A 72,089-nucleotide genomic window follows, 5' to 3' on the forward strand; every position below is an offset into this window, starting at 1 on the left:
TAAGACACAGATATTTATATCTTCCTTTATGTTCTCATTAAACACTGGGATTCTGTTTATATATATAGATATATATCTGTGTGGCACGGGTGAGCCCTGTGGTAGTGTTTTGGATTTAAGAGTTGGCAAGCTGACTTTGAATATGTGCGATATACAAAATATCCACCCAGTTTTAAGTTGCGGATGCGTTACAAAAGTGGCAGACAATCTCTTGCGGTGGATTATGGGTGGTGGTTACTAATTTCCGTCTATTCAGTGGAATGGCAACAGATGGCCTTATATATAATTACTATGCTATTATTTTATTAAAAGTTGCATTTTTTACAACAAAGAACAGGCACGACCTTACGATTACTGGTAAACACTAAAGGCCTTCTTTACCCTTAAAACTTTGGAACTTGAAAATGTTCACACCAGGGATCGAAACATGGTACCTGTTGTAAAATATCTTTCCTTCCTGTAAAACAACATTTATAATAATTAAGTACATTCAAAACCGAACTGTTCAAGTCTAGTACTCTTAATTCGTTTTTCTCACTCTAGGGTATCAGACATCCTGTTACCTTCACAAAATACGTCACGTTAAACTGAAAAATGTTATAATTATTTCACGGAAGTTCAATAATACATTAAACATAATTCAGTCAGGTTTAATTCTAGGACGAGTAACCTGTACAGCATTACTATAATATACGAGATAATTAGTGGTACACTTTCTTAGCTTGTTTTCGGTGGCACAGTGTAACACACGAAACCAGATCTTTAGGTCAGTGGTGTTTTCAGACCTTAGTGGAAGTTTCACCTTTTCTGTAAAATGGTTGGTGTTGTGAAATAAGAAATTTCCTAAATGTTATAAGAAGATAGTTTTGAAAACATGAAATGTACATCATTTATAAAACTGGTGTTTATTGGTTAATTACCATTACAGAAAAAACGAAAGCTGACAAAACCAATCTCAGTCACTGAGCGTGTCCTCTTCTCAATAGAAACTTAGATACATTTGTTATTTTCAACTTTTAACATTCACGTTACCTAGAAAAAGATAGATTTGATTTCTGAGATGTAACACAGAATGTCACGTAATGAGTGTTTCTACAAGGTGCAGTTTCTTTTCCAATAGGGTAATTAACCGAAACATAGACTCTTGCTTGCATACATGCGAAATATAATTTGTGCTTCAGTGACTCCAACAGAACAGATAAACATTACGAAGCAAATAATCAAGTTTCAGCATAAACAGTGATATAATCCCGTGCTTGTCTAGTTACACTACGTAAACCAACAGCAAAACATCCAACTTCGGTTATAATGCGAGACTTGCGTCCTTTGAAACGGTTATTCAGGTCAAATTAAAGGTCCGTATCGGTAATACAGTTGTAATTTAGAAATCTGACTCAGTGATAAGCGTAAATGAAAGAATATAATTACAGAAAGAAAGAGACAAATTTGATCTGCTAACCGACTATTTTCTATTTACTGTATGAAACATTTTACAGTGTAACCGGCGACGTTGTTTAAATCAGTCAAAAACATTAGATTTTTGTAAAGCGTATTTCTCGTACTTTTTACGCAATCTGTTAAAATCGGTAAACAATTTGCTTCGCAAAATAATTTTTTTTTTCTCTAAAACAATCATATTCTAATCAGCGTTTGGATTACGTTTCATATGAGATCCGTTTCATTTAACACTAGAAATAGATTCATTCTTGTCGGGTAGTTGGATTTGTATAAAATGTTCTTTGTTGTCAAGACGGATTACTGTTTCCGTCATTTATATAAAGAATTATCGATCGTTGGATTAAACAAAAAACAAGTTTCTAGTCCTGAAACTTTTAAAGAAGAATAATGACCTTTGTATAATTTGATCTTTTAAGTGACACTAATATACCCCAGGAGTATGGTTAGTTTGTTTACAGATGAGTTATAGGGTAACACCAGGAGTATGGTCAATTTGTTTACAGTTGAGTTACTGAGTAACCCCAGGAGTATGGTTAGTTTGTTTACAGTTGAGCTATTAGGTAACACCAGGAGTATGGTTAGTTTGTTTACAGATGAGTTATAGGGTAACACCAGGAGTATGGTCAATTTGTTTACAGTTGAGTTACTGAGTAACACCAGGAGTATGGTTAGTTTGTTTACAGATGAGTTATAGGGTAACACCAGGAGTATGGTTAGTTTGTTTACAGATGAGTTATAGGGTAACACCAGGAGTATGGTCAATTTGTTTACAGTTGAGTTACTGAGTAACACCAGGAGTATGGTTAGTTTGTTTACAGATGAGTTATAGGGTAACACCAGGAGTATGGTTAGTTTGTTTACAGATGAGTTATAGGGTAACACCAGGAGTATGGTTAGTTTGTTTACAGTTGAGCTATTAGGTAACACCAGGAGTATGGCCAATTTGTTTACAATTGAGTTATAGGGTAACACCAGGAGTATGGTCAATTTGTTTTCAGTTGAGTTATTGTGTAACACCAGGAGTATGGTTGTTTGTTTACAGTTGAGTTACTGAGTAACACCAGGAGTATGGTTAGTTTGTTTACAGTTGAGTTATTGTGTAACACCAGGAATATAGTCAATTTGTTTACAAATGAAAAGATAGTATAGTTTGTTGTATCTGACACTGTCTCCTGAATATTTTTATAAAAGGTAATTATATTTTCCAGAATTTCTCTGATCGTTCGTGTTGAACAAGATGCACATTGCCTGTGAACAAGACGCTCTGAACGTCAATATTTTAAATCAAATTGAACTAAATGAAGTAAGTTTCCCTGTTCTGAATTGTTATTGTGTATAATTGGATCTGTTTTTACTTTAAGTATTAAGCTGTTTCTATATCTGCCACTCTTCTTAATTAATGTGTTCGTGACAAAGTTTTTCATTCATTAATTTGTACAAGTAATTAATTACGTTACTGTCCCATACGTGTCCATTTTGATTCCAGTGATATAATTTATCAATAAACTCGTATAAACTCTTTAAGTTAGTTTATTCACGTCGTACCAAACTTCTTGATAAAACTAAGATTTCCTCGGATCTAAGTTTTCCATTCTGTACAGAAACTATATGACGTACTATATATATAAGTTATGTAAGAAATGTGGAAAGATATCTCACATTACATGTGACAGTTTTATTTTACAATGTTCTTATAAACTGTGAAGCTTCCGAAATCTATATTTCTTTCATTTCAAAATAAATAAAAATACTTAAGTCACAGAAAATCATTCCTTATAACTCAACCCTACAAACTTAATCAGACGATAACGTTCGTAAAAAAGAAATCATTTTTAACACCTGCCAACAATGATACTGAGTTTAAACAAACAATCGAACTCCAGTTACGTAACAACCAAGTCATTTCAGGTAATTCAACAGTCATTCAAACAAACTTTATTAAACAATAAAATTCGACAAATGAAACATTGTATAAAAAACTCACAATAATTACTTCAGTCAAACTTCATTCCATTCATATTAAAAGAAACGTACGGTTACAACTGCATAGGTGACAACGTGTTGAAACAATCGCCAAGTTTTTATATATTTTTATTTAAGGAAGGAAGTCGTCTCTAGATGGCGCTCTTCGTAAGATCGTACAGCATTTAATATCACGGACGTTTAGGATCTCTTTGGAAAACAAACTATACATCCAGGATTAATCCAATCACGAAGCAAATCTGATACTAAGTTATCCAAATTGTTATAGGATAATATAACTAGGACGCCATTAATAACACATTTTAAAGTTTTTGTTTTCCAAGTCCTTCCCGGATCAATTTCTTAAGATTCAACATCCAGAGCCTATTGTCAACACACTAATTCAGAAAGACATTTATACTCGGTTATAGATCACTCCATCAAAGACTCGTATTGAACTATTAAATAAAGCAAATCCCACGATACTTCTAGTTGTAAATAAACTAAACATACCCCTGATATTACCCCATAAATCTCTTAATTGTATATACCTTTACTATTTTCACTTTTTATGTTATAATTACATTCGTTGCGCCATCTAGTGAGCATAAACGATATCTATAAAAGTATTGATCTTTTAACCTGAAATTTGCACCTTTAGCTAAAAATTGAGTGTAGTTTGAATATTTTGATGTACTTAGTGCACTAATTAAAATGCATCGCTGATAAAAATTAATCATTATATTCTACATTAGTTAACAATACTGATACACAAACAAAAAGTAATTGTATTGTTATTAACCTCAACTACACCTTACGGTATTGTTGTTTACAATAAGTTAACGACGTTACGGTATTATAGTTTACAATAAGTTAACTAGACGTTACGGTATTGTTGTTTAAAGAATGTTAACTACACGTTACGGTATTGTTGTTTAAAAAATATTAACTACACGTTACGGTATTGTTGTTTTAAAAATGTTAACTACACGTTACGGTATTGTTATTTAAAATAAGTTAACTACACGTTACGGTATTGTTATTTAAAGAATATTAACTACACGTTACGGTATTGTTGTTTAAAAAATGTTAACTACACGTTACGGTATTGTTATTTAAAATAAGTTAACTACACGTTACGGTATTGTTATTTAAAGAATATTAACTACACGTTACGGTATTGTTATTTAAAGAATATTAACTACACGTTACGGTATTGTTGTTTAAAGAATATTAACTACACGTTACGGTATTGTTGTTTAAAGAATGTTAACTACGCGTCACAATATTGTTGCTTACAGAATGTTAACTACGGGTCACAATATTGTTGCTTACAGAATGTCAGCTACACGTTATGGAAGTCAACCACACTAAACAGTTCTATACGTGTAAAATGCTGTTCAATCACACTTTCTTTTATATAAATTAACTAGTTTTTATTACAACTTCTCAAATCTTATTTTCACAATAATGAACAACATTTGATAGACCAAAAGTAATGTTACAATATACGATAACAAAGTTAAAACAGCATTTAGAGGCGGAATGCTCCAAAATAGTGAAGTATCATAATTCTTATATTGTATATTCATTCTCAACTAAACATAACAGTTTACTGTCATTATACATGATTTTATGTGTAATAACAAAGACTTTCTCCTCTTCTTAATATACTTAATGACCTACAACAAACACTACACTTTTTGATTTGTAAAAAGAGCACTTTTTAAATTCATTGTCTCCAGCAACTAAGTGTGGAAGTCTCCAAAACTCCTTTGTTCCAAACCAATTCATGTTGCAGGTTATCCTTACGAACTAATTACTAACGTTAACTGACAATGACTTTGATTGTAATTAATATTTATGTTTTCCTGGTCACACAAAACACCTTATAAACACAAGATAATATAACACCAAGTGTGTGTTGTTTTATTTCATAGTTCCACTTATCTTCCTTCATGTAGGACCTTCTGCTAATCCATTAAATATTTACTAAAATATATAAACCAATCTTCAATTCTATGAAACACCAGTAAATAAAGTAAAACAATAATTGTGCATATATTATTATGCTGAGTACTGTACATCTAGATGGTAGTTTACACTCAAATTATGCAATTTATTGTAGTCTTGTAGATCGACGTAGAAGAACCATGCTAGGTTCCTTGGAATAACAATCAACACAAAGATGTGTAACTAGCAACCTTCTTTCAGCACCCTTACGTTTAAAAACCGACTGTGGAAATTTGTTTGAAGCTAACCCTAAAACATCACTTTTCCAGACAAGTTGGAGAAACAATTGTACATAGTTAAATGATAGACTAATTATGTCTGATTAACAACCTTAAACAGCTGTGTCTATTAATTCTGAAACTTAAAACAATTCTTTCACAGTAATCACAGAACATTACCACACACACTTGAAACCTAGAAACCTTAACTGGTAGTGAGGTAAAGGGACAGGCTTCAAGATGCGAGTCACTGACATACAGCAACAATTAACTGAGAAATCCAGTTAATAAACCATCCTTAAGATAAAATTAATTAGAGCACCAGATGTGGGCTTTTAAATGCTTCAAACAATGGAGACCATACAAATAATGTTAAGCAAGTAACATCCTGGGATTTCAAGAAATAATATTCATTACAATTTCCTAGAATGATTTACACCTTAAGTACCCTTGTCTCCAATGTTCACTTCATTACATAAGTGAAAGACTGCTATCACTTATATTAATAAATGTCATTAGATGTACTTCAACACTCACTGGTTCAGATCAACTTCACTGTAACTGACAACAAAATTATTTGAATTACAGTAAGAAATCTAACTTTTTAGTTCTTGTATTTTATCACCAAATCATAAACTTTGTAGAAAAATAACATTAACTCACTAGCTCTTTACACATACTGTTACTACCTATATTACCACTAAAAACAAATTCTACTCTGCAAATCTTTCCCTCTCCAAAAACATGAGTGTGTGTAAGAAATCAACTACATAAACCTTCTAACAAACGGACACTATGAATTCTGAAGCTCGAAAGATAAATCCACGATTTTTGTAGGCTAACTAAATTACATTACATATTAATCTTATGTTGTTTTTCATGACAGATCTAACTTTCAAATTTTGACATCAAAACATATATATTTTTATGCTGGCAAGATTTATAGAGTTAACAAATGAAAAACATTAAAACAGTAACACCAAATCAGGACTTTTGATGGGCATCACAACATTTAACTCCACAAAATATTTCTTTATCAATAACTAAACATACAAACCAGTGGGCTTTAATGGCAGGTTGAATATTACCAGAGTTCTTTATCTTGCAAATACAGGCAGTGTAACAAAATTAAATGTGCTAGTTCTAAGATGTACAGTGAAATCCAGAGAAAATTACACTGTAATACCTAGTTTATACAATACTGAATAACATAACCTATAGATGATTAAACTGTAGTACCTAGTTTATACAATACTGAATAACATAACCTATAGATGCTTAAACTGTAATACCTAGTTTATACAATACTGAATAACATAACCTATAGATGATTAAACTGTAATACCAAGATTATACAATACTGAATAACATAACCTATAGATGATTAAACTGTAATACTAAGTTTATACAATACTGAATAATATAACCTATAGATGATTAAACTGTAATACCAAATTTATACAATATTGAATAACATAACCTATAGATGGTTAAACTGTAGTACCTAGTTGATACAATACTGAATAACATAACCTATAGATGGTTAAACTGTAGTACCTAGTTTATACAATACTGAATAACATAACCTATAGATGGTTAAACTGTAGTACCTAGTTTATACAATACTGAATAACATGACTTATAGATGATTAAACTGTAATACCAAATATGTACAATACTGAATAAGATAATCCATAGATGATTAAACTGTAATACCAAGTTTATACAATACTGAATAATATAACCTATAGATGATTAAACTGTAATACCAAATTTATACAATATTGAATAACATAACCTATAGATGGTTAAACTGTAGTACCTAGTTGATACAATACTGAATAACATAACCTATAGATGGTTAAACTGTAGTACCTAGTTGATACAATACTGAATAACATAACCTATAGATGGTTAAACTGTAGTACCTAGTTTATACAATACTGAATAACATAACCTATAGATGGTTAAACTGTAGTACCTAGTTTATACAATACTGAATAACATGACTTATAGATGATTAAACTGTAATACCAAATATGTACAATACTGAATAAGATAATCCATAGATGATTAAACTGTAATACCAAGTTTATACAATACTGAATAATATAACCTATAGATGATTAAACTGTAATACCAAATTTATACGATATTGAATAAGATAACCTATAGATGATTAAACTGTAATACTGAATAAGATAACCTATAGATGATTAAACTGTAAAACCCAGTTTATACAATACTGAATAAGATAACCTATAGATGATTAAACTGTAAAACCCAGTTTATACAATACTGAATAAGATAACCTATAGATGATTAAACTGTAATACCAAATTTGTACAATACTGAATAAGATAACCTATAGATGATTAAACTGTAAAACCCAGTTTATACAATACTGAATAATATAACTTATAGATGGTTAAACTGTAATACCTAGTTTATACAATACTGAATAACATAACTTATAGATGATTAAACTGTAAAACATAGTTTATACAACACTGAATAAGATAACCCAGATAAAGTTCAACTGTTAAATTGCAGATATTATAGTACAGTAAAACCTGTCCAGGGTGGAATTGCACAGAACCGAGTAAAATCTCTGGCATAATGAATGTGCATTTCCTTGATTATATATAATTTTTGAGCGGAACGTTATACTTGCTTGACTTAAGAGAAGAATGACGTTTGTGAATAAAGTTATTATACTGTTTGTTATATTTACTAGAATTAGAACAAAAATAGACATTCAAAATATACATAAGTACAGAAAATCTTAAATTCATTTGAAGAAAGCGTCCAATTTCAACTGTTTCGTTTTTGTAATGAGTTTTCTCATGTGGTTAAAAGAGAACACTAATTCTATGATCTTTTCATGAAGTTCATTTTCCCACTTAATAGAATTAATATAACTTAACACTTGCGATGAAATAGGACTTTCTATTTCCTCACTATCTTTTCCATTTTGTTCATCTTCTGAATCTCTCACACTGTTACCATCTTGAGATTCTACCATAGATTTTAAATCATTTTCATCAGTTTCTGTTAAAACATTCTTGTCAACATTCACAGAATCATCTGCATCAATCAGAGTTTGGATTTCACTAGAATCGTTACAACAAACACCTTCTCCACAATTTCCGCCATTATCAAGAATAAATCCACAGTTTCGAAAGCACTTTATTACACATTCATCTTTTACGCATTCGAATGAATAACTTAAAAATGTTATTACATCTAACACGTCACATTTCATGGTCATTTCAGATGCTATCTTACAGTCGTCCATGTTTGTAATAATATGCTGAAGCATCAGTTTTCTGTATTTCACTTTTATACACTGTATAATTCAATTATCTAATGACTGTAGAACAGATGGTGTACATGGAGGTAGAAAGACTATACAAACATTTGAAAGTTGAACTTTTGGGTGACAAGTTGCATTACCTATGAAAAGTGGAATGTTCCTATTTTCTTGTTCCATTCTTTTGTGTAATTTAAACTGCAAAAATAATGATGGCAGAAAAAAGAACAGAATATATTTAACTAATACTTACTGTAACAGAATGTCCAAGAATTCATCAATATTTAAAGAAATTATTAATTAAATAAGAAATTAATATTTAATCACAAATATTTTTCCACCTTACTCAGGTTCTAATCATACTTGTTGATAAATGAGGAAGGTGAAAGATAGTTTTTTGTCTATGTTATACAGGTTCTGTCATATAGAGGGCGTTTTATAAGAGAAATCTTTAGATAATGCTGCAAAATGTCGATATATTCAACACGTACAGGTTTCTGTTCTATGCAGTTTCTAGCTTAGACAGGTTTTACTATAATTCCTAAGATATATACCCTCTTCTGAAACATGAGACTCTGTACTTAAAAACAGCAAGTTACCGTTAAGATAAACAGTTACATATTGTTTGAAAACCAAATACAGTATACACCATATTGAAAACCTTTTAAATAATGAATTATAAAAAGTCATTATTTTCACGACTTATTTCACATTGAAATAAATATAAAAAAGTGCCTTTAAAACCTGTTACCAAATCCACATTGAAATTCACCTTAGGAAGATAAGTGCTAGCTGCACTCAAGACACAGGCAGACTCAGTTCTAGAAGAAACTAAAGAATGTTATTGATTTATCAACAGTTCAACTGTATCATTTTTCTCTAAAACCAGTTCTAAATTATATCAGATCATCCCCAAAATACACAATATAAACATAGAAACAGTACAAAATACACAACCTAAACACGGAAACAGTCCAAAATACACAACCTAAACACAGAAACAGCCCAAACTACACAACCTTAACACAGAAACAGCCCACAATACACAACCTAAACACAGAAACAGTCCAAAATACACAACCTAAACACAGAAACAGCCCAAACTACACAACCTTAACACAGAAACAGCCCACAATACACAACCTAAACACAGAAACAGCCCAAAATACACAACCTAAACATGGAAACAGCCCAAACTACACAACCTTACCACAGAAACAGTCCAAAATACACAACCTAAACACAGAAACAGTCCAAAATACACAACCTAAACACAGAAACAGTCCAAAATACATAACCTGAACATGGAAACAGCCCAAAATACATAACCTGAACATGGAAACAGCCCAAAATACAAACCTAAACATGGAAACAGCCCAAAATACAAACCTAAACATGGAAACAGCCCAAACTACACAACCTTAACACAGAAACAGCCCAAACTACAACACCTTAACACAGAAACAGCCCACAATACACAACCTTAACACAGAAACAGCCCAAAATACACAACCTAAACACAGAAACAGTCCAAAATACACAACCTAAACACAGAAACAGCCCAAACTACACAAGCTTAACACAGAAACAGCCCAAACTACACAAGCTTAACACAGAAACAGCCCACAATACACAACCTAAACACAGAAACAGCCCAAAATACACAACCTTAACAAAGAAACAGCCCCAAATACACATCCTAAACACAGAAACAGCCCAAACTACACAACCTTAACACAGAAACAGCCCAAACTACACAACCTAAACACAGAAACAGTCCAAAATACACAACCTAAACACAGAAACAGCCCAAACTACACAACCTTAACACAGAAACAGCCCAAACTACACAAGCTTAACACAGAAACAGCCCACAATACACAACCTAAACACAGAAACAGCCCAAAATACACAACCTAAACATGGAAACAGCCCAAACTACACAACCTGAACAAAGAAACAGCCCCAAATACACATCCTAAACACAGAAACAGCCCAAACTACACAACCTTAACACAGAAACAGCCCACAATACACAACCTAAACACAAAAACAGCCCAAAATACACAACCTAAACATGGAAACAGCCCAAACTACACAACCTTAACACAGAAACAGCCCAAAATACACAACCTAAACACAGAAACAGTCCAAAATACACAACCTAAACACAGAAACAGCCCAAAATACATAACCTGAACATGGAAACAGCCCAAAATACATAACCTGAACATGGAAACAGCCCAAAATACATAACCTGAACATGGAAACAGCCCAAAATACATAACCTGAACATGGAAACAGCCCAAAATACAAACCTAAACATGGAAACAGCCCCAAATACACAACCTAAACACTGAAACAGCCCAAAATACACAACCTAAACATGGAAATTGCCCAAAATACACAACCTAAACACAGAAACAGCCCAAAATACAAACCTAAACATGGAAACAGCCCCAAATACACAACCTAAACACTGAAACAGCCCAAAATACACAACCTAAACATGGAAATAGCACAAAATACACAACCTAAACATGGAAACAGCCCAAAATACACAACCTAAACACGGAAACAGCCCAAGATACACAACCTAAACACAGAAACAGTCCAAAATACACAACCTGAATACAGAAACAGATACTTTGTTCCCATAAAATTAAGAATAAAATACAATTCTACCCAAGATGACAACACTGGAAAAAGTTCAAAATGAAATGTGTTTCTTGGAGAGTTACAAACTGTTGTGTTAATGAGTGATCTCAAGTGGAAAATTAATAAAACAGAAAAAGTAGACACGTATCTCACAATTTGTTTTCACTCAAACAACAGTTAAAACGTTTTTGGTATTTTTTGCCATCAATCAAGTTTAAAATGTTATTCCATCTGTGCTTCCTTGTACATAAAAATACCTGTTAAAGGTGATCACTGTGTGTGTAATGGTTTTTAATCACTTTGTTGTCATGTCGAGGACACACAACATAACTAATACATCTTCACTACAGGAGCTAGACTGGTTTACAGCACCCACGTACCTTACCTTCATGCTGTAACCAGTGTATAAACAGAAGAACTACTTCATTGACTCTATCAGGTACTCAGTAAAAGTGATTGTTCACTACTGGAATTGCCTCCCCGTGGTCAGTGATTCAGAATGAGGGACAGCAAAACTGCATGCCAATAGACTTCCTGTCACAGAATTCTGTAACTGGAGGGAAGATAGCCAATATTTTGGCTGGTGTTACATTCCTTTCAAACATAAATCAAGCTATTAAAACAGTTCTCTCTTTTAACTATGGTGCAATGTATGCATTTTGAACATATTGACCTAATGTTTAATGTCAACAGACCAAATTTAACTAAAAATCACAAAATAGGACAAAACATTACATCATATTAATGGAACGTTTGAGGCAATCTCTTGAGTTAAATTACTTTAACTTAAGTTCAGTAAGCCAGTTTTCAAACAGAACACAGTTGTAATAAAAACCTAATAAATGAAGTTGAGTAAATAACAAACAAGATTAAAGGTTATATGTCAGATGAACTTAATAACTAACAACATTTAACTTAGCCCTGATTTGAAAAATTACAACTGAAGTGGCATATCTTGATAAAAAATGCATTAGATGAGTTCACTTGTATTTCATAAAGGTAAAAGGTTATTCAATGATGAAATTCGTAACTCTTTCATTTGTACTTTTCACAGACCCTTATTTCACATTTGAAGTATTTTGGTCACACTTAAAGCACCAGCTATGGGAACAGCTACACTACACCCTTATACTATCATGATTGTAATGGCAAGATTATAACATTACAGTTTGTAATGCTCATGGCAACAAGATTAACTCTACAAAGAAACCATCAATGTTGTGATAATATTCACATTATAACAATCTTAATATATAGTTTAAGAATGCATTAGATGATATTTTTCTTCCTAAGACAGCTGAGCCTCGTGAATTCACCTTAAATGTTGAACAAAGGTCACTCAGAATAATAAACTACCGAAATGTTTCTCTCCTCAAGGTAAAGGTCACACAGACTGTCTGGAAGACAAAGTAAGCTCCTAGTCAGCTTCAATGTATGGATGGTTCCAATGGAATATTGAAAAACAAAACATCTAGTCTGTCTGTCATCATGCTAAGAGCCCCATTCTTGTGACTTTAGCTGAGAGAAATGTATGGAGAGTAAAAACAAAGGCTTTAGGGCACTGCATCATATCCAGTTCCTAGAAGATAAAATAATATTCATAGCCATCTCAAAAAATGTTCAATTTTTACAACAAAATATGATATATTCAAGCTACACAAAACTCTGAAATATCTATTTCCTTTTACTCATAATCTCTCATTTTCACATCTGCATGTCTAACCAAACACTCCCATTTTTCAGTTCCTCCCTAGACCAATGATCCACAGGACAACCATTAAATTAACTAACAGTCCACCATCATAGAATGTTTCTAACCATTTTGCAGTTCCTCCCTAGACCAATGATCCACAGACAACCATTAAATTAACTAACAGTCCACCATGTCAGAATGTTTGTAACCATTTTGCACTTCCTCCCTAGACCAATGATCCACAGGAAAACCATTAAATTAACAAACAGTCCACCATGATAGAATGTTTGTAACCATTTTGCAGTTCCTCCCTAGACCAATGATCCACAGACAACCATTAAATTAACTAACAGTCCACCATGTCAGAATGTTTGTAACCATTTTGCAGTTCCTCCCTAGACCAATGATCCACAGGACAACCATTAAATTAACAAACAGTGTACCATGTCAGAATGTTTGTAACCATTTTGCAGTTCCTCCCTAAACCAATGATCCACAGGACAACCATTAAATTAACTAACAGTCTACCATGATAATATGTTTGTAACAATTTTGCAGTTCCTCCCTAGACCAATGATCCACAGACAACCAATAAATTCACTGACAGTCCACCATGTCAGAATGTTTGTAACCATTTTGCAGTTCTTCCCTAGACCAATGATCCACAGGACAACCATTAAATTAACTAACAGTCCACCATGTCAGAATGTTTGTAACCATTTTGAAGTTCCTCTCTAGATCAATGATCCACAGGAAAACCATTACAATAACTAACAGTCCACCATGTCAGAATGTTTGTAACCATTTTGTAGTTCCTCCCTACACCAATGATCCACAGGAAAACCATTAAATTAACAAACAGTCCACCATGATAGAATGTTTGTAACCATTTTGTAGTTCGTCCCTAAACCAATGATCCACAGGACAACCATTAAATTAACTAACAGTCCACCATGATAGAATGTTTGTAACCATTTTGCAGTTTCTCCCTAGACCAATGATCCACAGACAACCATTAAATTAACTAACAGTCCACCATGTCAGAATGTTTGTAACCATTTTGCAGTTCCTCCCTAAACCAATGATCCACAGGACAACCATTAAATTAACTAACAGTCCACCATGATAAAATGTTTGTAACAATTTTGCAGTTTCTCCCTAGACCAATGATCCACAGGACAACCATTAAATTAACAAACAGTGTACCATGTCAGAATGTTTGTAACCATTTTGCAGTTCCTCCCTAGACCAATGATCCACAGGACAACCATTAAATTAACTAACAGTCCACCATGTCAGAATGTTTGTAACCATTTTGAAGTTCCTCTCTAGACCAATGATCCACATGAAAACCATTAAATTAACTAACAGTCCACCATGTCAGAATGTTTGTAACCATTTTGTAGTTCCTCCCTAGACCAATGATCCACAGGACAACCATTAAATTAACTAACAGTCCACCATGATAGAATGTGTTTAGAACCATTTTGCAGTTCCTCCCGAGACCAATGTTCCACAGACAACCATTAAATTAACTAACAGTCCACCATGATAAAATGTTTGTAACCATTTTGCAATTCCTCCCTAGACCAATGATCCGTAGGACAACTATTAAATTAACAAACAGTCCACCATGTCAGAATGTTTGTAACCATTTTGCAGTTCCTCCCTAGACCAATGATCCGTAGGGACAACTATTAAATTAACAAACAGTCCACCATGTCAGAATGTTTGTAACCATTTTGTAGTTCCTCCCTAGACCAATGATCCACAGGACAACCATAAAATTAACTAACAGTCCACCATGTCAGAATGTTTGTAACCATTTTGAAGTTCCTCCCTAGACCAATGATCCACAAGAAAACCATTAAATTAACTAACAGTCCACCATGTCAGAATGTTTGTAACCATTTTGTAGTTCCTCCCTAGCCCAATGATCCACAGGACAACCATTAAATTAACAAACAGTGTACCATATCAGAATGTTTGTAACCATTTTGCAGTTCCTCCCTAGACCAATGATCCACAGGACAACCATTAAATTAACAAACAGTGTACCGTGTCAGAATGTTTGTAACAATTTTGCAGTTCCTCCCTAAACCAATGATCCACAGGACAAACATTAAATTAACTAACAGTCCACCATGATAATATGTTTGTAACAATTTTGCAGTTCCTCCCTAGACCAATGATCCACAGACAACCATTAAATTCACTGACAGTCCACCATGTCAGAATGTTTGTAACCATTTTGCAGTTCTTCCCTAGACCAATGATCCACAGGACAACCATTAAATTAACTAACAGTCCACCATGTCAGAATGTTTGTAACCATTTTGAAGTTCCTCTCTAGACCAATGATCCACAGGAAAACCATTAAATTAACAAACAGTCCACCATGATAGAATGTTTGTAACCATTATGTAGTTCGTCCCTAAACCAATGATCCACAGGACAACCATTAAATTAACTAACAGTCCACCATGATAGAATGTTTGTAACCATTTTGCAGTTCCTCCCTAGACCAATGATCCACAGACAACCATTAAATTAACTAACAGTCCACCATGTCAGAATATTTGTAACCATTTTGCAGTTCCTCCCTAAACCAATGATCCACAGGACAACCATTAAATTAACTAACAGTCCACCATGATAAAATGTTTGTAACAATTTTGCAGTTTCTCCCTAGACCAATGATCCACAGGACAACCATTCAATTAACAAACAGTGTACCATGTCAGAATGTTTGTAACCATTTTGCAGTTCCTCCCTAGACCAATGATCCACAGGACAACCATTAAATTAACTAACAGTCCACCATGTCAGAATGTTTGTAACCATTTTGAAGTTCCTCTCTAGACCAATGATCCACATGAAAACCATTAAATTAACTAACAGTCCACCATGTCAGAATGTTTGTAACCATTTTGTAGTTCCTCCCTAGACCAATGATCCACAGGACAACCATTAAATTAACTAACAGTCCACCATGATAGAATGTGTTTGGAACCATTTTGCAGTTCCTCCCTAGACCAATGTTCCACAGACAACCATTAAATTAACTAACAGTCCACCATGTCAGAATGTTTGTAACCATTTTGCAGTTCCTCCCTAGACCAATGATCCGTAGGACAACTATTAAATTAACAAACAGTCCACCATGTCAGAATGTTTGTAACCATTTTGTAGTTCCTCCCTAGACCAATGATCCACAGGACAACCATTAAATTAACTAACAGTCCACAATGTCAGAATGTTTGTAACCATTTTGAAGTTCCTCTCTAGACCAATGATCCACAAGAAAACCATTAAATTAACTAACAGTCCACCATGTCAGAATGTTTGTAACCATTTTGTAGTTCCTCCTTAGACCAATGATCCACAGGACAACCATTAAATTAACAAACAGTGTACCATGTCAGAATGTTTGTAACCATTTTGCAGTTCCTCCCTAGACCAATGATCCACAGGACAACCATTAAATTAACAAACAGTGTACCATGTCAGAATGTTTGTAACAATTTTGCAGTTCCTCCCTAAACCAATGATCCACAGGACAACCATTAAATTAACTAACAGTCCACCATGATATGTTTGTAACAATTTTGCAGTTCCTCCCTAGACCAATGATCCACAGACAACCATTAAATTCACTGACAGTCCACCATGTCAGAATGTTTGTAACCATTTTGTAGTTCCTCCCTAGACCAATGATCCACAGGACAACCATTAAATTAACTAACAGTCCACCATGATAGAATGTGTTTGGAACCATTTTGCAGTTCCTCCCTAGACCAATGTTCCACAGACAACCATTAAATTAACTAACAGTCCACCATGATAAAATGTTTGTAACCATTTTGCAGTTCCTCCCTAGACCAATGATCCGTAGGACAACTATTAAATTAACAAATAGTCCACCATGTCGGAATGTTTGTAACCATTTTGCAGTTCCTCTCTAGACCAATGATCCACAGGAAAACCATTACAATAACTAGCAGTCCACCATGATAGAATGTTTGTAACCATTTTGTAGTTCGTCCCTAAACCAATGATCCACAGGACAACAATTAAATTAACTAACAGTCCACCATGATAGAATGTTTGTAACCATTTTGCAGTTCCTCCCTAGACCAATGATCCACAGACAACCATTAAATTAACTAACAGTCCACCATGTCAGAATGTTTGTAACCATTTTGCAGTTCCTCCCTAGACCAATGATCCACAGGACAACCATTAAATTAACAAACAGTGTACCATGTCAGAATGTTTGTAACCATTTTGCAGTTCCTCCCTAAACCAATGATCCACAGGACAACCATTAAATTAACTAACAGTCCACCATGATAATATGTTTGTAACAATTTTGCAGTTCCTCCCTAGACCAATGATCCACAGACAACCATTAAATTCACTGACAGTCCACCATGTCAGAATGTTTGTAACCATTTTGCAGTTCTTCCCTAGACCAATGATCCACTGGACAACCATTAAATTAACTAACAGTCCACCATGTCAGAATGTTTGTAACCATTTTGAAGTTCCTCTCTAGACCAATGATCCACAGGAAAACCATTACAATAACTAACAGTCCACCATGTCAGAATGTTTGTAACCATTTTGTAGTTCCTCCCTAGACCAATGATCCACAGGACAACCATTAAATTAACAAACAGTCCACCATGATAGAATGTTTGTAACCATTTTGCAGTTTCTCCCTAGACCAATGATCCACAGACAACCATTAAATTAACTAACAGTCCACAATGTCAGAATGTTTGTAACCATTTTGCAGTTCCTCCCTAAACCAATGATCCACAGGACAACCATTAAATTAACTAACAGTCCACCATGATAAAATGTTTGTAACAATTTTGCAGTTTCTCCCTAGACCAATGATCCACAGGACAACCATTAAATTCACTAACAGTCCACTATGTCAGAATGTTTGTAACCATTTTGCAGTTCCTCCCTAAACCAATGATCCACAGGACAACCATTAAATTAACTAACAGTCCACCATGATAAAATGTTTGTAACAATTTTGCAGTTTCTCCCTAGACCAATGATCCACAGGACAACCATTAAATTAACAAACAGTGTACCATGTCAGAATGTTTGTAACCATTTTGTAGTTCCTCCCTAGACCAATGATCCACAGGACAACCATTAAATTAACAAACAGTGTACCATGTCAGAATGTTTGTAACCATTTTGCAGTTCCTCCCTAGACCAATGATCCACAGGACAACCATTAAATTAACAAACAGTGTACCATGTCAGAATGTTTGTAACAATTTTGCAGTTCCTCCCTAAACCAATGATCCACAGGACAACCATTAAATTAACTAACAGTCCACCATCATAATATGTTTGTAACAATTTTGCAGTTCCTCCCTAGACCAATGATCCACAGACAACCATTAAATTCACTGACAGTCCACCATGTCAGAATGTTTGTAACCATTTTGCAGTTCTTCCCTAGACCAATGATCCACAGGACAACCATTAAATTAACTAACAGTCCACCATGTCAGAATCTTTGTAACCATTTTGAAGTTCCTCTCTAGACCAATGATCCACAGGAAAACCATTACAATAACTAACAGTCCACCACGTCAGCATGTTCGTAACCATTCTGTAGTTCCTCCCTAGACCAATGATCCACAGGACAACCATTAAATTAACAAACAGTCCACCATGATAGAGTGTTTGTAACCATTTTGTAGTTCGTCCCTAAACCAATGATCCACAGGACAACCATTAAATTAACTAACAGTCCACCATGTCAGAATGTTTGTAACCATTTTGTAGTTCCTCCCTAGACCAATGATCCACAGGACAACCATTAAATTAACTAACAGTCCACCATGATAGAATGTGTTTGGAACCATTTTGCAGTTCCTCCCTAGACCAATGTTCCACAGACAACCATTAAATTAACTAACAGTCCACCATGATAAAATGTTTGTAACCATTTTGCAGTTCCTCCCTAGACCAATGATCCGTAGGACAACTATTAAATTAACAAACAGTCCACCATGTCAGAATGTTTGTAACCATTTTGCAGTTCCTCCCTAGACCAATGATCCACAGACAACCATTAAATTAACTAACAGTCCACCATGTCAGAATGTTTGTAACCATTTTGCAGTTCCTCCCTAGACCAATGATCCACAGGACAACCATTAAATTAACAAACAGTGTACCATGTCAGAATGTTTGTAACCATTTTGCAGTTCCTCCCTAAACCAATGATCCACAGGACAACCATTAAATTAACTAACAGTCCACCATGATAATATGTTTGTAACAATTTTGCAGTTCCTCCCTAGACCAATGATCCACAGACAACCATTAAATTCACTGACAGTCCACCATGTCAGAATGTTTGTAACCATTTTGCAGTTCTTCCCTAGACCAATGATCCACAGGAGAACCATTAAATTAACTAACAGTCCACCATGTCAGAATGTTTGTAACCATTTTGAAGTTCCTCTCTAGACCAATGATCCACAGGAAAACCATTACAATAACTAGCAGTCCACCATGTCAGAATGTTTGTAACCATTTTGTAGTTTTTCCCTAGACCAATGATCCACAGGACAACCATTAAATTAACAAACAGTCCACCATGATAGAATGTTTGTAACCATTTTGTAGTTCGTCCCTAAACCAATGATCCACAGGACAACAATTAAATTAACTAACAGTCCACCATGATAGAATGTTTGTAACCATTTTGCAGTTCCTCCCTAGACCAATGATCCACAGACAACCATTAAATTAACTAACAGTCCACCATGTCAGAATGTTTGTAACCATTTTGCAGTTCCTCCCTAGACCAATGATCCACAGGACAACCATTAAATTAACAAACAGTGTACCATGTCAGAATGTTTGTAACCATTTTGCAGTTCCTCCCTAAACCAATGATCCACAGGACAACCATTAAATTAACTAACAGTCCACCATGATAATATGTTTGTAACAATTTTGCAGTTCCTCCCTAGACCAATGATCCACAGACAACCATTAAATTCACTGACAGTCCACCATGTCAGAATGTTTGTAACCATTTTGCAGTTCTTCCCTAGACCAATGATCCACAGGACAACCATTAAATTAACTAACAGTCCACCATGTCAGAATGTTTGTAACCATTTTGAAGTTCCTCTCTAGACCAATGATCCACAGGAAAACCATTACAATAACTAACAGTCCACCATGTCAGAATGTTTGTAACCATTTTGTAGTTCCTCCCTAGACCAATGATCCACAGGACAACCATTAAATTAACAAACAGTCCACCATGATAGAATGTTTGTAACCATTTTGTAGTTCGTCCCTAAACCAATGATCCACAGGACAACCATTAAATTAACTAACAGTCCACCATGATAGAATGTTTGTAACCATTTTGCAGTTTCTCCCTAGACCAAGGATCCACAGACAACAATTAAATTAACTAACAGTCCACAATGTCAGAATGTTTGTAACCATTTTGCAGTTCCTCGCTAAACCAATGATCCACAGGACAACCATTAAATTAACTAACAGTCCACCATGATAAAATGTTTGTAACAATTTTGCAGTTTCTCCCTAGACCAATGATCCACAGGACAACCATTAAATTAACAAACAGTGTACCATGTCAGAATGTTTGTAACCATTTTGCAGTTCCTCCCTAGACCAATGATCCACAGGACAACCATTAAATTAACTAACAGTCCACCATGTCAGAATGTTTGTAACCATTTTGAAGTTCCTCTCTAGACCAATGATCCACATGAAAACCATTAAATTAACTAACAGTCCACCATGTCAGAATGTTTGTAACCATTTTGTAGTTCCTCCCTAGACCAATGATCCACAGGACAACCATTAAATTAACTAACAGTCCACCATGATAGAATGTGTTTGGAACCATTTTGCAGTTCCTCCCGAGACCAATGTTCCACAGACAACCATTAAATGAACTAACAGTCCACCATGATAAAATGTTTGTAACCATTTTGCAGTTCGTCCCTAGACCAATGATCCGTAGGACAACTATTAAATTAACAAACAGTCCACCATGTCAGAATGTTTGTAACCATTTTGCAGTTCCTCCCTAGACCAATGATCCGTAGGACAACTATTAAATTAACAAACAGTCCACCATGTCAGAATGTTTGTAACTATTTTGTAGTTCCTCCCTAGACCAATGATCCACAGGACAACCATTAAATTAACTAACAGTCCACCATGTCAGAATGTTTGTAACCATTTTGAAGTTCCTCTCTAGACCAATGATCCACAAGAAAACCATTAAATTAACTAACAGTCCACCATGTCAGAATGTTTGTAACCATTTTGTAGTTCCTCCCTAGACCAATGATCCACAGGACAACCATTAAATTAACAAACAGTGTACCATATCAGAATGTTTGTAACCATTTTGCAGTTCCTCCCTAGACCAATGATCCACAGGACAACCATTAAATTAACAAACAGTGTACCGTGTCAGAATGTTTATAACAATTTTGCAGTTCCTCCCTAAACCAATGATCCACAGGACAACCATTAAATTAACTAACAGTCCACCATGATAATATGTTTGTAACAATTTTGCAGTTCCTCCCTAGACCAATGATCCACAGACAACCATTAAATTCACTGACAGTCCACCATGTCAGAATGTTTGTAACCATTTTGCAGTTCTTCCCTAGACCAATGATCCACAGGACAACCATTAAATTAACTAATAGTCCACCATGTCAGAATGTTTGTAACCATTTTGAAGTTCCTCTCTAGACCAATGATCCACAGGAAAACCATTACAATGACTAACAGTCCACCATGTCAGAATGTTTGTAACCATTTTGTAGTTCCTCCCTAGACCAATGATCCACAGGACAACCATTAAATTAACAAACAGTCCACCATGATAGAATGTTTGTAACCATTTTGTAGTTCGTCCCTAAACCAATGATCCACAGGACAACCATTAAATTAACTAACAGTCCACCATGATAGAATGTTTGTAACCATTTTGCAGTTCCTCCATAGACCAATGATCCACAGGACAACCATTAAATTAACTAACAGTCCACCATGATAAAATGTTTGTAACAATTTTGCAGTTTCTCCCTAGACCAATGATCCACAGGACAACCATTAAATTAACAAACAGTGTACCATGTCAGAATGTTTGTAACCATTTTGCAGTTCCTCCCTAGACCAATGATCCACAGGACAACCATTAAATTAACTAACAGTCCACGATGTCAGAATGTTTGTAACCATTTTGAAGTTCCTCTCTAGACCAATGATCCACATGAAAACCATTAAATTAACTAACAGTCCACCATGTCAGAATGTTTGTAACCATTTTGTAGTTCCTCCCTAGACCAATGATCCACAGGACAACCATTAAATTAACTAACAGTCCACCATGTCAGAATGTTTGTAACCATTTTGCAGTTCCTCCCTAGACCAATGATCCGTAGGACAACTATTAAATTAACAAACAGTCCACCATGTCAGAATGTTTGTAACTATTTTGTAGTTCCTCCCTAGACCAATGATCCACAGGACAACCATTAAATTAACTAACAGTCCACCATGTCAGAATGTTTGTAACCATTTTGAAGTTCCTCTCTAGACCAATGATCCACAAGAAAACCATTAAATTAACTAACAGTCCACCATGTCAGAATGTTTGTAACCATTTTGTAGTTCCTCCCTAGACCAATGATCCACAGGACAACCATTAAATTAACAAACAGTGTACCATATCAGAATGTTTGTAACCATTTTGCAGTTCCTCCCTAGACCAATGATCCACAGGACAACCATTAAATTAACAAACAGTGTACCGTGTCAGAATGTTAGTAACAATTTTGCAGTTCCTCCCTAAACCAATGATCCACAGGACAACCATTAAATTAACTAACAGTCCACCATGATAATATGTTTGTAACAATTTTGCAGTTCCTCCCTAGACCAATGATCCACAGACAACCATTAAATTCACTGACAGTCCACCATGTCAGAATGTTTGTAACCATTTTGCAGTTCTTCCCTAGACCAATGATCCACAGGACAACCATTAAATTAACTAACAGTCCACCATGTCAGAATGTTTGTAACCATTTTGAAGTTCCTCTCTAGACCAATGATCCACAGGAAAACCATTACAATAACTAACAGTCCACCATGTCAGAATGTTTGTAACCATTTTGTAGTTCCTCCCTAGACCAATGATCCACAGGACAACCATTAAATTAACAAACAGTCCACCATGATAGAATGTTTGTAACCATTTTGTAGTTCGTCCCTAAACCAATGATCCACAGGACAACCATTAAATTAACTAACAGTCCACCATGATAGAATGTTTGTAACCATTTTGCAGTTCCTCCATAGACCAATGATCCACAGACAACCATTAAATTAACTAACAGTCCACCATGTCAGAATGTTTGTAACCATTTTGCAGTTCCTCCCTAAACCAATGATCCACAGGACAACCATTAAATTAACTAACAGTCCACCATGATAAAATGTTTGTAACAATTTTGCAGTTTCTCCCTAGACCAATGATCCACAGGACAACCATTAAATTAACAAACAGTGTACCATGTCAGAATGTTTGTAACCATTTTGCAGTTCCTCCCTAGACCAATGATCCACAGGACAACCATTAAATTAACTAACAGTCCACGATGTCAGAATGTTTGTAACCATTTTGAAGTTCCTCTCTAGACCAATGATCCACATGAAAACCATTAAATTAACTAACAGTCCACCATGTCAGAATGTTTGTAACCATTTTGTAGTTCCTCCCTAGACCAATGATCCACAGGACAACCATTAAATTAACTAACAGTCCACCATGATAGAATGTGTTTGGAACCATTTTGCAGTTCCTCCCTAGACCAATGTTCCACAGACAACCATTAAATTAACTAACAGTCCACCATGTCAGAATGTTTGTAACCATTTTGCAGTTCCTCCCTAGACCAATGATCCGTAGGACAACTATTAAATTAACAAACAGTCCACCATGTCAGAATGTTTGTAACCATTTTGTAGTTCCTCCCTAGACCAATGATCCACAGGACAACCATTAAATTAACTAACAGTCCACAATGTCAGAATGTTTGTAACCATTTTGAAGTTCCTCTCTAGACCAATGATCCACAAGAAAACCATTAAATTAACTAACAGTCCACCATGTCAGAATGTTTGTAACCATTTTGTAGTTCCTCCCTAGACCAATGATCCACAGGACAACCATTAAATTAACAAACAGTGTACCATGTCAGAATGTTTGTAACCATTTTGCAGTTCCTCCCTAGACCAATGATCCACAGGACAACCATTAAATTAACAAACAGTGTACCATGTCAGAATGTTTGTAACCATTTTGCAGTTCCTCCCTAAACCAATGATCCACAGGACAACCATTAAATTAACTAACAGTCCACCATGATAATATGTTTGTAACAATTTTGCAGTTCCTCCCTAGACCAATGATCCACAGACAACCATTAAATTCACTGACAGTCCACCATGTCAGAATGTTTGTAACCATTTTGCAGTTCTTCCCTAGACCAATGATCCACAGGAGAACCATTAAATTAACTAACAGTCCACCATGTCAGAATGTTTGTAACCATTTTGAAGTTCCTCTCTAGACCAATGATCCACAGGAAAACCATTACAATAACTAGCAGTCCACCATGTCAGAATGTTTGTAACCATTTTGTAGTTTTTCCCTAGACCAATGATCCACAGGACAACCATTAAATTAACAAACAGTCCACCATGATAGAATGTTTGTAACCATTTTGTAGTTCGTCCCTAAACCAATGATCCACAGGACAACAATTAAATTAACTAACAGTCCACCATGATAGAATGTTTGTAACCATTTTGCAGTTCCTCCCTAGACCAATGATCCACAGACAACCATTAAATTAACTAACAGTCCACCATGTCAGAATGTTTGTAACCATTTTGCAGTTCCTCCCTAGACCAATGATCCACAGGACAACCATTAAATTAACAAACAGTGTACCATGTCAGAATGTTTGTAACCATTTTGCAGTTCCTCCCTAGACCAATGATCCACAGGACAACCATTAAATTAACTAACAGTCCACCATGATAATATGTTTGTAACCATTTTGCAGTTCCTCCCTAGACCAATGATCCACAGACAACCATTAAATTAACTAACAGTCCACCATGTCAGAATGTTTGTAACCATTTTGCAGTTCTTCCCTAGACCAATGATCCACAGGACAACCATTAAATTAACTAACAGTCCACCATGTCAGAATGTTTGTAACCATTTTGAAGTTCCTCTCTAGACCAATGATCCACAGGAAAACCATTAAATAACTAACAGTCCACCATGTCAGAATGTTTGTAACCATTTTGTAGTTCCTCCCTAGACCAATGATCCACAGGACAACCATTAAATTAACAAACAGTCCACCATGATAGAATGTTTGTAACCATTTTGTAGTTCGTCCCTAAACCAATGATCCACAGGACAACCATTAAATTAACTAACAGTCCACCATGATAGAATGTTTGTAACCATTTTGCAGTTCCTCCCTAGACCAATGATCCACAGACAACCATTAAATTAACTAACAGTCCACCATGTCAGAATGTTTGTAACCATTTTGCAGTTCCTCCCTAAACCAATGATCCACAGGACAACCATTAAATTAACTAACAGTCCACCATGATAAAATGTTTGTAACAATTTTGCAGTTTCTCCCTAGACCAATGATCCACAGGACAACCATTAAATTAACAAACAGTGTACCATGTCAGAATGTTTGTAACCATTTTGCAGTTCCTCCCTAGACCAATGATCCACAGGACAACCATTAAATTAACTAACAGTCCACCATGTCAGAATGTTTGTAACCATTTTGAAGTTCCTCTCTAGACCAATGATCCACAGGAAAACCATTAAATTAACTAACAGTCCACCATGTCAGAATGTTTGTAACCATTTTGTAGTTCCTCCCTAGACCAATGATCCACAGGACAACCATTAAATTAACTAACAGTCCACCATGATAGAATGTTTTGGAACCATTTTGCAGTTCCTCCCTAGACCAATGATCCACAGACAACCATTAAATTAACAGTCCACCATGATAAAATGTTTGTAACCATTTTGCAGTTCCTAGACCAATGATCCACAGGACAACCATTAAATTAACTAACAGTCCACCATGTCAGAATGTTTGTAACCATTTTGCAGTTCCTCCCTAGACCAATGATCCACAGGACAACCATTAAATTAACAAACAGTCCACCATGTCAGAATGTTTGTAACCATTTTGTAGTTCCTCCCTAGACCAATGATCCACAGGACAACCATTAAATTAACTAACAGTCCACCATGTCAGAATGTTTGTAACCATTTTGAAGTTCCTCTCTAGACCAATGATCCACAAGAAAACCATTAAATTAACTAACAGTCCACCATGTCAGAATGTTTGTAACCATTTTGTAGTTCCTCCCTAGACCAATGATCCACAGGACAACCATTAAATTAACAAACAGTGTACCATGTCAGAATGTTTGTAACCATTTTGCAGTTCCTCCCTAGACCAATGATCCACAGGACAACCATTAAATTAACAAACAGTCCACCATGTCAGAATGTTTGTAACAATTTTGCAGTTCCTCCCTAAACCAATGATCCACAGGACAACCATTAAATTAACTAACAGTCCACCATGATAATATGTTTGTAACAATTTTGCAGTTCCTCCCTAGACCAATGATCCACAGACAACCATTAAATTCACTGACAGTCCACCATGTCAGAATGTTTGTAACCATTTTGCAGTTCTTCCCTAGACCAATGATCCACAGGACAACCATTAAATTAACTAACAGTCCACCATGTCAGAATGTTTGTAACCATTTTGAAGTTCCTCTCTAGACCAATGATCCACAGGAAAACCATTACAATAACTAACAGTCCACCATGTCAGAATGTTTGTAACCATTTTGTAGTTCCTCCCTAGACCAATGATCCACAGGACAACCATTAAATTAACAAACAGTCCACCATGATAGAATGTTTGTAACCATTTTGTAGTTCGTCCCTAAACCAATGATCCACAGGACAACCATTAAATTAACTAACAGTCCACCATGATAGAATGTTTGTAACCATTTTGCAGTTCCTCCATAGACCAATGATCCACAGGACAACCATTAAATTAACTAACAGTCCACCATGATAAAATGTTTGTAACAATTTTGCAGTTCCTCCCTAGACCAATGATCCACAGGACAACCATTAAATTAACAAACAGTCCACCATGTCAGAATGTTTGTAACCATTTTGCAGTTCCTCCCTAGACCAATGATCCACAGGACAACCATTAAATTAACTAACAGTCCACCATGTCAGAATGTTTGTAACCATTTTGCAGTTCCTCCCTAGACCAATGATCCACAGGACAACCATTAAATTAACTAACAGTCCACCATGTCAGAATGTTTGTAACCATTTTGAAGTTCCTCCCTAGACCAATGATCCACAGGACAACCATTAAATTAACTAACAGTCCACCATGTCAGAATGTTTGTAACCATTTTGTAGTTCCTCCACTAGACCAATGATCCACAGGACAACCATTAAATTAACTAACAGTCCACCATGTCAGAATGTTTGTAACCATTTTGCAGTTCCTCCCTAGACCAATGATCCACAGGACAACCATTAAATTAACTAACAGTCCACCATGATCAGAATGTTTGTAACCATTTTGCAGTTCCTCCCTAGACCAATGATCCACAGGACAACCATTAAATTAACAAACAGTCCACCATGTCAGAATGTTTGTAACCATTTTGCAGTTCCTCCCTAGACCAATGATCCACAGGACAACCATTAAATTAACAAACAGTCCACCATGTCAGAATGTTTGTAACCATTTTGCAGTTCCTCCCTAGACCAATGATCCACAGGACAACCATTAAATTAACTAACAGTCCACCATGTCAGAATGTTTGTAACCATTTTGAAGTTCCTCTCTAGACCAATGATCCACAGGAAAACCATTAAATTAACTAACAGTCCACCATGTCAGAATGTTTGTAACCATTTTGTAGTTCCTCCCTAGACCAATGATCCACAGGACAACCATTAAATTAACTAACAGTCCACCATGATAGAATGTTTGTAACCATTTTGTAGTTCCTCCCTAAACCAATGATCCACAGGACAACCATTAAATTAACTAACAGTCCACCATGTCAGAATGTTTGTAACCATTTTGCAGTTCCTCCCTAGACCAATGATCCACAGGACAACCATTAAATTAACTAACAGTCCACCATGTCAGAATGTTTGTAACCATTTTGCAGTTCCTCCCTAGACCAATGATCCACAGGACAACCATTAAATTAACTAACAGTCCACCATGATAGAATGTTTGTAACCATTTTGTAGTTTTGTAACCTCCCTAGACCAATGATCCACAGGACAACCATTAAATTAACTAACAGTCCACCATGTCAGAATGTTTGTAACCATTTTGCAGTTCCTCCCTAGACCAATGATCCACAGGACAACCATTAAATTAACTAACAGTCCACCATGTCAGAATGTTTGTAACCATTTTGTAGTTCCTCCCTAGACCAATGATCCACAGGACAACCATTAAATTAACTAACAGTCCACCATGATAGAATGTTTGTAACCATTTTGCAGTTCCTCCCTAGACCAATGATCCACAGGACAACCATTAAATTAACTAACAGTCCACCATGTCAGAATGTTTGTAACCATTTTGCAGTTCCTCCCTAGACCAATGATCCACAGGACAACCATTAAATTAACAAACAGTCCACCATGTCAGAATGTTTGTAACCATTTTGTTTGTAGTTCCTCCCTAGACCAATGATCCACAGGACAACCATTAAATTAACTAACAGTCCACCATGTCAGAATGTTTGTAACCATTTTGTTCCTCTCTAGACCAATGATCCACAGGAAAACCATTAAATTAACTAACAGTACCATGTCAGAATGTTTGTAACCATTTTGTTTCCTCCCTAGACCAATGATCCACAGGACAACCATTAAATTAACTAACAGTGTACCATGTCAGAATGTTTGTAACCATTTTGTTCCTCCCTAGACCAATGATCCACAGGACAACCATTAAATTAACTAACAGTCCACCATGATAATATGTTTGTAACAATTTTGCAGTTCCTCCCTAGACCAATGATCCACAGACAACCATTAAATTCACTGACAGTCCACCATGTCAGAATGTTTGTAACCATTTTGCAGTTCTTCCCTAGACCAATGATCCACAGGACAACCATTAAATTAACTAACAGTCCACCATGTCAGAATGTTTGTAACCATTTTGAAGTTCCTCTATAGACCAATGATCCACAGGAAAACCATTACAATAACTAACAGTCCACCACGTCAGCATGTTCGTAACCATTCTGTAGTTCCTCCCTAGACCAATGATCCACAGGACAACCATTAAATTAACAAACAGTCCACCATGATAGAGTGTTTGTAACCATTTTGTAGTTCGTCCCTAAACCAATGATCCACAGGACAACCATTAAATTAACTAACAGTCCACCATGATAGAATGTTTGTAACCATTTTGCAGTTCCTCCCTAGACCAATGATCCACAGGACAACCATTAAATTAACTAACAGTCCACCATGTTAGAATGTTTGTAACCATTTTGCAGTTCCTCCCTAAACCAATGATCCACAGGACAACCATTAAATTAACTAACAGTCCACCATGATAAAATGTTTGTAACAATTTTGCAGTTTCTCCCTAGACCAATGATCCACAGGACAACCATTAAATTAACAAACAGTGTACCATGTCAGAATGTTTGTAACCATTTTGCAGTTCCTCCCTAGACCAATGATCCACAGGACAACCATTAAATTAACTAACAGTCCACCATGTCAGAATGTTTGTAACCATTTTGAAGTTCCTCTCTAGACCAATGATCCACAGGAAAACCATTAAATTAACTAACAGTCCACCATGTCAGAATGTTTGTAACCATTTTGTAGTTCCTCTCTAGACCAATGATCCACAGGACAACCATTAAATTAACTAACAGTCCACCATGATAGAATGTGTTTGGAACCATTTTGCAGTTCCTCCCTAGACCAATGTTCCACAGACAACCATTAAATTAACTAACAGTCCACCATGATAAAATGTTTGTAACCATTTTGCAGTTCCTCCCTAGACCAATGATCCGTAGGACAACTATTAAATTAACAAACAGTCCACCATGTCAGAATGTTTGTAACCATTTTGCAGTTCCTCCCTAGACCAATGATCCGTAGGACAACTATTAAATTAACAAACAGTCCACCATGTCAGAATGTTTGTAACCATTTTGTAGTTCCTCCCGAGACCAATGATCCACAGGACAACCATTAAATTAACTAACAGTCCACCATGTCAGAATGTTTGTAACCATTTTGAAGTTCCTCTCTAGACCAATGATCCACAAGAAAACCATTAAATTAACTAACAGTCCACCATGTCAGAATGTTTGTAACCATTTTGTAGTTCCTCCCTAGACCAATGATCCACAGGACAACCATTAAATTAACTAACAGTCCACCATGATAGAATATTTGTAACCATTTTGTAGTTCCTCCCTAAACCAATGATCCACAGGACAACCATTAAATTAACTAACAGTCCACCATGTCAGAATGTTTGTAACCATTTTGCAGTTCCTCCCTAGACCAATGATCCACAGGACAACCATTAAATTAACTAACAGTCCACCATGATAGAATGTTTGTAACCATTTTGTAGTTCCTCCCTAGACCAATGATCCACAGGACAACCATTAAATTAACTAACAGTCCACCATGATAGAATGTTTGTAACCATTTTGTAGTTCCTCCCTAAACCAATGATCCACAGGACAACCATTAAATTCACTAACAGTCCACCATGTCAGAATGTTTGTAACCATTTTGCAGTTCCTCCCTAGACCAATGATCCACAGGACAACCATTAAATTCACTAACAGTCCACTATGTCAGAATGTTTGTAACCATTTTGTAGTTCCTCCCTAGACCAATGATCCACAGGAAAACCATTAAATTAACTAACAGTCCACCATGATAGAATGTTTGTAACCATTTTGCAGTTCCTCCCTAGACCAATGTTCCACAGACAACCATTAAATTAACTAACAGTCCACCATGATAGAATGTTTGTAACCATTTTTCAGTTCCTCCCTAGACCAATGATCCACAGACAACCATTAAATTAACTAACAGTCCACCATGTCAGAATGTTTGTAACCATTTTGCAGTTCCTCCCTAGACCAATGATCCACAGGACAACCATTAAATTAACTAACAGTCCACCATGATAGAATGTTTGTAACCATTTTGTAGTTCCTCCCTAAACCAATGATCCACAGGACATCCATTAAATTAACTAACAGTCCACCATGTCAGAATGTTTGTAACCATTTTGAAGTTCCTCTCTAGACCAATGATCCACAAAAAAACCATTAAATTAACTAACAGTCCACCATGTCAGAATGTTTGTAACCATTTTGTAGTTCCTCCCTAGACCAATGATCCACAGGACAACCATTAAATTAACTAACAGTCCACCATGTCAGAATGTTTGTAACCATTTTGCAGTTCCTCCCTAGACCAATGATCCACAGGACAAACATTAAATTAAAAATACTCTGAAGTGCACAAAAGAAGATGTTACCTTTTCACCCTGTTCATCTCCAAATTCTAACCATACCAATTGTATTCCATCATCAGCAGACATTAATAACTTTTCATACGCACATTGAAAAAGAACAGTCTGTTGCCTCCCATCCAGGAGCATAATTCCATTCTCATAGTGTAAAACAATTTGACAGTCTTGTCCTTGGTAGACACAAGCTAGATAAAAGATAAAACTGAAGTTTAGAGTCACACAAACCACACATGTTGTATTCTCAAGTATAACTGTGGAATTTCATGTTACTATGATAAGTAACAAGCTCTTGTTGAAAACAATTACCTTCCACTTAATCTCCTAATTAACTACTTCCTTTGTGTACTAAATATCTGGATAAGTAAACTCATCTGTTTATGATAACATAGGTCACTGCTAGAAGGACTTCCATTTTAAAACATTAACAATACAAGTTTCTAAAGGTATTTTATATGACACAGTAATTTTTTATAGATCTGAGTCAAGCATATTTACACAGTAAACAATGGTACTACTTGCCAATGTGGGCACAGTCAGCTTGCACTTGTGGGGTTACTGAATGGAATCCATGAATGAACTACAGGTGGGGTACCAGAAATTTCATTCTAATAATTTCACTGCCACATGTTATGTGTAGGAATTTTGAAATACAATAGGAAACATTTGTCCTGGTTGCAGCGTGAGGGCACTGGTGCACTGGGAAATATGTGTCCCAGCCACAGTGAAAGGGTTAATTATTCAGTTCCTCATTTAAATGCTGGAATCCTCCTATACATATATGTTCTATTATTTAACTATTTTTCAGTTGTTATCAGTATATTTTTACTACAAATTGTTGTTAGCTATAATATGTGGACTTAAGATTAATCTAAATTTCAATTGAGGTGTTCGATTTAGGCCAAAATATTGTTCATGCTCAGGCTACACAACCAGTGCAACAATACATTCTCTTTGAGAATATAAGTATAATTAAGTAGTTACTCTCAAAACCAAGTTCCTTTTTATATTCACTCTAAATATATAGTTTGTTCTGAATAGAAGTTAACATCAATGTGAAGTGGATCATAAAGTGACAAAACACTTAAACTGTCAGGTGGCTTCCTAAATATAGTTCATATACAATAGAAAATTCAATTCCCAGAGGTAAATATGTGTAGCTTGTACCAAATAGTAATCTTATAACACTGCCTGTTTAATATTTTCCTCATTCAATTAGTTTTAGTAGTTGTATAGGAAAGAACAGTACTAATTGTTATATGCATATATAATTTTCATGTATAACAGTTTAGAATTAAAAGTAATTTAATCTTACATTCATAGACGTGAAGATGTCTGTGAGACTGAACATAGGGAGCTCAACACTGATTAAAATACATGTTTGAAACCTGCCATAAAGTACAGTTTTCATGTGCCATGAACACCTTCTCTTGTGTTACAAGATGTACCACAACACTATTTAGTGAAACCTTTCTACTAAATTACATTAAAATACTACATTTTAAGTACAGTTTCTATGTGCCATGAACACCTTCTCTTGTGTTACAAGATGTACCGCAACACTATTTAGTGTAACCATTCCACTAAATCACATTAAAAGACTATGTTTTAAGTACAGTTTTCATGTACCATGAACACCTTCTCCTGTGTTAGAAGATGTACCACAACACTATTTAGTGTAACCATTCCACTACATCACATTAAAAGACTAAATTTTAAGTACAGTTTCCATGTACCATGAACACCTTCTCCTGTGTTATAAGATGTACCACAACACTATTTAGTGAAACCTTTCCACTAAATCACATTAAAAGACTCTAAGCTATAAGTACAGTTTTCATGTGCCATGAACACCTTCTCTTGTGTTACAAGATGTACCATAACACTATTTAGTGTAACCTTTCCACTAAATCACATTAAAACACTCTAAGTTTTAAGTACAGTTTTCATGTGCCATGAACATCTTCTCCTGTGTTACAAGATGTACCACAACATTATTTAATGAAACCTTTCCACTAAATTACATTAAAAGACTCTAGTTTCAAGTACAGTTTCCATGTGCCATGAACACCACCTCTGCATCCGGTACCTTAGCCATCAGTGTAATTCATTTTATTACTCTGTTTAAGCTTTAGTTAAACTGATAACAAGAAATTCATACAATTAAGCAAGCTGTACTTCTCCAACTTAACAATGTATCATTTCCTTTGTGTTTCTGCCTCAGAGCTGAAGATATTTACGACTTAACTTTGTACACTAGTGTGTGACACTACAAAAGTTTGGTACTTACAATACCGGGCTTCCTTCATTGCAAGCACTGCATTATGTGCCCCCTGGACCAAGTGGCGAACCCAGGTGGCGAGATCTCTGTGTGTCTCAACTCTCATCACTCTCGAATCAACTCCTTGGTCAGTTGCAATCCTAAGGGTGAAGCTTATAACGTCCGTAATACCCGGTATGGAGATGCTAGGAGGGTGGTTCCTGGTAGAACTCGAATGAACTAGCCTAAATCCAGTAAATAAAAACATAAAAATGTTGATCATCACAAAAACACTAAAGTAGCATTCTGTTTGAATTTCATTAGATGCTGCCATAAGATACATTTGTTTGATGTACAAAGAATGTTTGAATTTACATGTAAGTGTAATGACACAACTTCTCTCTGTCACTGAAGACTGCAAAAATTAGGCTTAAAAGACATCAAGTTATACAGAAGAGACAACGAAAAATAAACTATATTTACAGCATGAATCATAAAAATGTATTTGTTACATCTGCTATACCAGATGCATTGAAATATACTCATACTTGTTACATCTACTATACCAGACATATTCACATATACCAATACTTGTTAGATCTGCTATACCAGATGCATTGAAATATACCAATACTTGTTAGATCTCTTATACCAGACACATTCACATATACCAATACTTGTTAGATCTGCTATACCAGATGCATTGAAATATACCAATACTTGTTAGATCTGCTATACCAGACACATTCAAATATACCAATACTTGTTAGATCTGCTATACCAGATGCATTCAAATATACCAATACTTGTTAAATCTGCTATACCAGTTGCATTCAAATATACCAATACTTGTTAGATCTGCTATACCAGATGCATTCAAATATACCAATACTTGTTAGATCTACTATACCAGATGCATTGAAATATACCCATACACGTTAGATCTACTATACCAGATGCATTAAAATATACCCATACTTGTTAGATCTGCTATACCAGATGCATTCAAATATACCAATACTTGTTAGATCTGCTATACCAGATGCATTCAAATATACCCATACACGTTAAATCTACTATACCAGACACATTGAAATATACCAATACTTGTTAGATCTGCTATACCAGATGCATTGAAATATACCAATACTTGTTAGATCTGCTATACCAGACACATTCAAAGATACCAATACTTGTTAGATCTGCTATACCGGATGCATTCAAATATACCAATACTTGTTAGATCTACTATACCAGATGCATTGAAATATACCCATACTTGTTAGATCTACTATACCAGATGCATTAAAATATACCAATACTTGTTAGATCTGCTATACCAGATGCATTAAAATATACCAATACTTGTTAGATCTGCTATACCAGATGCATTCAAATATACCCATACACGTTAAATCTACTATACCAGACACATTCAAATATACCAATACGTGTTAGATCTGCTATACCAGACACATTCAAATATACCAATACTTGTTAGATCTGCTATACCAGACACATTCAAATATACCAATACTTGTTAGATCTGCTATACCAGACACATTCAAATATACCAATACTTGTTAGATCTGCTATACCAGACACATTCAAATATACCAATACTTGTTACATCTACTATACCAGACACATTGCAATATACCAATACTTGTTAGATCTACTATACCAGATGCATTCAAATATACCAATACTTGTTAGATCTGCTATACCAGACACATTCAGTTATACCCATACTTGTTATATCTGCTATACCAGACACATTCAGTTATACCCATACTTGTTATATCTGCTATACCAGACACATTCAGTTATACCCATACTTGTTAGATCTGCTATACCAGATGCATTCAAATATACCCATACACGTTAGATCTGCTATACCAGACACATTCAAATATACCCATACACGTTAGATCTGCTATACCAGACACATTCAAATATACCAATACGTGTTAGATCTGCTATACCAGACACATTGAAATATACCCATACACGTTAGATCTACTATTACAGACACATTCAAATATACCAATACTTGTTAGATCTACTATACCAGACACATTCAAATATACCAATACTTGTTAGATCTGCTATATCAGATGCATTCAAATATACCAATACTTGTTAGATCTGCTATATCAGATGCATTCAAATATACCAATACCTGTTAGATCTACTATACCAGACACATTCAAATATACCAATACGTGTTAGATCTGCTATACCAGACACATTCAAATATACCCATACTTGTTGGATCTGCTATACCAGATGCATTCAAATATACCAATACTTGTTAGATCTACTATACCAGACACATTCAAATATACCAATACTTGTTAGATCTACTATACCAGACACATTCAAATATACCAATACTTGTTAGATCTGCTATACCAGACACATTCAAATATACCCATACTTGTTAGATCTGCTATACCAGATGCATTCAAATATACCAATACTTGTTAGATCTACTATACCAGACACATTCAAATATACCAATACTTGTTAGATCTACTATACCAGACACATTCAAATATACCAATACTTGTTAAATCTACTATACCAGACACATTCAAATATACCATACTTGTTAGATCTGCTATACCAGATGCATTCATTAACTTTTCAATCCACAATATTATACCTTGTCTGAACAAGAGATGAGCTGTGTGCGGGAACAGCCCAAGCTTCCTTCGTCCATGGAACAAGATCATAAAATAAGATGTCCCTCTCTGTCACAGCAAGAAATATTTGTCTCCACTGTGCATTTCCTGATTCGTCGTGTGTCTAAAAGAGTAATGTACTAGAGATAACTTACTTTTAAAACATCTCATTTGTATACAGCATCTGAAGGTTTTGTGAAACATGTGCACACACATCTGAAAATAAATATATTTTAATGTTCTTTACTGAGCTTGTAAACCTAATCATCCACAAGGTTTCTATGTGAACACATCGTGTTGTTATGATATTGTATAACAAAAGATGATTCAGAGAAATAACGGCAAATTTACACGATTTAAAATTAACACACACGTAGTCAGAGTTTGAACTTTTTTCATGTAACAATGGTAATTACACATGCAAAAATACATTAACACATAGTAAGGTTTTGAATACAGGTTGTAACAGGGTTAGGAAAATAAAAGTGCAAATAATGAAGTAATGGGTATAAGTGGAAACTGATGGAACCACAAAACCAGACAAGTATAACAAACTTCTTTTAGAACCAGCCCACTTACATCAGGAGGTGCTAAGAAACTGTAAGAGATTCACTTGCAGGTTAAAAATATTGGGTCAAGGTTACTCAAAGCTCTTCCAGTACCATTCACCACTTAGTTTTTTACTCAGTCAGTTTGAAAAACATAAAATATATGAAATTGGGATGAAAAATTTATCACTAACAAGTTAAATACAGCAAACTACAGTTGCTAATAACTAATGAGTTTGTTACTCTGAATTGTATAATTGATTATATGTATTTACCATAATTCTGATCTAATTAACCCTAGGTTGACCTCTCTCTCAGTTGAGAGACCCTGGTCTAAATAATTGACAAATAAGTGTTTTCACAATCTTTGAAATGCCCCAAATATTTATCTAAACATGTTAGTTCAACAAGTCATCTATACTTTTGCTTGATTCGGGGTTTCCATAGCTTGAGGGAAATCATTGACAACATTACAAAACCCAAAAACTGCTAACCAGAATTTCAAAATAAAACACCATTATGCCCAACCTTTGTATAGAGATAAATGTAACTTTACTGACAATAAATTAGAAGAAAATGTGAAAATTTTTAACACACAACTCAATAGCATATATGGACTTCTATAATTCACACTGATGTACCTGCAAGCTATTTCTACAATTACTCAAAATCCTAACTGAAACATTCACTACACCAGCAGTACTTGAGTTTACAAATTTCACTTCATAACAAGAAATAAAAGTCACAAGACTAACCTTCTCACTAAGCCAGCCCATATACTTTACTTCAGCTTTTTCCAGCACATTGATTAATAAATGGTTAGCTTCTATAACTGCTTTACTGGTGAGATTATAAATCACTGTGTGAATGGCATTAAACCAAGCTGAACACCGAGTGCTGTCAGAACACCGCAGAATACACGAATTACATCGATCCGGGGAATGCAGTTCAAATATTCTATTTTCAGAATCTTCGATTGTCAGGTTTCTTGCAAGGTGGCACAAAAGTAGAGGCACGCACCGAACGTCGGAGCAGGACATTTTCTGTTGTCCTCTTAAGATGTCTCTTGACAGAAAACTGCCATGTTGGAAGTCCCAGCCGATCTCCGACAACATCATTGTCTTGCGGAAATATGGAGTCACCTCTCTCAAGTACTTTACTGCAAGATAAAATGACGAGATGGCTGGGGAACGATACGTTAATATAGGTGACGGTATTCGTGCAAAATAATGGTGCACAGCATGCAAGGAAGTAAAACAGAGTAGGAAAAATATATCAATGTATAACATGCAAGAAATTGTAACAGAAAATACAAAAACATGTTCAAAACAAAATTATACAAAGGTGAAATCTATAGAACTCGTTAATTTGACAACACACACAGTTAGTTTCATGCTCAAGACTGATATAAGCAAAAAAGGAGAGAAAAATATATATAAGATAGATATGAAGTAATATGTGAGTGATATAAATAATCCAAACACTTGTCATATTATCTTTACCACTTGGTTAAGTGAAGACATCTCAACTACATGGGAGTGAAATAAATAATCCAAACATTTGTCATATTACAACAAGACATTTATTAGGTTGTGATAGTAAATCAGATCATTACCTGCCTGAACATATAACACAACCACACCCACAACAAGACATTTATTAGACTGTGGTAGTAAATCAGACCATTACCTCCCTAATCCTATAACACAACCACACCAACAAGACATTTATTAGATTGTGGTAGTAAATCAGACCATTACCTGCCTGAACATGTAACACAACCACACCCACAACACATTTATTACAATTAGAGATCCTAAATTACTTGGTAACAATCACCAGGGTGAGACTTTTTTATCTATGTGACAACATTAAACAACTTGGTAACATCAGTTTATAACATAAACATCATACAATTATAACCCAGAATTGGTAGTTTATATCATGTACATCATACACTTATAGTCCAACATTAGTAACTTATACAACCCAACATCACTAGATTATAACATGGTACATCATACACTTACAACCCAATGTTACTAGTGTATAACACGTACATCATACACTTACAATCCAATGTCACTAGTGTATAACACATAATCATACACTTAGTCCAACATTAGTAACTTATAACACGTACATCATACATTTACAACCCAACATCACTAGATTATAACACGTACATCATACACTTGCAACCCAACATCAATAGTTTATAACACGTACATCATACACTTACAACCCAACATCACTAGTTTATAACACGTACATCATACACTTACAACCCAACATCACTAGTTTATAACACGTACATCATACACTTACAACCCAACATCACTAGTTTATAACACGTACATCATACACTTACAACCCAACATCACTAGTTTATAACACGTACATCATACACTTACAACCCAACATCACTAGTTTATAACACGTACATCATACATTTACAACCCAACATCACTAGTTTATAACATGTACATCATACACTTACAACCCAATGTCACTAGTTTATAACATGTACATCATACACTTACAACCCAATGTCACTAGTTTATAACACATACATCATACACTTACAACCCAATGTCACTAGATTATAACACGTACATCATACACTTGCAACCCAACATCACTAGATTATAACACGTACATCATACACTTACAACCCAATGTCACTAGACTATAACACGTACATCATACAATTATAGTTCAACATTAGTAACTTATATTCATCAACAGCAATTCCACTTCTTTTCTCTTGCCACTATGTATATAAGTTACATATATTTCATATGAAAGATCTAGAGAACTCCCTCACCCTTTAACACCCTGAAACTAAAGATCCAGTAAACTTCCAGAGTACAAAGTTTTACTTACTTGTGTTATTTAATACTAACTTGTAACCACAAGAAACTATATAATTAAATTGAAGCTAAAAACTAGTGGCAGTGACAAACTAAGTCTTCTTACTTGTGTAAATGAAAACATCTTTCTTAGTGTTGGTCCACGTACTATGTAATGTATACACTATGTTCACCTAGTTTTGTAGAACATTTGACAGACCTTTATCTTGTAACACAAAAACCTATTATACTTTCTTGAACTTCTAAAAAATGGTGCTGAAATAAGGTTATGTTGTGTTACAAACATCACACTAAATGTTTCTCAGCAAGATAAACTCTCTGTAAATATGTATTAGCACTGCATCTTTCCATCCAGTTCACTCACTTTTTCCTGATTTAGTGTCTACTGAAAGATTCTTTATGTGGTATAAACCAAACACACTGAAGAAAAAGGGATTTCAAAGAAACCAGATCAAACCACTTAAACCATCACAAAGAAACCAGATCAAACCACTCAAACCATCACAAAGAAACCAGATCAAGCCACTTAAACCATCACAAAGAAACTGGATCAAACCACTTAAACCATCACAAAGAAACCAGATCAAACCACTTAACCCATTACAAAGAAACTGGATCAAACCACTTAAACCATCACAAAGAAACCGGATCAAACCACTTAAACCATCACAAAGAAACCAGATCAAACCACTTAAACCATCACAAAGAAACTGGATCAAACCACTTAAACCATCACAAAGAAACTGGATCAAACCACTTAAACCATCACAAAGAAACTGGATCAAACCACTTAAACCATCACAAAGAAACCAGATCAAACCACTTAAACCATCACAAAGAAACCAGATCAAACCACTTAAACCATCACAAAGAAACCAGATCAAACCACTTAAACCATCACAAAGAAACCAGATCAAACCACTTAAACCATCACAAAGAAACCAGATCAAACCACTTAACCCATTACAAAGAAACTGGATCAAACCACTTAAACCATCACAAAGAAACCGGATCAAACCACTTAAACCATCACAAAGAAACCAGATCAAACCACTTAAACCATCACAAAGAAACTGGATCAAACCACTTAAACCATCACAAAGAAACTGGATCAAACCACTTAAACCATCACAAAGAAACTGGATCAAACCACTTAAACCATCACAAAGAAACCAGATCAAACCACTTAAACCATCACAAAGAAACCAGATCAAACCACTTAAACCATCACAAAGAAACCAGATCAAACCACTTAAACCATCACAAAGAAACCAGATCAAACCACTTAAACCATCAGTTTCATTTTACAAATAAACACAAACAAGCATCAAAATAAGTGATACGTAGGAATTCTTTAAATGTGTTCAAATATTTTTCCATAAGTGTCATGTTAAAGTGCATGTTTGGTACTAATAACTTGTTATAATTTATAAGCTAGATAAAAATCATTACAGTTTAGACTCAAACTGTAGTTTAACAAACAAGAGTCATGGGTAGTAACATCTACACTTAACGTATATGCATTATTGTCATTTAAAAACCTTAAAAATCTATCATGTATACACCAAGAACATCAGTTACAGACTATATACTTTAACAGTCTGAAACAATTCCCGTGGTTACTATTTAGGTAACCACAAAATACAGTAAAACATCAAACACGTCCCTTGTTTCTAAGTGAACAAAAAACATTTGTTTAACTACAAGTGTGTGGAATAGAAAATCATACCATAACTACACACTTAAAACTTATCACAGCATGTTTTAGTAAATATGCTATAATATGATAATGCATAGTGTTAACATTTCACAGTACACTATACTTAAGATAATGCATAGTGTTAACATTTCACAATACACTATACATAAGTACCGTGTCACTCAATATGCACTTATCACCTTGTTATAAAACCTCCAAAATAAATATAAATAAACACAAAATCAAAGAAGTCCTACTTACACAACAACTAAAACCAAAATTAAAGCAATATAAAGGAACACCTTTATACCTGTACTAATTATTAACCTAACATTTGATTGCAATACCCCCTACAATCCCATACCCATTTATACTCTTGTTCCTAAGACATATCCAGCAATGGTCACTTACAAACTCTCTCTTTGTTAAACCTGAAGATGACCTACAACAGTCTAAATGTTGTTCTCTGCTTTATTAGTAAAAGTGTTAATACCCATACCAGCCATTCTGAAAACCTTAGCTTGTGATACTTAATAGGAAACTAGTCCTAACTATTTTACTGTTTCTTTTATTAACTTATTCCCTCTTTCACTCTGTTTCCCTCAGTATATTTATTAAAGTAGGAACCTTTAAAAGTCTATTTAACATTCAGATAATAAGAGATTATTTCATCCTTCAGTGTTGTCTTTTTATAATGACACTTCATAAAATAAACATTTTAAATCATAAAATATGTTAAAACAAGAATTCCCAAACACTGTCACCACCACCCTAAAAGTCAAACCAAACTACCCGTTCTTTGTTTTTCAGGAAATCATCAATACCCCTCTTAAACTCTTATTAAGTGATAACATCCACTACTGATGAAAACTCTTCAACCATCCTGTTAGAAAAATAAAACTGTCTAAACTGGAACTCTAGGCCTCTCTTCAAAATCCCTTTCTATTTACTTCAGGATATACAACAAGAAAAACCATTTACCATATTAATCTATAATGTAAAGTTCAGTGACATTAACTATTAAGTTTTGTTTCTCAAAAGAAAACACATGATTTTAACTTATCAATGGTAGACATCCTCTTCAACCTTTCCAGTAATGTTTACTATTACATTAGGTTTCCTGAAAACATTTTCACTGTTCCATGTGAATACAAAGTGTTTGTAAAACATTATTTTAGAAACTGTAAACCTAACAAGTGTAACTTACTGCCACATTAAAACAACTTGAAACGGAGTCTTCCATACACAGATAGAAATATTTCTCTTGTACAACTGGGCCAGTACTCTATAAAGTTCATATTTCTGTTCTTATATTAAACCATTTCACACATACACAGTGTCAATTACACTGCACAACAAAGGTTTTGCTTCTTGAACACTGTTGGGTGTTCCTTATAGCTTTTTGGCTGCTGATCACGAAAATCACATCCAAATTTGCCCATCACGTACCGTTTCATCGAAATCTTCCGTTTCACCAGGACATTGCTACAATGGAAAAATGATATCAAGGCAACTGGAATTCATCAATGCTTGCTGACTACTGTTGGACACTGTAACGTTATGCACCGAACATTGAATACAAACGAAAATCGGGAGCAAAACACTTTTAATGATGTTGAACTTAACAGCGTATTAGAAACATAAACGCAATTAAATACGTTATTGCCAGTAAACAGTTAACTTTCTATTTCTCAGAGTTCCTACGTGATGAAGCAAAACCAAAACTATATTTGTGCATACCCACAACCTGTCACAATCAGCAAAAACTTTTCAGGAAGCAACACTTCCTGAAAACACAACACAAAAGAATTGTTGTGCAGTGATATTAGTACACAAAATATCTTCTGTATGTGACACTAATTCATATTGGGTTTCATGTTTTAGTATTTTAAAATGTTTGTCTACAAAATAAACTGAGCTTAATATATATGCAAAAATGGCTCATTTGGATTGAGAAAATATTTTACATAGAAGAGCAAACAACGTTTTGGCCTTCTTCGGTCATCGTCAGGTTAACAACAAAAATGAGCCGTTTTTGCATATATATTTCTCTACTAGTGGGTTTTCTCGACATCACTGATGATACTGAACTTAAATTACTAGCACTGATGCTAACTATATTAAAATAACTGCTTGGGCAAACAACAGACGACTAACATCACCAGACCTAAAGTGGTGCCCTCTATAGTAGTGATATTAATAAAGGTTATTTAACTTCATATCAAGCACTACTGCTCTTCTAAAATGTTTGAAAATACCCACAAACATTTTCTGAAATTTTCCTTCGAACTAAACTAGAACTTTTAGAAAAATTAATGTTCAATTTTTGTTTAATGATTCTTTTTTCAGATTTATGATAAAATAAAACCAAATATATACAGGAAAAAGAACTAGTAAAAAACTTATAATTGTGTACAAAATACAAAACCAGAGTTAAATAATATAATGTAGGTGATGGAAAAGGTGTGGTCTTGATGTATTTTGATTACATATAACAAAATGTTATCACAGATAAGACTTACAATAATGAGGTGTCAGTAGATATTTGATATAAGACGGGACAACATTATTAAAGTTTAATGGTAACATTAACATTTTAGGCACTTCTGACCACATTCTGGATGTTGATATAATCTGGTCCATTTGGTAAGTTGGACATATATTTACCACATGACCATTTACTGTAGTAAGTACATTCAGGCAGGGGTGTACCTAAAGTATTTGGCATCCCTCCATAAATAATTTTAAAATTTAAACACAACAGAAAAATATATTAAAAATATATTGTTTGCAAATAGATATTTGAACAGTACTGTCATAAGCAAACTAGAGATAAGAAAAATACAGGACATCAAAAATTCAGTGAACAGGTAACATTATTTTATAGAAAAAACACAGGACATCAAAAATTCAGCAAACAGGTAACATTATTTTATACAAAAAACACAGGACATCAAATATTCAGCGAACAGGTAACATTATTTTGTAGAAAAAACACAGAACATCAAAATTTCAGTGAACAGGTATCATTATTTTATACAAAAAACACAGGACATCAAAATTTCAGTGAACAGGTAACATTATTTTATACAAAAAACACAGAACATCAAACATTCAGTGAACAGGTAACATTATTTTATACAAAAAACACAGAACATCAAAAATTCAGTGAACAGGTAACATAATTTACACAAAAAACACAGGACATAAAATTCAGTGAACAGGTAACATTATTTTACACAAAAAACACAGGACATAAAATTCAGTGAAAAGGTAACATTATTTTACACAAAAAACACAGGACATAAAATTCAGTGAACAGGTAACATTATTTTACACAAAAAACACAGGACATAAAATTCAGTGAAAAGGTAACATTATTTTACACAAAAAACACAGGACATAAAATTCAGCAAACAGGTAACATTATTTTATAAAAAAAACACAGGACATCAAAAATTCAGTGAACAGGTAACATTATTTTACACAAAAAACACAGGACATAAAATTCAGCAAACAGGTAACATTATTTTACACAAAAACACAGGACATAAAATTCAGCGAACAGGTAACATTATTTTATACAAAAAACACAGGACATCAAAAATTCAGTGAACAGGTAACATTATTTTATACAAAAAACACAGGACATCAAAAATTCAGTGAACTGGTAACATTATTTTATACAAAAAACACAGGACATCAAAAATTCAGTGAACAGGTAACATATTTTATTCAAAAAACACAGGACATCAAAAATTCAGTGAACTGGTAACATTATTTTATGCAAAAAACACAGGACATCCAACATTCAGTGAACAGGTAACATTACTTTATAGATAAAACACAGGACATCGAACATTCAGTGAACAGGTAACATATTTTATAGATAAAACACAGGACATCCAGTCTCTACATTCAGCCTACTCTTGAAAGGCAAAAAATAGAGGATTCACAATCTCTGCTTTTGAACCTAAATTTTTGCAAACTGACCAATGACCTCATCAAAATTCACCTTCTTTGCATTATCATGTTGAGTTAAAAGTAAAACCAGATTTGTCAATCTTGGGTGATTCACAGTCAAGTGGAAGAAATTTATCAATTTCCATTTGGAGAAACTTCTTTCACATGAAGCAACAGACACACAGATAGTCAAAACGAATTTCAAACATGGTGACAAGCATAACAGAGATTCAAAAAATCTCAAATTAAATTCCAGAAACTGCAATGCTGTATCCTTATTTGTCTCTTCAACATTGACTTTTAGCATCTTCCAAATGCCTCTGAAGTCGTCCAATATCCACACAGATATCTTCATCAGAGGATTCATCTAAAATCTGAGTCAAATCCTGAATACACTTCCAGAGTTGTTCTTCTGTTGGAACCAACCAGTGTTTGGATGAATAACAGCAAAGATTGACAGAGTTTGATTCACTGCCTTTGAACAAATCCTCAATTCTGGATGAAAGTGATCAAGACATTAAGACATGACCCATTTTACTTCCTCTGCCAATGTGAGACCAGCATCCTTTGCCATCTTTACTCTTTCTCTTCTCTCCATAAAGTGTCAGCATCCTTTGCCATCTTTACTCTCTCTCTTCTCTCCATAAAGTGTCAGCATCCTTTGCCATCTTTGCTCTCTCTTCTCTCCATAAAGGGTCAGCATCCTTTGCCATCTTTGCTCTCTCTTCTCTCCATAAAGGGTCAGCATCCTTTACCATCTTTGCTCTCTCTCTTCTCTCCATAAAGTGTTAGTATCCTTTGCCATCTTTGCTCTCTCTCTTCTCTCCATAAAGTGTCAGCATCCTTTGCCATCTTTACTCTCTCTCTTCTCTCCATAAAGTGTCAGCATCCTTTGCCATCTTTGCTTTCTCTTCTCTCCATAAAGTGTCAGCATCCTTTGCCATCTTTGCTCTCTCTCCTCTCTCCATAAAGTGTCAGCATCCTTTGCCATCTTTGCTCTCTCTCTTCTCTCCATAGTGTCAGTATCCTTTGCCATATGTGCTCTCTCTCTTCTCTCCATAAAGTGTCAGCATCCTTTGCCATCTTTGCTCTCTCTCTTCTCTCCATAAAGTATCAGTATCCTTTGCCATCTTTGCTTTCTCTTCTCTCCATAAAGTATCAGCATCCTTTGCCATCTTTGCTCTCTCTCCTCTCTCCATAAAGTGTCAGCATCCTTTGCCATCTTTACTTTCTTCTCTCCATAAAGTGTCCATTTCCTCATACTTAGTACTTACATAATAAATGACTTCCTCCATACTTTCATTGTGCTAATCTTCAAGAAACAGTTTTCAAGCTTGAAGCTCCACAATGTAAGATAACAAGAACAAAGATAAATCACATATCAGCTGATCTTCTCTTATCCACTTTCTTTGGGATCACACAGTACTTCAAGAGTTGAGGTCAGCTTTTCAAAATTTGCCTTCACTGGGTTCACGATGTCATGATGAGCACTCCAAGTTGTCTGGGAAAATATTTCGATTTTCTGTGTCTCTTTTTACTGATCACCAGTACTCACAGGGGTCACCATTCATAAACATGAGTTTCAATACCATCACAACAATATATTTGCCTGGTATTATAACATCATGATGATGAGCTTATAAACACTTAAACATCACAATGATTCCACACTGTGGAAAAGTACTAGACACTGGTATAAGTGCCATGGTACTGTTACAAACACCAGCAATGTTTTATTTATTGAAACATATGTATATGGAGTGACAGTGTCAAGTGAACATGACTTGGAATGTTAGTTACAGCCAGCTGGCTATGACCAACGTCAAGAAATGTTCTCCTTTTGATGTAATTTTTATTAAATATTTAATTTTTCATTTGTATATTCTGTATTACTAATAATAATTTATTTTATACTGGTAATTAATTAAGTTGTTGTAATAGTTTGAACATTTTATTTTTTTTCATTTGTTTTGAAAATTTGTACTGGTATTTTGACTCTCCCAATGACCCCTCCCTCCTGGCTATCACCTGTTGCAGACTGTTCCCCTCACACCCCCTTAGTATCCCACAGAATTCAGGTTTTCACAGTTTAGGTCACCTGCTTAATATAGATAAAGGGCAATTTGGTAGCAGGACTGGAGAAATTATACTGGTATAGTGGTTGATAAAATGGTCAGGCCTTTGAGAGAATGCCTTCTTGCTAGTACTAAACCACCTAGTGTTTTAGGATGTGGTTATATACACACTGATTACATCTCTACACAAATCAGTAATTAAGCCTTACTTGGAACACTGTTTTATTATCCCAAGAAAACACATCCACTTACTGAAAAGGTTTAAGAAAGTAACAAGGATGAATCCTGGAATGGATGGCTTACCAGATGAAGACAACAGGACACAAAATATAGAAAAAACAGCTAGGTTCCAGTCAAGCTAATGGAAAGAGTTAGTATTGGTGTAACTGCAGTCTTACAAATTCTAACAGGTAAATTCTCCACAGAATAAAAGTTGAGTTTATTTTTTTTTTCTGGTCTTTCTCAGAGATGGGTATAGAGGAACACCTTGAAGGCCAAATAGTTTCTTTTATCAATAATGTTAGAACATCTTACAAGCCATGTTACAATGCTTTCCAATACTCTTTCACCAAGTTTTACTGTACACCATTTCTAAGTTTGAGATCCCAACTTTCATCAAGTCACAATCTCGTACTTTCGTTTTTTACTAAGTGTCTGTAGACACCACAAACGTGAATGGTAAAAAACGGCTACCTATCAAAATTTGAGAATATAAACTGAAATACCTGTTGAGTGTTCTAAAATAGCATTTTCACTTTGGGAAGAAACGTCTACAAATAAAATGCTACATTTGTTTAGTAGCATACAACTTTTTAATTACAAAAATCTAGTACTAAATATATTATACAATTTTGTTTTGTTTTCAACCGATAACACAACACTGTAACCACCTATGTTTATACATATTTTATGTGTCGCTACACCACAATTACAAACGCCTGGTCAAATACCAGATATTGAGTTTAATTACAAATAGTTGGCCCAGAAAATGTCCAAACATTTACTGAAATTCTACGTATATCTTGGTGTTATATCTTCACGGTCCTACCTTCCAAGTCAACTATCTTCCCAGCTCTTTTCAAAGCCCGGACAGCTTCGTCGTGCGTGGCGTCTCTCAGGTCTTCTTTGTTCACTGAAAGGATAGCGTCTCCTACATACAGTTGTTCAGTCTGATCTGCTGCCATTCCTTTAAATATTTTACTTATTAAAATTGGCATGTTGTTTTCTTTACCGCCTTTAATACTGATGCCAAGTCCATTGTTATCGTGTTTAACTACACGCACTAGTCTGTTTTGATTGGCAATGCTTTCTGATATATCTGGCAGTTCGGAATCTGACATCAGTGATAACCCATTGGAGTGACCATTAATAGAACCTTCGCAACTTTCATCTAGACTAATACTAAGGCAGTCCTCCTCTAGTGTAACTAAAACTTTGTGCCATTGTTCACGAGCATAAACTTCTAACACTCCAGTTCTCATATACGAAGCATCCGCCATCTTGAAACACAACATAAATAATAGAGTCGGGTCACGTAGTTTTTATTTGATTTTTAGACTTGTGCATGTCGCCACCATGTAGCACGAGACACAGTCTCAAATGTCATATTTAGGTAACAGTTGTACGTGACTGTAACCAATAAGTTATAAAAGTTAAACCGATTACAAATGAAAATTATCTATTTTATTAATAGTACTAGCAAATTGTATTTCAAGATTGTAATATTCAGGGTTAAGAATTTCTTTGATTTTTGAATAATTATTTTATTCAACCATCAGCTGAAACCAGTAGTGCATATTTAAATAAAATAGCAAGAAAGAATCCTCAGTAGCTGTGACTGTAATTAGATCTTACATCGTCTAAGAGATGGTGTTATGAGCTAAAAGTTTTTACTTGAAAAGAAAAAAAAAATGTATGAGCCGCGGCAAGAAACGGAAAATAGTGTGGTGTTGTCGGGTCCACTAATTTTCTTTTAGAGTTTAACTGTTGGTTGGATTTAGCTCTAAGCTACTTGCGGACATCTGCACTAATTTGTTCCTAATTTTAATGTGGTGGACTGCGGTGAAAACAGCTAGTTAACATCACCTACCACCAACTCTTGGGCTACTCTAGTTAGAACAAATAGTCGACTTTTACCTTCACTCTATTTTAACATACCCACAGCCCCAAAGTGAGGAGTGCAACTTATGTAGAGGTAGAATGACGTGAAACACAGAACCACAATCCATTGGACTGCCCTCAGCTCTTCCTTAGAATATAGGATCTGTGGAATAACCGGAGATTCGACAGGAACATGTTGTGGTAGCAAATCTGGGCTATCTGGCTTTGGAGTGAGTTTAGTAAAGAAAAAGACTTAAAACAAGGTTCAACAGTGTGAAACAATCTTTGTTAAAATACCAATCACACAATCAAAAGACAAAAACGAATTTATGCATATCAGCTTTACTGGACGTTTGAAAGTTTCATGACTGATAAATCTTCATAACGAGTGTGTAATATATATATTAATTCAGATATACTCATGTAATGTCTTTCTAAGTTAATGCACATTGGGATAACTCAGACATACAGCTGTGCTAATTGAAGGCTTGAATTATGTAACTAGTGGAATTGTGGGATATGTGATTTTAATTGTTTTATCAGAGTATTTATGACAATTATTTCCACAATTCTTTGTGTTGATTTTTAAATTCTCTTGCTTTTCATCGGGTAAAATAATTAAACACTGTATTTACCCAAAACTCGTGTTATTAACAACACTTTTTTATGTCTGTCTTCCTTTAATACTAGTGTTCTGGTTATTTTTCATTTAACAGTACATTTATGGCAAAATTTGCTTTATGTGGATGTCAATGGATCTTAAAACTACAAGAGCTGTCCGTGAAGAAGTAAGTTTCTCTGTTAACAGCTGTTACAGACTGAGAAAACATGACATTATATAAACAAGGATGTATGTAGGCTACCGACATCAATGTCGGTCATTTCCATCAAAACAGTATTAAATTCTTTCTTTACAATATCGTCTAACATACTAGTGAAGTGCACTGCTGTTTACTTCTACTTAATATGATTTGCTTCACATAAATATTTCCCATGAAAGAGTGCACAGGGACAGTACCAAGGATTCAGGGCGAGGCAGCAAATGGTCTTCACAACGTCTCCTGTGTGCATCAATCATCAATTCATCTTCACTTCAGATCAAACATCAAATGTCTAAGAAGTTAATATCTGTTTCTGTGCACAAAATGAAAGCAAAAGAATGAACATACAACACAAGTGACCAGTTGAGTGAAAAGGTGACCAGAAAGGTGAAGGGCTTGACCTTAAATAGAAAATATTGTGAAAGAAATTTAAGGTAAAACGAATTTTGATTAATCAGAAATTTCATTAAAAATGTGGGATTAAAACTTTGATGGCTCGATTACAACAAATCTCTCGCGTAAAGTTCCTTTTAGAAGTACAGTACAAAATATGTTCCTCTGGTTGCTGCAGACAAAAATGTGTCTTAGAAATAACCTAACTGTTCATCACAGATTATTGTTGTTTTACTGAATAGATATTTATTGTTCATCACAGATTATTGTTGTTTTATTAAGAACATATTTATTGTTCATCACAGATTATTGTTGTTTTATTATAAACATATTTATTGTTCATCACAGATTATTGTTCTTTTACTGCATACATATTAATTGTACAGAACAGATTATTGTTGTTTTACTGAATACATATTTATTGTTCATCACAGAATATTGTTCTTTTAATGCATACATATTTATTGTACATAACAGATTATTGTTGTTTTACTGAATACATATTTATTGTTTATCACAGATCATTGTTGTTTTATTAAGAACATATTTATTGTACATAATAAATTATTGTTGTTTTACTGAATACATATTTATTGTTTATCACTAATTGTTGTTTTATTAAGAACATATTTATTGTTCATCACAGATGATTGTTCTTTCAATGCATACATATTTATTGTACATAACAGATTATTGTTGTTTTACTGAATACATATTTATTGTTTATCACTAATTGTTGTTTTATTAAGAACATATTTATTGTTCATCACAGATTATTGTTGTTTTATTAAAAACATATTTATTGTTTATCACAGATTATTGTTGTTTTACTCAGTACATATTTATTGTTCATCACAGATTATTGTTTGTCTAATGCATACATATTTATTGTTCATCACAGATTATTGTTGTTTTACTGAATACATATTTATTGTTCATCACAGATTATTGTTGTTTTACTGAATACATATTTATTGTTTATCACAGATTATTGTTGCTTTACTGAATACATATTTATTGTTCATCACAGAGTATTGTTGTTTTATTAAGAATATATTTATTGTTCATCCCAGATTATAGTTGTTTTAATAAGAACATATTTATTATTCGTCACAGATTATAGTTGTTTTACTGAGTACATATTTATTATTCGTCACAGATTATTGTTGTTTTATTAAGAACATATTTATTGTACATCACAGATTATTGTTGTTTTACTGAATACTTATTTATTGTTCATCACAGATTGTTGTTTTATTAAGAACATATTTATTGTTCATCACAGATTATTGTTGTTTTATTAAAAACATATTTATCGTTCATCACAGATTATTGTTGTTTTACTGAATACATATTTATTGTTCATCACAGATTATTGTTGTTTTACTGAATACATAATTATTGTTCATCACAGATTATTGTTGTTTTACTGAATACATATTTATTGTTCATCACAGATTATTGTTGTTTTACTGAATACATATTTATTGTTTATCACAGATTATTGTTGTTTTATTAAGAACATATTTATTGTACATAACAGATTATTGTTGTTTTATTAAGAACATATTTATTGTACATAACAGATTATTGTTGTTTTATTGACAACATATTTATTGTACATTACATATTATTGTTGTTTTATTGACAACGTATTTATTTCACTAATGGTAGTATTCTAGTATAGGAACAAATTAGAATCCAGTATTTTATTACAGTTCTTTTCACAACTCACCGAACTGGTTCAGCAGTAGGTATTGCCAAACTCTTGGTCTGGATAAAACTCTTATAAGCTTCCTTTCCGTGATAGACAGAATAGTTCTTAAACACAGATAAAACTCAGTACAAGTCTCCTTTCCGTGATAGATAGAAGAGATTTTAAACACAGATAAAACTCAGTATAAGTTTCCTTTCCGTGATAAATAGAAGAGTTTTTAAACACAGATAAAACTCAGTATAAGTTTCCTTTCCGTGATAGATAGAAGAGTTTTTAAACACAGATAAAACCCGATATAAGTTTCCTTTCCGTGATAGATAGAAGAGTTTTTAAACACAGATAAAACTCAGTATAAGTTTCCTTTCCGTGATAGACAGAAGAGATTTTAAACACAGATAAAACTCAGTATAAGTTTCCTTTCCGTGATAGATAGAAGTTTTTAAACACAGATAAAACTCAGTATAAGTTTCCTTTCCGTGATAGATAGAAGAGTTTTTAAACACAGATAAAACTCAGTATAAATTTCCTTTCCGTGACAGATAGAAGAATTTTTAAACACAGATAAAACTCAGTATAAGTTTCCTTTCCGTGATAGACAGAAGAGTTTTTAAACACAGATAAAACGCAGTGTAAGTTTCCTTTCCGTGACAGATAGAAGAGTTTTACTTATTACTCACAGCAGCAGTCTATAATAATTTTGTTCCGGTTTCTAGTGTTATAAGTTCACAGACTTACCGCTGTGCCACTAGAGGGGAGGAGTCTACAATGTGTGTTTTCTTATAGCAGAATCACCTCGGGCTATCTGCTGAGCCCACCGAGGGGAATCGAACCCCTGATTTTAGCGTTGTAAATCCGGAGACATACCGCTGTACTAGCGGGGGCGGAGTCTACAATTATTATTGGATACATATTAGCAGGGCCACAGTCACAGCTGTGTGTGTTGTGGAAAATATTTGATAATATTAAAAGAGTTTTGAGACAGCAATATGATGTGTGTCCACCGATCCTCCGAATTTAGTGTTGTAAGTCTGTAGACTTCCCACCGAAGGAAGACATCAGATTAAACATTTCTGTTTTGTTTTTTTTATTTGTTGATTTTCGCTCACAAATAAAACAAGGACTGTCTACATTAGCAGGCCCCAGTTTTGAAGTCATTAATTAGACACACGGTAGTGGTCCCCCGCTGGTACAGCGGTAAGTCTATGCATTTATAACGCTAAAATCGGGGGTTCGATTCCTCTCGGTGGACTCAGCAGATAGACCGTATTTGCTGTAAGAAAAACATACACGGGCGCGCGCGGAAGGCAGTTAGTAAATATTACTGACTATTAATTCTCTTGTTGAATCTGACTGTCACTCTTATAATGAACCCATTACCCTGAAATGGAAGTTCGGGTGGTACAGAGATATTTGTTTTTGTAAATTGTAGATAAAAATGGTTGTTTCCAAGGTTACAGTGAACTAACGGATCAACTGGAGATATATTATTAAACTGAAATGTTGCAATCAGTTTTACAGATTACTTCTGGAATGTTCTGCGTATTACACGTGGAAAATTATTGATTTCAGGGAACATTTTGATCATCGTTTTTAAACTAAGTGTTGTGACAGGTTAAAATGTTCCATATGCTACAATATATGGACCGCACCTGTATTATACAATACAAACACGAGTCACTAATTTAAGGGTTAGCCTGCACCTTCGTTAGAACGAATTTTGTGATTAATTTTGAACTTTATAAAATATTTGTTCTACTTCCGTGATGAACTTGAAAATACGTGTTAAAATATTGTTGTCATTTTAATTGTGTCAAACTTTGCGAGAGACGGGGAAATTGATCTTGTACAAACATCTTAACTAACTTTGTTGATTTAGCTTGTCGACTTCCTTCAGAGAAACGTAAATGTCCACTACAGGTGTGTCAGAGAAGCTAAAATATTTGTGTTTGATTACAAGTGTTTCGACTATTTTGTTATTAAAGCGTCTACTAATGTGTCTGAAAGGTTTAGAACTTTTGTGACCTTTCATAAGATTCAAATCGTTATCTTGTCAGGATTTTGATTTGAATAGCTTTTTTTCTGGTAGTAAGGTTGTTTTTCCAATCCACTTTGGTGCTTGTCTAGATTAGGACGAGGTGTGTTTCTGAACCATCTGGTGTCCTCAAGCTCTCTTTGTGAGTTTATCTGCTTCCATTTTCGTCAGTAAACACCAAAAGTGTTAGACGTGGTTTTCTAGACAAAAGTCTATCGGTTGGTATTGCACCGTTAAATTACCAAGAATTCGACGTGAAACAGATGTAGTAATGTTAAACATAGCTGGGGTTATCGCATCAGTGGCGCCAAGAGGCTCCGTAACCATCTGCGCCTGGGACGTCACTACACTGCAGAATTTATAACAAAAGCCGTAACGTCAAGTTGTATTACAAACAAACTCTATCGAAACTGTCTTTGCCCAGTCACTTTATGTTACTTGGAACGAAAACTTTTGACATCCGGGCGTTTCAAAGCCAATATTATCAGTTAGAATAAATAATTAGATTTAGTCTGTATTCTTATGTCACTCGCTTTCCTTGATGTTTCGTAAGCAAACCTCGGCGCTTGTAAACGAATATATTAAGGTCAAGTTTAAATACGTAAGATTTTATTATTCATTTGATACAGAGCGTCAGAGAAATATTTTGGCGCGTTGGTAAAACTGCACGACTTTTACAAGTAAATATCTTTTAGCCACTGGGTTGTCGAGTTTCAGGAGGGCTTTTCGAGATTGGATGTCTTTATTATTTTTTATTATAAAGTTCGCGAGGCTGTCACTCGAGATACTTTGAATATTAAAGAAAGAAATCAAATTTTTAACGACTAGTTATCTCGAGGCAGTTAAAATTGATAGTATGTTTTAACATGTTAAATATATGTCACGAAACTTAACTACTGCTTACATTAACAACATATTAGTTGACTGAAGGATGTTTTCGAGGAAACTAACATTTGTTATCTTATAGGACACGTCACTGGACAGTGGTCAACACGTGGAGGAGATCCTAATTGGAAGTCTTCCGTACTCTAACGATTTCCAGGTCAGAAGTTTTGAGTATATTGTATAAACGTGTTTAGACACTTGTCAGATGACTAATAGTTTTGTCCTTAAAACAGTCTCATGTAACTGAAATATAATTACTGTGTTGATAAAACCTATACAAGTAATATTAACATCTGATCATTTTCCCTCGGTATTCTAAAGGAAAGGGAACACATGACTATCGTACCCCACTTTCATAACAGTTAAAAACCAACGCATCTATTTTTTTATTCGATATTTAAATTCCTAGAACGTCCTGTGTATAAATACATTAACAGAACACAACAACTCGTGCACATAAAACCAGTCTAAATATTATATTCATAACCACAAATGAAAGACAAAGATTTTGTTATTTGGCTTACAAAACTTTGTCACAATTATCGACCCGAATACATATCTAAATTAACGTTTGTTTCAATTTAAATACAAAGTTACACAATGACTTATCTGTGCTGTAATCACCACGGGTATGGAAAACTGGTTTCTAATGTTGTAAGTCCGTGACATACCATTGTGCTAGTGGGGGCCTAAATAAACGACTTTTTCATTGATTGTTGAAGACTCGTTCCAATTATTGTAAAAATAATAATAATAATAATATTATTATTATTATTAAAAAGAATATATATATATATAAATAAACTGCTGGCCAAAATCTTAAGGCCAATGAACATAAGTAAAAAATATGCATTTTGAGTTGTTAGACTCAACCACTTATTTAAGTAGAGCTTTGAAAAATGAAAATAAGAAAAGGGAAAATAAAAATAAAAACTTTTTTAGCATTTAGTAGGAAAAATGTGAACACTATGAAATTAGTCTAAATACTAGCTGGTCAAAAGTTTAAGACCATACTGAAACGAAGCGTTAATCGGTAAACACGTAATGAAAATTAGTCATTTGTGTTCAAGCATTAGCGTTGTCAACATCTCCCACTGACATCTCCTGTGTTACATTGGGTAAAAACATGGCAAAGGTTATAAAGCTGACAGAGTTTGAACGTGGCAGAATTGTCGAGCTGCAAAAACAAGGTCTCTCTCGACGTGCCTTCGCTGGTGAGATTGGGTGTAGTAAATTTGCTGTTGCAAATTTCTTAAAAGACCCTGAGGAACACAGAACGAGAATTTCAAATGGTCGGCCCACGAAAATTTCTCCGGCGTTGAGCAGAAGGATTCGATAGGTTGTCCGGCAAGACCCCAACCGATCGTCGAACCAGGTTTTGTTCTCTGATGAGAAAAAAAAATAACTTGGAGGGTCCAGATGGCTTCCAAAGTTACTGGCACGATAAGGATATCCCACCAGAGACATCTTCTACACGACACAGTGGAGGAAGTTCCATCATGATTTGGGGTGCTTTCTCCTTCCATGGAACAATGGAGCTTTAAGTTATACAGGGGCGTCAAACAGCAGCTGGCTACATTGACATGTTGGAGAGAGCATCCTTATTGACTGAAGGCCCTCGCTTGTGTGGAAATGACTGGATCTTTCAGCAGGACAAAGGATTTTTCATGATGAATAACGTGATTCTTTTGGGCCATCCAGCGTGTTCGCCCAAACTGAACCTCATTGAAAATGTTTCGGGGTGGATGGGAAGGGAAGTCTGTAGAAATGGACGTCAATTCCAAACAGTGCATGATCTTCGTGAAGTCATCTTCACCACTTGGAATAACATTCCAGCCAGCCTTCTGCAAACGCTTATGTCGACCATGACAAAGCAAATGTTTGCAGTTATTGCAATGACGGCCATGCAACTCACTACTGAGACCTCTTGTGGGCATTTCCTACTTAAACTTTTGACCGACTAGTATTTAGGTTAATTTCATGGCGTTCACATTTTCCCTATTAAATGCTAAAAACGTTTTTCTTATTGTCATCTTTCGAAGCTCTACTCAAACAAGTGGTTGAGTCTAACAACGCAAGATGTATATTTTTTCGTTATGTTCATTGGCCTTAAGATTTTGGTCAGCAGTATATATATCAATTGCATATAATCTCAATTACTAAGGCTTTTCACCGCCAAGTTGATGTGTTTTTTATATCAGTCCTACCATTTATACATCACTACAAAATAACACAGAGTTACAAAAGATGAAAACATTGAATCAAAACAATGAGTGACATTTGTTGATATTTACGGAATTGTTTACACACGAGTGTATCAGAACTTGTCTTATAGTCAAGGACATCGCGAGTAGCTTTCCTTCTCGATTATTTTGTTCATGTAGCAATGTTAGAAATGCACTTTCTAACACTAGATGGCAGCAGTACAAATCATCATCTGAATGTTATAATTTCTGTAATCGTTGTTTAACCTAAATAGTTCAGTTATCAACTTATACAGTCTCTTTGAATTACATATTTTAAGATAACATACTGGATATGTCCTCTAATTATTAAGTGGATTATTTTCCAACAAATGCTGTTAACTTTACAGTTTATCCATTGAGAGTCTCAATACTTGTTTTTTCAGTTCAACTTTTAACAGTTTGATGATTGATGAACCTTAAGAACATCATAATGATCATGGGAAAAGTTACTACATGCACCTAGTGATCAACCCCCAACATTCAGTGTTATAAGACCTCGTGTTTACCGTGAATTCATCGTGGAAGTTTCTGTTTAGAGTTGTTAGAACAATATCAATAGTGCAGAATTAATGTACAGATGTTTAAAGTTTTGTTTTTCGCGCAAAGCTACAGGAGGGTTATCTGCGCGAACCGTTCCTAACTTAGCAGTGTAAGACTAAAGGAAAGGCAGCTGGTCATCACCACCCACCGCCAACTCATGGGCTACTCTTTTACCAACGAATAGTAAGAGTGACTCTCACATTATAGCGCCCCCACAGCTGAAAGAGTGAGCATTTTTGATGTAACGGAGATTCAATTGGTCTCGCCAGAAACTGTGGAAAAGATATGTGGTCGTGCACTTCTTCAGTTGGTCTAACCAGAAACTGTGGAAAACATATGTGGTCGTAAAGTTTCCCAGCTGGACCAAGCAGTTATATGATTACAGCTTTCCAGAGGACATGATGCTCCATAACTTGTGGACTATGGTAGAAAGAGGCAGATACAGAGATCCGTGTAGTTTGGCCATTACCAGACATGGTAGGAGGAAGGCTTTTGTTCTAGAACCTGTATACTATGATACAAGGAAGCAAATATAGAGATCCATGTGGTATGGCCATAAATCAGACAAGGTAAAGAGAAAGCTTTGGCTCTAGAACCCATAGACTATAATAAAGAAAGCAGATACAGAGATCCATGTGATATCGCTATAAATCAGACAAGTTAAGAAGAAAACTTTGGCTCTAGAATCCATAGACTATAATAAAGAAAGCAGATACAGAGATCCATGTGGTATGGCTATAAATCAGACAAGTTAAGAAGAAAACTTTGGTTCTAGAATCCATAGACTATAATAAAGAAAGCAAATATAGAGATCCATGTGGTATGGCCATAAATCAGACAAGGTAAGAAGAAAGCTTTGACTCTAGAACCCATAGACTATAATAAAGAAAGCAGATACAGAGATCCATGTGGTATGGCTATAAATCAGACAATGTAAGAAGAAAGCTTTGGCTCTAGAACCCATAGACTATAATAAAGAAAACAGATACAGAGATCCATGTGGTGTGTCTATAACTCAGACAAGGTAAGGAGAAAGCTATGGCTCTAGAATCCATAGACTATAAAAAAGAAAGCAGATACAGAGATCCATGTGGTATGGCTATAAATCAGACAAGTTAAGAAGAAAGCTTTGGCTCTAGAATCCATAGACTATAATAAAGAAAACAGATACAGAAATCCATGTGGTGTGTCTATAACTCAGACAAGGTAAGGAGAAAGCCATGGCTCTAGAATCCATAGACTATAAAAAAGAAAGCAGATACAAAGATCCATGTGGTATGGCTATAAATCAGACAATGTAAGAAGAAAGCTTTGGCTCTAGAACCCATAGACTATAATAAAGAAAACAGATACAGAGATCCATGTGGTATGGCTATAACTCAGACAAGGTAACAAGAAAGCTTTGATTCTGGAACTCATAGATTATAATAAAGAAAGCAGATACATAGATCCACTGTAGGAGGAAGGCTTTGATACAAATACAGAAAGGCTGGAGTAGCTGAGACCCAGAGAGTTCCTGTTTGGACTGTAGATAATCATATTTACCTGAAGTGTATTGACAACTTAACCTGCTACTCCAAACTGGTAATGTTTGTCCTGTTCTTCTCCAGAGGTATGCAATAAACTCTCAGGGAGCACAGCTTACTTGTAATCATCTCTGGTAGTCAAAGTTCAAAACTAAAAATGCTTTGAATAATATATGTATGAGGCACTAAGCTCAGTGAAACATAAGAAGTGAATTGTTTGTTGTGAGATAACTAAACAAAATTCTAAAAATGCATTTTGATACAAACAGAAAGAGACTGTAAATCTGGTGATAGGTGCTCCATGACTGACTATAAACCTGATTACAGGTGTTTCCATACCCCATGGCAAACTGTAAACCTGGTAACAGGAATTTCTGTGCTCCATGACTGACTGTAAATCTGATGAAAGGTATTTCCATACCCCATGACTGACTGTAAACCTGGTAATAGGAATTTCCATACCCCATGACTGACTGTAAACCTGGTAATAGGAATTTCCATGGCCCATGACTGACTGTAAAACTGATGTCAGGTATTTCCATACCCCATGACTGACTGTAAAACTGATGTCAAGTATTTCCATGCCCCATGACTGACTGCAAAACTGGTAACAAGAATTTCCATACCCCATGACTGACTGTAAACTTGGTAATAGAAATTTCCATGGCCCATGACTGACTGTAAAACTGATGTCAGGTATTTCCATGGCCCATGACTGATCGTAAAACTGTTGTCAGGTATTTCCATGCCCCATGATTAATTGTAAAGCTGATGACATGTATTTTCCTTGCCCCATGACTGACTGTAAAACTGATGTCACGTATTTCCATGTCCCATAATTAATTGTAAAACTGATGTCAGGTATTTCCATGACTCATGACTTACTGTAAAACTGACAACTTTACTAAACTTGCAGAGTTAGAGAGTTTAAAAACTCTGAATAAAACTGACACATTTTATCATTGTTAGAACAACAAACCAGGTTTAAAACAATAAAACTGACACATTTTATCATTGTTAGAACAACAAACCAGGTTTAAAACAATAAAACTGACACATTTTATCATTGTTAGAACAACAAACCAGGTTTAAAACAATAAAACTGACACATTTTATCATTGTTAGAACAACAAACCAGGTTTAAAACAATAAAACTAACACATTTTATCATTGTTAGAACAACAAATCAGGTTTAAAACAATAAAACTGACACATTTTATCATTGATAGAACAACAAACCAGGTTTAAAACAATAAAACTGACACATTTTATCATTGTTAGAACAACAAATCAGGTTTAAAACAATAAAACTGACACATTTTATCATTGATAGAACAACAAACCAGGTTTAAAACTATGCATCAGACATCACTGAAAAAACACAACATCCAGCAACGTTAGTGTTTGTTGTTACATGTTAGACTGAAAGACACAACACCCAGCAATGTTAATGTTTAACGTTACACGTTGGGTATCATTTTTTTTCTAATTGAAATAATCCATGAAAGAAATGCTAATATATTATGAATATGCCTGAAACTGAGTCTTAGTGGTAAGTTACTTAAAAAATACTCAATGTATCCAACTACAGTAAGTTTGTTTCTTTCTTTCTTTTATTACAAAACCAGACTTGAGAAAGAGAAAACCCAAATAATTATGACTATAACTTAACCCTGGAACCACAACTGGTAAGTTACAAGCAGGTAACTTCAGGAACGGTAATTATAGCTACAAATTGTTTGTTCATATTTATATTGGATGCTTTTCTTCTTCAAACTGATCATGTTAAACTGTTTCTTAGAACAAACCTGATACATTTATCACTTTGGATAGCTTCTGGACATATGAACAGATTGTAGAAAATTTGGTCATGTCAAGTAATTGTAAACCCAGAGTTACACATCTTACAGTTGTTTCTTTGTAAGATACATAAGAGACACTTATGTTTTAACTCGCATCTTTTTAAAACTTCTTTGATGTTCTTCAACTTTCTAGGTTTTTATTTTGTCTGTTTGATATCAAGGTCGATGTTTAGAGTTCAGTCAATCCTAACAAGTTGCACAAACACGTTTTTAGAGTTCAGTCAATTCTAACAAGTTGCACAAACACGTTTTTAGAGTTCAGTCAATCCTAACAAGTTGCACAAACACGTATTTAGAGCTCACTCAATCGTGAAAAGTTGTACAAATACGTTCTTAGAGTTCAGTCAATCGTGAACAGTTGTATAAACACGTTTTAGGGCTAATATATTCCTGAGAAACGTTATATACAAGTTATACATCAGCTAGTTCATTCCATACTTGTTGGTAAAAAATTTAATTAGAATCGGTCATGGCCATGTACAACCACTTATCTTGTGGTATTTCATTACAAGGAGCGTGTCTTCTATCTTGAAATGTTCTCTTTCATAATGACTACACAGAAATAATTAGCAGAGTCACACGTCCAGTGTGTGATGATAGAATTGTGAATTTTTAATTATCTTTGGATATTGCGAAATTGATAAATTAAGCAACTTACACAGTTAAGGTTTTGAAACTCACAAGCTCCTACCTATGTTTAAAATATGTTCAAATATGATCCTCATTTTTAACATGAAATCGTTGAAAATTTCAATAAAATAAAATGAAGCAGGATTTATCATTAAACAGCTAAGATAATAATATTATGATGTATAATTGTAACTTTTGTAACCGCTGTCTAAAACTTCAGTTGTTTTATCTGTGTGTGTTTTCTGTTCTATTTTACGACGATGTTATAATACAGTAAAACCACATTAACGTGTTGAAAATGCTTAACGAATAAACTTGTTTCGAACGAGTGTGACACAGTATAAAACATATGAAACTGATTTTTTAGATTTTCTGAAATCGATTATAAGAATATTAATGTTTGAGTAGCAAGTAATAGACAATACTGGGTAATGTTTTCAGTTACTGTTTCGTTACAAACTTTGACACGTGTCACCTGAGTCCAACGATTGGTTGTTGAGAGACGCATACACAAAATCACTGTTTATTTACGTAGAGAGTGGCTTTACTTAAAATTGACCTTTGGCAGCCCCTGAATATAACAACATAATTTCTGGTTTCACTTATTAATTTTTCTTATTTTCTGATTAATATTATAATCAGACTTATTCGTGTATATGAAAACAACATTAACTATTTAACCATTCTAAACATATTTTACATATCTTTCGAAGCTCAACCAGTCTGATTCCAATGTATCTATTCACCAGATGATTTGTTATCTAGATTACAAGTTCACTCCTGGTAATTGATATATCTTATGGTATCAAGATAGTATACGCTGTATATTTGTTAATAAATGAAATTTAAGTTTTCTAGGAATAATTTTTTTCGCTACAAATTAGATAGCAATTCCCTGCAATTACGTCACGTATAACCAATTAGAGAGTTAGTGGGCGGATCTTACAGAAGACAAGCCAGTAAAATTTTGATTTGGTGGCCTCTTTATAGAGAGTTGCACGTAAGCATGAAATATCTCTCATAAACTCGTGTACTGTTTGTATATAAGTTGCTATTTTTGTCCAAGTGCAACAGTTTGGATTCATGTTACCCTTTTGGAGTTTTCAGTTCAGTACTGGGTTCGATTCGCTTGTTTATCTACATGGCGCAGAATAGGTTGTCAGTAATTTTGATTCTGACATTAGTTACCTTGAGTTCTGTGCTTTCAAGTCCTCACCGTCATAAGCATCACGAACGAGAAGATGATGACGAGAACTCCATCATTCGTGACGATACTGCTAGCCAGAAAGCACTGGAACACATGTTCATGATGAATGATTGGCACTGTAACACACCTAGGCCAAGAGTATTCAAGATACGAGACATACGCAACGACCCTGACAAGAGGTACGAACCCTCGTGCACAGTTCTACATCGCTGTGGTGATGACGTGGGGTGTTGTCGCTCTTCTAACGAGAGTTGCAGGGTTGTGAAAGAAGAAAAAGTATCTATTTATGTTTTCATTCTAAGGCTCTTACCCAGTGGAATATCCCGCCCTTCTCTGCAGAAATTAACCTTTACAAATCACACAGCCTGTGCTTGTTTGAAAGTGTTGCCCGAACAACAACACTGATGACGAAACATGAACATTCTGGTGACGTAACGCACACTTGCTTGTGACTGTTGACTCGGGTCTCATCAGAAGAGCTGAACTGTTTATGCGTGGTTACGATCTAAAACTTTGGTTGTTGCGAACTCGTTGGTTGTTTTGTTGTTGTTAATAACTGACCAACTATAAATTGTTTTGTAACATTAATGTGAGTTACAACTTGGAACTGTTTTATTAGTTGTAATTTCGAATTTCCCTGTGTGCCTAACTTATAGTTAGGGAGAGATCTGATGAAACACTCTAGGCCTAATAGTATTATTATTAACTCAATAAAATCACGTGTTTATATGTTGTTGTTATTTATACTCATTTTAAAGTATTTTTGCAAATTATTAAAATCATTTACAATGAAAATAAAACGTATTTATTAATCAATTGTGAAAACGGGTTTCCTTTTTATTACAGATAGTCTACATGTGTTGTTATAAATGATTTAAAACCTGTGATTTGTGAACATGAGGTTTTGATATAATCTCTCAATTAATTTCGAAGAGTCTCGTGCAATTGTAAAAATAATTAATAAATTGTCATCTACGGAAGCAAAAGTTAGTTGTTAATGTTTAGTCATGTATTTATTTGTTGTTGTTTTATAGAACAAAGCCATAAGGGGCTGTCTGTTGAGTACACAGTGAAGAATGAAGTTTAGTGTTGTAAATCTTACCGTGTGATCTGCCATCTAATGAAACTAGAATTTTAAAAGTTTCATGAGGGGCTGTCGTCCAAGGGGCTGCGTTGTGATTTTGATTCACAACTGAAATGAAGTTATAAGGAGAATCATCAAATTTTAGATTTAGAATGGAGCGAATAGTTAAGAACTCTCTATACTCAGATCTATTATTATTCAAGGTCGTTATTGGTGATTTCACAAGATTCCTTGATAGCATTATGAGGCCTACTGACAGCCACGCCTCTGAATATTTGAATGAGACCTTCAGTTGGTTTATCGCAAAGTGCCCAAGCAGTTTAATGAGGTAACTTACAGTTTGATTAGTCTTAGATTAAGGCATCGTTTTTACATATTCTGAGAACTCGGGTGTTGAAATCACGTGATATCAGTCTGGTATCGAATTTAATACTAATCTTCCTTCAGCCCGAAGCTCACTGTACATTAACACTATTCAAACTGGATTGCCAACAGACACTAAAATTATCGGAACTTGATACTGGCTTTAAACAAACTTAGATGATACAAAACGCAAAATTGTGTCACTGCTATATAAACAACCACAAGAGATAAGTAACTCGTGGTTCTTACAGTGTGTCACGAATTTTGTGTTTCGTACAAAACTACACGAGAACATAGAATAATTTTGATATCTGCTTTAAATCTTTTACTAACATACACCAGATCACGCACGAGCATACGGACTACAACCACATACTTACTAAATCGTAAAACCAGTAAGGGTTCTTTAGAGTTGTTCTTACTAGTAGAAAATCGATAAAAAATCACAACCTTATTAGCTACATTCCAGAGTTGTATCGGTTTCGAAGAATGCTATCTTCCCACCCTCATTAAAATTAACTCTGGACAAGGGCGACTAAACAGGAAAAAAAAAAAAAAAAAAAGATGTTTATAATGTATCTTTACATACCACAAGAAAGTTAAGGACACGAAGGTCGTGTCCTCGGCCGTTATTTGCTTTCTTGTCCCCCCCCCCTCCACATATATATTTAATTGGAAAATATACAATCTGAAATATATTGGGTACAATAATGTTCCATATTGTTTAACAAATCCATACGTTACTGTTATATTACTCTAAACACAATTGTTCGGAATTAATCTATTAAGACAAGTTGAAGAGCTTGGGACGTAACGTTATCCACAAGCGTCAGCCTGCCAAATAAGTGACGTTGAGTCTACACAGATACATCTGTATCTGTTTATATAAATTTCATGTATCTAACATTAGCCATTCATGACGTCTAAGTGTATAGGACTACATCTGTGTTACATTGTTTTATTTTTTTAACGGGCCCGGCATGGCCAAGCGTGTAAGGGGTGCGACTCGTAATCCGAAGGTCGCGGGTTCGCGCCCGCGTCGCGCCAAATATGCTCGCCCTCCCAGCCGTGGGGGCGTTATAATGTGACGCCCCACTATTCGTTGGTAAAAGAGTAACCCAAGAGCTGGCGGTGGGTGGTGATGACTAGCTGCCTTCCCTCTAGTCTTACACTACCAAATTAGGGACGGCTAGCACAGATAGCCCTCGAGTAACTTTGTGCGAAATTCCAAAACAAACAATTTTTTTCAACTGTCACTAATCTATTAGAGATCCCCGTATTTTAAAGTTTACCTTGGTTGTACATTGTAAAACGTAAAATAAAAATAGTAATCTTAAAACGAAGTAATGTTTTGAAATGTAATACTTAGGAACAATAAAAACTTCATAGTTTAAAAAATAAAAACATAGTTTTCGCAAGTGAAAACTGTTTTTACACTAAAGTAATTCTGAGCAGAACTTTTATAACAAAACGTACAATCTAAAAAAGAAAGGTAGATAATCCACTAGCACGTGCAAGTTTTGCGACACGCGGTTTGCTTTTCTGGGTTGTTAAAACAGGCCTAATTTATACATTATAAAAGTTAGGTTGGTTTTAATAACGGATTATCGAAGATTTATGTACGAAGATTTCCAGAATGGTATTCATTCTTTACTGACAGGTAAGGATGTTTTTACAAATCGGGAAGACAGAACTCTTACTTAGATTAAATTTACATTTACCACAGATGTAACAGAATATGTTTGAGTTATTTACAAAATGGTACAGCAACGAATATTGAAAATAAAACACTAATGTCCAATTACACCCACAAACAAATACTCTCCAGAAATAACACGTTATGCGGCCCGTTAACCGTGGGCCAGCATGGCAAGGTTGGTAAAACACTCGACTCGTAATCTGAGGGTCGCGGGTTTGAATTCCCGTTACGCCAAACATGCTCGCCCTTTCAGCCATAGGGACGTTACAATGTTACGGTTAATCCCACTATTCGTTGGTAAAAGAGTAGCCAAAGAGTTGGCGGTGGGTGGTGATGACAAGCTGCCTTCCCTCTTGTCTTACACTGTTAACTTAAGGACGACTAGTGCAGATAGCCCTCGTGTAGCTTTGCTCGAAATTCAAACTAAACTGTTAACCGTTTGTATACTAGTGGTGTGTTTCTCGTGGATTCTAGAACAATCAATGAGACTCCCACGTCGTGATTGGTCTAGGGAAATCTATAACCAGTAGGTATGAAGATTTTACTCTCCCGCTGGTACAGCGGTAAGTCTACGGATTTACAACGCTAAGATTAGGAGTTCGATTCCCATCGGTAAACTCAGCAGATAACTGAATGTAACTTTGCTATAAGAAAAAACCACGCACACATAAATATTTTAAACATAACAAAATAATGGTGATTGTGTTCATTCACTTCGTTAAGATTATATCGAACATATCAGTAATTAATAATATTCACTAATCGTATTCTTTGTTACATAAAATGATTCCCGTCAGCTTTCAGTTGATGCAACTTCTTCAGGAAACGTATAAATAAAAACAGGAATATATTTTAAAACGTTAATATTATGTGGAATGATTTTCTCTTCTGAGTTTTTTTGTTGCGGTCTTGTGTTATTGGAATGATTTCTCTCTTAATGTTTTTTAAATGACTGGTGTTATGTGGAATGATTTACCTCTTAGTGTTTTTTTGTGACTTGTGTTATGTGAAATGATTTGTTTCTTAGTCTTTTGTGACTTGTGTTATGTGGAATGATTTCTCTCTTAGTGTTTTTGTGACTTGTGTTATGTGGAATGATTTCTCTCTTAGTCTTTTTTGTGACTTGTGTTATGTGGAATGATTTCTCTCTTAGTGTTTTTTGTGACTTGTGTTATGTGGAATGATTTCTCTCTTAGTGTTTTTTGTGACTTGTGTTATGTGGAATGATTTCTCTCTTAGTGTTTTTTGTGACTTGTGTTATGTGGAATGATTTCTCTCTTAGTGTTTTTGTGACTTGTGTTATGTGGAATGATTTCTCTCTTAGTGTTTTTTGTGACTTGTGTTATGTGGAATGATTTCTCTCTTAGTGTTTTTTGTGACTTGTGTTATGTGGGATTTCTCTCTTAGTGTGATTTCTCTCTTAGTGTTTTTGTGACTTGTGTTATGTGGAATGATTTCTCTCTTAGTGTTTTTGTGACTTGTGTTATGTGGAATGATTTCTCTCTTAGTGTTTTTGTGACTTGTGTTATGTGGAATGATTTCTCTCTTAGTGTTTTGTGACTTGTGTTATGTGGAATGATTTCTCTCTTAGTCTTTTTAGTGACTGATGTTATGTGGAATGATTTCTCTCTTAGTGTTTTTGTGACTTGTGTTATGTGGAATGATTTCTCTCTTAGTGTTTTTTGACTTGTGTTATGTGGAATGATTTCTCTCTTAGTGTTTTTTGTGACTTGTGTTATGTGGAATGATTTCTCTCTTAGTGTTTTTTGTGACTTGTGTTATGTGGAATGATTTCTCTCTTAGTGTTTTTTGTGACTTGTGTTATGTGGAATGATTTCTCTCTTAGTGTTTTTGTGACTTGTGTTATGTGGAATGATTTCTCTCTTAGTGTTTTTGTGACTTGTGTTATGTGGAATGATTTCTCTCTTAGTGTTTTTTGTGACTTGTGTTATGTGGAATGATTTCTCTCTTAGTGTTTTTGTGACTTGTGTTATGTGGAATGATTTCTCTCTTAGTGTTTTTGTGACTGGTGTTATGTGGAATGATTTCTCTCTTAGTGTTTTTGTGACTTGTGTTATGTGGAATGATTTCTCTCTTAGTGTTTTTTGTGACTTGTGTTATGTGGAATGATTTCTCTCTTAGTGTTTTGTGACTTGTGTTATGTGGAATGATTTCTCTCTTAGTGTTTTTTGTGACTTGTGTTATGTGGAATGATTTCTCTCTTAGTGTTTTTGTGACTTGTGTTATGTGGAATGATTTCTCTCTTAGTGTTTTTTGTGACTTGTGTTATGTGGAATGATTTCTCTCTTAGTGTTTTTGTGACTTGTGTTATGTGGAATGATTTCTCTCTTAGTGTGACTTGTGTTATGTGGAATGATTTCTCTCTTAGTGTTTTTGTGATGTGGAATGATTTCTCTCTTATTTCTCTCTTAGTGTTTTTGTGACTTGTGTTATGTGGAATGATTTCTCTCTTAGTGTTTTTTGTGACTTGTGTTATGTGGAATGATTTCTCTCTTAGTGTTTTTTGTGACTTGTGTTATGTGGAATGATTTCTCTCTTAGTGTTTTTTGACTTGTGTTATGTGGAATGATTTCTCTCTTAGTGTTTTTGACTGTGTTATGTGGACTCTCTTAGTGTGTGTATGTGGAATGATTTCTCTCTTAGTGTTTTTTGTGACTTGTGTTATGTGGAATGATTTCTCTCTTAGTTTTTTTTGTGACTTGTGTTATGTGGAATGATTTCTCTCTTAGTTTTTTGTGACTTGTGTTATGTGGAATGATTTCTCTCTTAGTGTTTTTGTGACTTGTGTTATGTGGAATGATTTCTCTCTTAGTGTTTTGTGACTTGTGTTATGTGGAATGATTTCTCTCTTAGTGTTTTTTTTGACTTGTGTTATGTGGAATGATTTCTCTCTTAGTTTTTTTGTGACTTGTGTTATGTGGAATGATTTCTCTCTTAGTGTTTTTGTGACTTGTGTTATGTGGAATGATTTCTCTCTTAGTGTTTTTGTGACTTGTGTTATGTGGAATGATTTCTCTCTTAGTCTTTTTTGACTTGTGTGACTTGTGTTATGTGGAATGATTTCTCTCTTAGTGTTTTTTGTGACTTGTGTTATGTGGAATGATTTCTCTCTTAGTGTTTTTTGTGACTTGTGTTATGTGGAATGATTTCTCTCTTAGTGTTTTTGTGACTTGTGTTATGTGGAATGATTTCTCTCTTAGTGTTTTTGTGACTTGTGTTATGTGGAATGATTTCTCTCTTAGTGTTTTGTGACTTGTGTTATGTGGAATGATTTCTCTCTTAGTGTTTTTTGTGACTTGTGTTATATGGAATGATTTCTCTCTTAGTCTTTTTGTGATTGATATTATATGGAATGATTCTTCTCTTAGTTTTTTTGTGACTTGTGTTATGTGAAATGATTTGTTTCTTAGTCTTTTGTGACTTGTGTTATGTGGAATGATTTCTCTTTAGTGTTTTGTGTTTTTTGTGACTTGTGTTATGTGGAATGATTTCTCTCTTAGTGTTTTTGTGACTTGTGTTATGTGGAATGATTTCTCTCTTAGTGTTTTTTGTGACTTGTGTTATGTGGAATGATTTCTCTCTTAGTGTTTTTTGTGACTTGTGTTATGTGGAATGATTTCTCTCTTAGTGTTTTTGTGACTTGTGTTATGTGGAATGATTTCTCTCTTAGTTTTTTTTGTGACTTGTGTTATGTGGAATGATTTCTCTCTTAGTGTTTTTGTGACTTGTGTTATGTGGAATGATTTCTCTCTTAGTGTTTTTGTGACTTGTGTTATGTGGAATGATTTCTCTCTTAGTGTTTTTTGTGACTTGTGTTATGTGGAATGATTTCTCTCTTAGTGTTTTTTGTGACTTGTGTTATGTGGAATTATTTCTCTTTTAGTGTTTTTGTGACTGATGTTATGTGGAATGATTTTTCTCTTAGTGTTTTTGTGACTTGTGTTATGTGGAATGATTTCTCTCTTGGTGATTTCTCTCTTGTGTTATGTGGAATGATTTCTCTCTTAGTGACTTGTGTTATGTGGAATGATTTCTCTCTTAGTGTTTTTGTGACTTGTGTTATGTGGAATGATTTCTCTCTTAGTGTTTTTTGACTTGTGTTATGTGGAATGATTTCTCTCTTAGTGTTTTTTGTGACTTGTGTTATGTGGAATGATTTCTCTCTTAGTGTTTTTGTGACTTGTGTTATGTGGAATGACTTCTTAGTGTTTTGTGACTGTGTTATGTGGAATGATTTCTCTCTTAGTGTTTTTTGTGACTTGTGTTATGTGGAATGATTTCTCTCTTATTGTTTTTTGTGACTTGTGTTATGTGGAATGATTTCTCTCTTAGTGTTTTTGTGACTTGTGTTATGTGGAATGATTTCTCTCTTAGTGTTTTTGTGACTTGTGTTATGTGGAATGATTTCTCTCTTAGTGTTTTGTGACTTGTGTTATGTGGAATGATTTCTCTCTTAGTGTTTTTTGTGACTTGTGTTATGTGGAATGATTTCTCTCTTAGTGTTTTTTGTGACTTGTGTTATGTGGAATGATTTCTCTCTTAGTGTTTTTTGTGACTTGTGTTATGTGGAATGATTTCTCTCTTAGTGTTTTTTGTGACTTGTGTTATGTGGAATGATTTCTCTCTTAGTGTTTTTTGTGACTTGTGTTATGTGGAATGATTTCTCTCTTAGTGTTTTTTGTGGAATGACTTGTGTTATGTGGAATGATTTCTCTCTTAGTGTTTTTTGACTTGTGTTATGTGGAATGATTTCTC

General features: G+C 34.7%; 1 protein-coding gene across 2 annotated transcripts; it reads right to left on the reverse strand.

Annotated features, from left to right (window-relative positions):
* Window positions 1-13,062: 13,062 nt before the first annotated feature.
* Window positions 13,063-49,796, reverse strand: LOC143257494 (beta-1-syntrophin-like). Of its 2 annotated transcripts, none has more exons than XM_076516262.1 (6): window positions 49,257-49,796; window positions 38,354-38,781; window positions 37,032-37,174; window positions 34,394-34,608; window positions 32,113-32,291; window positions 13,063-13,201 (listed from the first exon to the last, which is right to left on the reverse strand). In XM_076516262.1, exons 1-6 carry the CDS (start codon window positions 49,720-49,722, stop codon window positions 13,109-13,111), a joined length of 1,524 nt encoding a protein of 507 aa, XP_076372377.1. In that variant the 5' UTR covers window positions 49,723-49,796; the 3' UTR covers window positions 13,063-13,108. The 2 variants fall into 2 exon arrangements, with proteins under 2 accessions (XP_076372377.1, XP_076372385.1); XM_076516270.1 differs by having other exon boundaries at window positions 38,354-38,757; window positions 49,257-49,795.
* Between the last annotated feature and the right edge of the window lie 22,293 nt (window positions 49,797-72,089).

Source organism: Tachypleus tridentatus, chromosome 1 (assembly GCF_004210375.1).
Source record: "Tachypleus tridentatus isolate NWPU-2018 chromosome 1, ASM421037v1, whole genome shotgun sequence".
In the NCBI taxonomy this organism is placed as follows: domain Eukaryota; kingdom Metazoa; phylum Arthropoda; class Merostomata; order Xiphosura; family Limulidae; genus Tachypleus; species Tachypleus tridentatus.

Coding starts and splice junctions, on each gene's coding strand:
- LOC143257494 (XM_076516262.1), bottom strand. CDS start 49,722: ATGTTGTGTTTCAAGATGGCGGATGCTTCGTATATGAGAACTGGAGTG. Junction 38,782..49,256: donor GAAGATAGTTGACTTGGAAG/GTAGGACCGTGA, acceptor ATCGTTCCCCAG/CCATCTCGTCATTTTATCTT. Junction 34,609..37,031: donor TCATCTCTTGTTCAGACAAG/GTATAATATTGT, acceptor TACTGGATTTAG/GCTAGTTCATTCGAGTTCTA.